The sequence below is a fragment of the Rutidosis leptorrhynchoides genome, chromosome 2 (genome assembly GCF_046630445.1).
Source record: "Rutidosis leptorrhynchoides isolate AG116_Rl617_1_P2 chromosome 2, CSIRO_AGI_Rlap_v1, whole genome shotgun sequence".
Classification (NCBI taxonomy): Eukaryota; Viridiplantae; Streptophyta; class Magnoliopsida; order Asterales; family Asteraceae; genus Rutidosis; species Rutidosis leptorrhynchoides.
In genome coordinates this window covers 199,039,419-199,105,476 of record NC_092334.1, presented here as the reverse complement: position 1 = coordinate 199,105,476, position 66,058 = coordinate 199,039,419, and the positions used below count along the sequence as shown (strand labels likewise).

Below are 66,058 nucleotides of genomic sequence, written 5' to 3'. Positions count from 1 at the left end.
ACCCAAAATCCGTGAATGACTCCATCAATTGTGAAGGTCTAGCACAAGAACTCAAAGACTTTAGTGATTCTTTTTTGACCAAATTTGACATTGTCGAATGTAGGTTAGAATCATCTAGGTCCAAATCTCTAGATCACTTCTTAGAATATCAACCCAAGATTCCAGAAGTTAAGGAAGAACCACAACCCGAGAAAGAACCTATCTATTTAGGAGCTCAGGATGTTGAGACTGACCTTACTCAATTTGTTGACAAGCTAGAACGAGAAAACATAGATCTGCAGGTTAAATGTGAGACCTACAAGAAAACTCTAGCGACAATTGAGAAAATGCATGTAGTTCCCAAAGTAGAACCCACTTATGATTTTAAAGACTCTGTTGTAGTTTCTATTGATGACCTTGTCTTAGAAATTTAGGAGTGAAAAGCTCATGTGAATCTACTTAAGAAAGAGAATGAGACCTTGCATGATCAATGTGATTCCCTGGAAAGTATGGACTTCGTGACCAAGACCATATATTCTGAACCCAATAGATCCATTATTGGCGGGAAATTGACTTTTGATTCAAAACACTATTCTTACAAGATTTGTCCTGGTACTGAGACCATGCTAACCTCCACTGACACTCCAAAACAAAAGTGTCAGGTGGTTCCCGAGTTACTAAGTTTGAGTCGTACAATGCTTGAACGTCTACACCCAAGACTATGAAAAAGAATGTGACTTTTGTCAAGACCAATCCCAAACCCATAGTGTATCAATCCTCAATGTACTTGAAGACTGCTTCACGTAAAACACCAAATACCTTGGAGGTTCTAAAACCAAAAGACAACGGTCCTCCTAAGTCTATAAAGACAGTGAGGAAATCTCCCATGAATTCAGAAGTTCACCTGGTTACCCAACCCGAAAGGTCCTCTGCCCCCGAACCAAAAGATCAGGGTTCCTCAAAGTCTGCAGAGATCCCAACCAACCACTCTAAACATGTTCAAAACAGGAGTGAAAGACCGATAAAATAAGCGTCTGAAATAACCAGAAGCCTGCAACAACTAAAAATCAACATCAATTGGATTCTACCATTGATAAGGTTGTGTGCATGGTATCTGGTGGTTTGTCAAAGAATCAAAAGCAAAATAGTCGCAAGCAAGCTCGTCGGGCCAGACAATCTTACTTTAACATGATCCATGTTGAGACCAAGTCACCTAATGCTTCAACTTCTACACCCAAGACAGTTGAAAAGCGGGTTACTTTTTCAAAGAACTCCAAACCAACCAATCAAGGATCTCCAAAGTCAACAATGACTTCGAGAAAAACATCCTTGAAACCTAAAGATTCTCAGGCTTCACAACCCGAAATTTACATTCCCCATAGGAAAAGGACTTACTCCAGTTACGAGACCACAATAAACCGTCCATTTATGGAAACTACTTATGGGGAGATAAGGGGTTTTGCGATCAATATGGATGGCTTCCACACAAACCCAAGAAGTCATTCATCGATCCGAGACAAACATCTCGTACCAAAACCGATCTTGTTTCTAAACACTCAAGGAATAATTTTGCTAAACAAGTATCAAATAAGAAGTGGACAACCAAACCAGTTTCAACACCAAGATCCACTTCTTCTTTAAAACCTATTAAGTATTCCTCGTCAGAGCTACTTAAAATGAAGCCGAGATCCATTTCTCTAGCTAGGTTAAATGATTTTCCATTCTCATTGATTCCACCCGAACTACTTTTAAATGATACACCGTGTATCAAACCCAAGTGGAATTCAAGGTCCATAAGTCAGATCGACAATGCCAATAAATGGTTTTATGTTTTACAGGTAAGAAAGATGTTGGCGCGAAATATGGTACAAAACAGCAGTTTAAAGTGGATTATGGACAAGATTTGAGAGTTTAAAGAGTGATCAGGAAATTTGCATTGGCGTAAAATACGCCATTTTTGGCGTAAAATACGCCATGTCTCAGGTCTACGCAGAACAGGAGGTCTATTTCAGGCGTAAAAATACGCCTAGGAGATTTTAAATTGGCGTAAAATACGCCATATCTGGCGTAAAATACGCCAGGCCAGAAAAACTGGTGCCGGGAAATCTGAAAATTAGCTTTGTGGCCAAGTTTTCTAACCCCTATTTAAAGGGAGCTCTAGGGTTACGAAACCAACTTTTTTCCATCAGTTTTGGCAGCAGAAAACACTCCCAAACACATCAAAACACCATCCAATCATCATTATTCAAGGATTCAAGTCAAGATTAAGGTGTGTTCATCATGCAATCTTCAAGATACTCAATGATTATTATCACCAACATGCTTGACTAGTCTTCTAAACTTTATCCTTTCCATGAATAATTAAAACATGTATGATTTCATTCCAGATTATGTGATTTGTGATGTTTAATACTTTTGAATTATGATATTGTGAATCAAGTTGATTGCTGATTAATGCAAGTTCTATGTTTTATTATTGCAAGTTAAATTATTGTGATTTAACGGTGTGTTCTTGATCCAACTTAGAGTTCATTAGATTAGGGATAAAGACACCTTGTTTAGATTGCATAGTTTAATCCCAAAATAATAGAAGTAATGAACTCAAGAAATCTTGTCTATGAGATTTGATCAACAATTGATAAACATAATTCTTTTTGAATGAATAAATGTCAAATTGGGATCGTGAAAGGATAAAGAATTTACTCTCATTGTTTACATTTCAATCTTTTCAACTGCACACTAGTTTAAGTTTAAGTTTTAAGTAGTGATTAATCTAAGTAGTCTTTAGTTAAACCAACAACTCAATCTAAAAATTGCTTGCTTGTTAACCATAACTTCCCGTGGAACGAATCCTGCTTACCCTAGCTAAGTTAGAGTAATTAGGCTATTTTTGGTCGACCCTTCGACATCAATCAAATTTTGGTGCCGCTGCCGGGAAAGTGTGTGCTTGATTGCAAGCTCTTATTTTATTGCTTTCGTGTTAAATTAGAAAAAACCATAAAATTTATAAAACCAATAAAAACCAAAAATAGTGTTTTGTTTATTTTGTTTTTGTCAGTTTTACGCTTGGTGTTCTTGTTTTTGTTGAAGTGCAGGTTAGTGTATGCAAACTCGGATTTCGGGAGATCAAAATCTTAAGCCTTTAGACCCGAAAATCGAGAAATCCACAAAAGCTAATCGAAAAGCTACAAGAATCTTAAAGGGATCGACAGTGGCTTCAGCTTCCACTCAACCACAATTAGAGTCACATCCGATTGTTCCACCAAACTCTCCTAAATCAGATTCCGATACTGAAGAGGAAGTTTTTGATCAACGAGACGAGATGGCCGAACGACAAAGAGGGGTAGATACCTACTACCAACCGAGTGATTTTGAGGATCACTCACCCATTGTTTATCCTGCACCGGCAGGAGGAAACACACAACGATTTGAGGTCCGACCTCAACTCATTTCGATCTTGCCAACCTACCGGGATATGGCTAACGAGGAACCATATGAACACATCACTGAGTTTAATGAGATATGTGCTTGATAATGCTAAAAACGAACATATATTTCATAGCATTATTCCTCAAGAAAGACAAGCTTTTAGTTGCAATTGTTCTATTTACAAGTGATATTCGTTTAAATAATAAAAGGTGAAGACAAAAGACAGATTCGACGAATTGAAGACGCAAACGACCAAAAAGCTCAAAAGTACAAAATACAATCAAAGAGGTTCCAATTATTAATAAGAAACGTCTCGAAATTACAAGAGTACAAGATTCAAAATGCAAAGTACAAGATATTAAATTGTACGCAAGGACGTTCGAAAATCCGGAACCGGGACCAGAGTCAACTCTCAATGCTCGACGCAACGGACTAAAAATTACAAGTCAACTATGCACATAAATATAATATAATATTTAAATAATTCTTATAATTATTTATATATTATATAAATATTTAAAACCGTCGGTAAACAAAGAGCCAAACTCGTGTGAGCTGTAAAAGCAAACTCCGCGACTCGCGGAGTTTGAAGGCCAAAAGGGCCGCGAGTCGCGGAGCCCCAAGTTTTGAAACTCCCTATAAAGCCAACCGAATTCTGATCATTTTAATCATCTTTTTTTTCTTCTTCTCTCAATATATATGTAATATATATTTATAATTTATATTTTAATTTTAATTTTAATTTTATATCCTAATAATAAGGGTATGTTAGTGAATATTGTAAGGGTATAAGTTGAAATTCTGTCCGTGTAACGCTACGCTATTTTTAATCATTGTAAGTTATGTTCAACCTTTTTATATTAATGTATCGTAGCTAAGTTATTATTATGCTTATTTAATTCGAAGTAATCATGATGTTGGGCTAATTACTAAAATTGGGTAATTGGGTTTTGTACCATAATTGGGGTTTGGATAAAAGAACGACACTTGTGGAAATTAGACTATGGGCTATTAATGGGTTTTATATTAACTAAACAATACCTTGTTAATTTAATATACAAACTTATAATTCGACGTATTTATATATAACCACATACGCTTGACTGGGTACGGTGGGCGGGATATCTATAAATACCAATAATTATTCATTTTACTGGACACGGAACTGGATTAATAGTTAATAGACTTGTTGAAACAGGGGTAAATTACATTCAAGGGTAATTGGTGTAATTGTTAACAAAGTAGTAAAACCTTGGTTTACACGCAGTCGATAACCTGGTGTATTCATTAAATAAAGTATTAAAACCTTGTTACAATTCGAATTCCCAATTAGTTGGAATATTTGACTTCGGGAATAAGAATAATTTGACGAAGGCTTTCGCTCTTTATATTTATGACTGATGGACTATTATGGACAAATCCGTTTGGACATATTAAATAATCCAGGACAAAGGACAATTAACCCATGGGCTTAAAAATTAAAATCAACACGTCAAACATCATGATTACGGAAGTTTAAATAAGCATAATTCTTTTATTTCATATTTAATTTCCTTTATTTTATATTTAATTGCACTTCTAATTATCGCATTTTTATTTTATATTTAATTGCACTTTTAATTATCGTACTTTTTAATTATCGCAAGTTTATTTTATCTCACTTTTATTAATCGCAATTTCATTATCGTTATTTACTTTACGCTTTAAATTAAGTCTTGTATTTATATTTATTATTTTCCATTTGGTTTTAACTGCGACTAAAGTTTTAAAATCGACAAACCGGTCATTAAACGGTAAAAACCCCCCTTTATAATAATAATATTACTTATATATATATATATATATATATATATATATATATATATATATATATATATATATATATATATATATATATATTGTATTTTTATAAAAGTAAACAAATATAGCGTTAAGATTTGTTTAAAAAGATTCCCTGTGGAACGAACCGGACTTACTAAAAACTACACTACTGTACGATTAGGTACACTGCCTATAAGTGTTGTAGCAAGGTTTAAGTATATCCATTCTATAAATAAATAAATATCTTGTGTAAAAATGTATCGTATTTAATAGTTTTTCCTGTAAAAATATAAGCTATTTTATATACTACTCTGCTAAGACATCAAGTATTTTTGGCGCCGCTGCCGGGGACACTCTTAAACGCCGGAAGCGCAACGCTAATATAATAATAATAAAAAAACGCGTCGAATTTTAAACCTGTCAGTTGAATTTTGAAACCCCGCGACTCGCGGGGTTTGATGCCTTGAATACCGCGACTCGCGGAGACACTCTGACACGGGTACACAGAACCCTAATCTGCATTAATTACGGAGTATTATTAATTATTATTAATTAATTTGTATTAGGGTTAAATATTTAATTAATTTAGTAGTTAATTTAAGTTTTAATTAATTTGTATATTTAGTTTATTAAGTTTAATTAAATTGTAAAATTAATAGTTTTATAAAATAAATAATATAAAAATAATATTTTTATAAAAATTGTACTTTTTACAACGTTTTGTATATTTTTATATTTTGTCCCTTTTTAATTGTTTTAGCGTAACTTTTGTATTTTTCGCTCATATTTAGTTTTAATTCATAGTGTTTGCCATAGTTATTTTTACTTCTAGATTTTTAGGCTTTGCCGTAGAATTCCTTAAGTGTTTTTTCTCTCTTTAGACTAAGATTTAAGTGCATTAGAATTTTGCGACGCAGTTTTTAGATTTTAGTTTCTTTTTAAGTCATTTCCATTTGGGATTTAGTTTTTCCTGTAAGCTTTAATATTTTTAGACACCTTTTACCTATGTATCAATTATCATTCCAATTAGTAATCTCAATTTGCGATTATAATTTTAAGTTAGTTGTAGTAATAAGGTTAGGTTAGTCAAGTGTTTTAAGTTTTATAAGTTTCTTTTATTTTTCCGTCACCTTTTATTTTTTTTAACCATTTTTCTTTTTCGACCTTTTTCCGACGAACTCTTTTTCTTTCTTATTTCTCGCTATTCTAGTTTTAGGATATAGATTTTTATTCTACTTCTTATCTAAATTTCTTAAAATTACGAAAATTTATTTTAAGTGGTTAAATTGATAGACATCAAAATTTTCTGGTTCGTAGTAATAGTTGGATTTGTACGTGGACCGGGTTATTGGAGCCAAACAGTCCTCAATTATATTGAGACCAAACGAATCCCGCCCCTCTGCTGCATCTTTTGGCTATTCGAAACGTGGGCAAAATCAGAAAAAGTCTATTGATTGGATAACTTATTATAATTTTTCTTTCCTTTTAAAAACTAATAGGATATTCAGTGAATGCACCGAGCAAGACGTTCACCACCTTTTGTATGTTCACCACCTGTAACTAGATCAAGACATTTAGCAAATATTACTGCCGTTGATTTTTCTTTAGAATCGTCATCCAGTCGACCAAGTACTTCAGTTCAAATTTCCGATAATCCATTTTTTGAACCCGACCTCACAATTGAGAATCCGGAGAATATTCAGGAACGATTCGTAGATCCTGAACCACTAAACTTTCCTCCGGAACCACCAATCATTCAAACAGAGATTGTTGAGGAACGAACCATTAAATCAGAATCCTCTAGTGATTCCGATTCAACAAATTCAATTATGGAGAATCTGGAACCTTTAAGTATGGAAGACCGAATGAGAGCTAAACACACTGGCCAAGGTCACGCAATTACTCATCCAGACATTAATGCGCCAGATTATGAAATCAAAGGACAAATTCTACATATGGTGACTAATCAATGCCAATTTAGTGGTGCGCCGAAGGAAGATCCAAATGAACATCTACGTACCTTTAATAGGATCTGCACACTATTTAAAATCCGAGAAGTGGAGGATGAACAGATATATCTCATGTTATTTCCTTGGACTTTAAAGGGAGAAGCCAAAGATTGGTTGGAATCGTTACCTGAAGGGGCGATTGATACATGGGATGTTTTAGTTGAAAAATTTCTTAAACAATTCTTTCCTGCATCTAAAGCCGTAAGACTTCAAGCAGAAATTGTTACGTTCACACAGAAGCCAAATGAAACTCTATATGAGGCGTGGACAAGATATGGAAAGTTATTAAGAGGATGTCCGCAACATGGTTTAGACACCTGTCAAATAGTACAAATATTCTACCAAGGATGCGACATCACTACAAGAAAAGACATAGATATAGCAGCTGGTGGTTCTATTATGAAGAAAACCGAAACTAATGCTTACAAAATTATTGATAACACTGCTTCCCACTCACATGAGTGGCACCAAGAAAAAGATATCGTTAGATCATCTAAAGCAGCTAGAGTCGATTCTAGCCATGACTTAGATTCCATTTCTGCAAAGATAGATGCTGTCGAGAGACGAATGGAAAAGATGACTAAAGATATTCACTCAATACGAATTAGTTGTGAGCAGTGTGGAGGACCACATTTGACAAAAGATTGTCTCAGTATTGAATTAACAATGGAACAAAGAGAGAATATTTCATACATAAACCAAAGGCCTGGAAATAATTATCAGAATAATTATCAACCGCCAAGACCAATTTACAATCAAAACCAGAATTATAACAGAAATATTCCATACAACAACCAACAAGGTCCTAGCAATCAACAAGTATCCAATAATAATTACAATCAGCAAAGACCTAATTTTCAAAACAAACCACCACAACAAACCGATGATAAAAAGCCGAATTTAGAAGATATGATGACGAAGCTAGTTGAAACTCAAACGCAGTTTTTCACATCTCAAAAACAAACTAATGAACAAAATGCTCAAGCATTTAGAAATCAACAAGCTTCTATTCAAAATCTGGAACAAGAAGTAAGTAACCTAGCAAGGTTAATAGGTGAAAGAAAACCGGGAAGTCTACCTAGTGATACAAATGCTAACCCCCGGAATGAAACAGCTAAAGCTATTACCACAAGAAGTGGTACAACACTTAAACCACCTGAAATACCTGTAACTTCTGATGAAGCTATTCCTACTCCACAAGAACCACAACCTGATCAAGATAAGGAAAAAGAACCGGTAGTTGAAAAGGTTAATGAAGATAACACAGTTAAGGCTAAACCTTATGTTAAACCATACCAGCCACCACTTCCTTATCCGAGTAAAATGAAGAAAGAGAAACTTGAAGCCGAGCAATCCAAATTCTTGGATATGTTTAAACAGATAAATGTAAATCTTCCTTTCATTGATGTGATTTCAGGAATGCCTAGATATGCTAAATTCTTGAAAGATCTAATCTCAAATAGAAAGAAAATGGAAGAACTCTCGGCTGTTACCATGAATGCTAATTGTTCAGCAGTGCTGTTGAATAAGATACCAGAAAAATTTTCTGATCCAGGAAGTTTCACAATTCCATGTTTTCTGGGTAGTCTTAGTTCAATAGAAGCATTGGCAGACTTAGGTGCTAGTATAAATCTAATGCCGTATTCACTATACGCTAAACTAGACCTTGGAGAATTGAAACCAACCAGAATAAGCATACAACTAGCCGATAGATCAATAAAATATCCTAGAGGGATAATGGAGAACATGCTAGTTAAAGTTGGTACTTCAGTATTTCCAGTAGATTTTGTTGTTTTGGACATGGAAGAAGATTCTCAAGTTCCTCTCATATTAGGAAGACCATTCTTAAACACGGCTAAAGCAATGATAGATGTGTTCGGTAAGAAATTGACCCTAAGTATAGAGGATGAGAGTGTTACCTTTTCAGTTGATAGAGCAATGCAACAACCGCAATCTGCAGATGATACATGTTATTATATTCAAACTATAGATGCACATGCAGAATTATTAGAAGAATTTCCAGAATTACAAGGAACAGGAGAATGTTCTTTAGGAGAAGGTAATGAACCAATTGATGGAGCTGAAATGTTAGCTACACTTATAGCTAATGGATATGAACCAACAACAGAAGAAATTCAAATGCTAAAAGAAGAAGACAGATATCGATACAAATCATCGATAGAAGAACCTCCGAAATTAGAGTTAAAGCCACTTCCAAACCATTTGGAATACGCTTATTTACATGGTGAATCTGAATTACCTGTAATAATATCGTCTTCTCTTACTGAAAATGAGAAATCACAACTCATTTCTGTGTTGAAAGCTCATAAACCAGCCATTGCATGGAAGATTCATGATATTAAAGGAATAAGTCCTTCGTATTGCACACATAAAATCCTTATGGAAGAAGGTCATAAAACGTATGTGCAACGCCAACGAAGACTAAATCCTAATATGCAATATGTAGTTAAAAAAGAGATTATTAAACTGCTAGATGCAGGTTTGATATATCCAATTTCTGATAGTCCATGGGTAAGCCCAGTTCAATGCGTGCCTAAGAAGGGTGGCATGACTGTCATTACAAATGAGAAAAATGAGCTTATTCCTACTAGGACTGTAACAGAATGGCGTGTGTGTATTGATTATAGAAAATTAAATGACGCCACCAGAAAAGATCACTTTCCCTTACCTTTCATTGATCAAATGTTGGAAAGATTAGCCGGAAATAGTTACTATTGTTTTCTAGATGGATTTTCCGAATATTTTCAAATTCCAATAGCACCCGAAGATCAAGAGAAAACCACGTTCACGTGCCCTTATGGTACTTTTGCTTACAAACGCATACCATTTGGACTTTGCAACGCCCCTGCAACCTTTCAAAGGTGCATGATGGCGATTTTTCACGACATGATAGAAGAATGCATGGAAGTTTTCATGGATGACTTTTCAGTCTTCGGTGATACATTTGAATCATGTCTAGTTAATCTGGAACGAATGCTTATTAGATGCGAACAATCAAATCTAGTACTTAATTGGGAGAAATGCCATTTCATGGTTAAAGAAGGCATCGTTCTTGGTCATAAAATTTCAAAAGAAGGAATTGAAGTGGATAGAGCTAAAGTAGATGTAATTGCTAAAATTCCACATCCCACCAATGTTAGAGGAGTTAGGAGTTTTCTAGGGCATGCCGGTTTTTACCGACGTTTCATAAAAGATTTTTCTAAAATTGCCACTCCTATGAATAAACTCCTAGAAAAGGATGCTCCATTCATCTTTTCAGATGAGTGTATCAAATCTTTTAATATTCTTAAAGAGAAACTCACTAATGCGCCGATCATGATAACACCAAATTGGAATCTACCATTTGAACTAATGTGCGATGCAAGTGATTTTGCAATGGGAGCCGTTTTAGGACAAAGGATTGAAAAATGATTTCAACCTATATATTATGCTAGTAAGACGTTACAAGGAGCACAAACAAACTATACAACTACTGAAAAAGAACTCCTTGCTATTGTCTTTGCTTTTGACAAATTTCGATCATATCTCGTTCTAGCAAAAACGGTGGTCTATACCGACCATTCTGCTCTTAGATACCTATTTTCGAAACAAGATGCTAAACCAAGATTAATCTGTTGGATCTTACTCTTACAAGAGTTTGATATTGAAATCCGAGATAAAAGAGGAGCAGAAAATCTCGCCGCTGATCATCTTTCTCGTCTTGAAAATCCCGAATTAGAAGTTCTAACTGTATCGGCCATACAAGACAACTTTCCTGATGAATATCTATTGAAGATAGATTATAAAGAAATTCCATGGTTTGCAGACTATGCAAACTACTTAGTTTGTGGATTCCTTGAAAAAGGATTATCGTACCAAAGACGAAAGAAATTCTTCAGTGATATAAAACACTATTTTTAGGAAGATCCACATCTGTTTAAAAGTTGTCCCGATGGAATAATACGCCGATGTGTATTTGGAGATGAAGCTAGTAAAATTTTAAACCATTGTCACACAGGACCAACAGGAGGGCATTATGGGCCTCAACTAACAGCAAGAAAAGTTTATGATGCTGGATTCTATTGGCCTACAATTTACAAAGACGCACACCTTCTTTGCAAATTCTGTGATGCTTGTCAAAGGGCCAGAAAAATAAGTCAATGTGATGAAATGCCACAAAATGTCATACAAGTATGTGAAGTATTTGACATTTGGGGTATTGACTTTATGGGTCCATTTCCAAAATCTCATAATAATCTATATATACTCGTAGCCATTGATTATGTATCTAAATGGGCGGAAGCACAAGCTCTCCCAACTAACGATGCACGAGTTGTAGTCAACTTTTTAAAACGTCTTTTTGCAAGGTTTGGAACACCGAAAGCTTTAATAAGTGATCGGGGTACTCATTTCTGTAATAATCAACTTGAGAAAGTTCTTAAAAGATATGGAGTAACTCATAAAATCTCCACCGCATATCATCCACAAACAAGTGGACAAGTTGAAAATACCAACCGAGCTTTAAAACGTATTCTAGAGAAAACCGTAGGATCAAATCCAAAGGAATGGTCCATTAAATTGGAGGATGCACTCTGGGCTTTTAGAACAGCCTACAAAACTCCAATTGGAACCACACCTTTTAGACTTGTTTATGGAAAAGCATGTCATCTTCCAGTAGAAATTGAACACAAAGCATTTTGGGCTTTGAAGACATGTAATCTTGATTTACATGAAGCCGGACGTCTACGATTAAGTCAACTAAATGAATTAGAAGAATTAAGACATGAAGCATACGAAAATTCGTTAATCTATAAGGAAAGAACGAAGAAATGGCATGATAAAAGAATCAGAAGTTCAAAAGAATTTAAAGAAGGAGACAGAGTTCTTCTTTTCAATTCACGATTCAAGCTATTTCCTGGAAAATTGAAATCAAGATGGTCTGGACCATTCATAGTCAAAAGAGTTTTCCCATACGGAACGATAGAATTAATAAATTCAAATGGGATTGAATTTAAAGTTAATGGTCACAGAATTAAACATTACATACATGGTCCGATGGAAGTTGACAATGAAGTTAATCACAATTTCGATACCACAGCTAACTAAGTGTGGGGAGAATCAAGTCTTTAAAGGATAATATGTATTTCTGTTAGAGTTAGATTGTCTGTTTTCGTGTAGTTCTCGAAAATGGAACCCGAATGGTCTTTCCCTAGCAGACCCTAAAGAACTAGTCTTCTCCCCCCATTCTGAATTTTTATTTTTTTAGGAAATGAAGACTGCCTGTGAACTAAACCATGGTCTAATGCTACACGCTTTGATCACTAAACGTAATAATGACATACTTCCGAGTGAAATAGTATCAGTAATCAGAGAAAGAATGGACGGAGTTGGAAAAGAATCCAGATGCGAAGATAATAAGTTACAATTTGGTAAAGGAAAATCAAAATTCGCAGCGAAAAGAAGAGCACGACACCTAGAAAGATGTCACAAATGCGGAAAATGGTCACATGGAGGTAAATGTTCAAATAATCAAACCTATTCAAACACCGAATTTGTTACTTTATGCAGAGACGGACCGTTCATATGTTTAGAAGAAAAGACACTGAATGCTCGAGGTTACGCCTATGTAGCCATGGAAAACCAATTAAACCGACTATCTTATGAATGGGATAGATCATATAACTAAGAAATCTATTTCACAGGTATGTTTGTACAGTTTTTATTTTATTTTTTTTTATTTTTAACCTTTTGATAATAAACGCTAATTTGTTCGCTATAAAGTATTAAATTGGTATTGAATAAAATTAGGTTTGGCTACCGAAATTATTGATATCATTCAAAAATTTATTACATCACTGCGAAATTTAACGTTTATTCTTAAGGTATAAATATCTTTAAACAATCAACCCAAAATATTTCAAAAATTCGTCATGAGTTAAATTAGGTCTTGGAACTGAAATTACTTTACCGAAAAGAGGGGCGCATATTTTTGATAATATTTGATTGATTAAAGTGGGATAAAAAGCCAAAAAGATTTTTAATTTTATTTTTACCATGTTTTTAAAATTAATATTTAAATCTTAAATTAATATTGTAAACTTTGTAAAAACAATATATTTAAAATTATAAATATTTGAAAAATTAATATAAGTTTGGTGTGAATTTATAATATGAATTTTTAAATTAAGTTTGGTGTGAATTTTTTTTTATTTTTAAAAAAATGAATTTTTAATTTTATGCATTTTAAATTTTAAGTTTGGTGTGAATTTTTAATATTAATTTTGAATTTTATATTTAAGTTGTGTGAATTTAAAAACAAAAATTTACTTTATCTCATTAAGTTAAAAATATGATTTTTAAAATTCGTCGTAAGTTGAAGACTAGGTCTTTGAACCGAAATTGCTTTACCCGAGGGAGGGACGAGAACTTTTATTATCATTATTTTTAATCTTATTGAATTAAAGTATGCCAAAAACATTAAAAAACCCAAAAATCTTAGCTTTTAAAACAATCGCTACAAAAAGACAAATTTTAAAATTTTGTCGAAGGACGGACTAGGACATCGATCCGAAACGACCTCGTCCTAAATAACAAGGGAAACAAAATTTTAAAAATTAATTACTTAATTATTTTATAAGTTAAACATTATATATATAAAAAAAAAAAACTCCGCAACTCGCGGAGTTTGAAGGGTAATTCACCGCGAGTCGCGGAGGGATCGGATTACAGAAAAAATAAAAAGAGCTGAAACAGCTCAAGCCACACAACACACAAAAAAAAAAACCTGCGAACAAACTGCCGAAAATACACGAAAAATACACCCCAAAATCACAATTTTTAACCGTTAATCATCAAATCTTTTACTAAAATCATGTTGCGAAGGATGCTATCAAGGAATTACTCAAGAAAAACGGTAAATTTCTACACCTAAACACCATTTAATCCGAAAATTAGTGTTCTTGAGCAATTTTTTCCCCAATTTGATTTTGATGCTTTTTAGTGTAATTAGACTTAAATTGTTTATGTATTATGCTTGTATAACCTAGATTGATGCTGTTTAACATAATTAGAAGCCTTAAACTTCAAATTTTGAGTAATTTAGGGTTTGTGTTCTTGAGCAAATTTGGGGCTTTTTGATATAAACAGGTTATGGCCGATTTTTGTCATGAATTGTTGCTAAATTAAGTAGTGTAACATGTTTAGGTAGTTAAATGTTCCAAACTTTGATCCTAAACATGATTTTGAGAATTAAAGTGGACTTTTTCAAGTCTAAAATTCATGAACTTGATTTTTGAGAGATAATGCCATTTGAAACTTGTTTAATTGCTAGTGATGATTATTTTGACATGTTATTTGAGTTGAATGCTTATGAACTTGGTGAACATTTTCGTATATGCTTATTTAAAAAAGTGTAGATTTGATAAAAATGTGAAAATGAGCTTAAGTTTGATATAAATTGATCATGTCATTGTAATTATTTTGATTGATGATTTTGCTGATACTAATGCATATTTGGATGCACAAAAATTGTGTTTGATGTGTTTTGTAGACTGAAATGGGTGAATCTTCATCCCAAGCCCGTAATGCTCCTGCTGAGAATGCGGAACAATAGGAGGTGGATAACTACTACAAGCAAGATATACCTCATCCAGTCATGACCTTTTCTGATATGCACTTGGAAGATTTGCACCCGAACCTGAGATTTGACAGACTTTGGATAGATTATCCAAAATACCAAAGGGGTTTGCATACTCTTCATTCTAAAGTTGTTGAGGTACCTAGGGTCATAGAATGGGGACCCTTAGAAGCTGTAGAATTGGCCGGGCCAATTAGGGAATTACTTGCACAGAGGTATGGTAATTCTACTTTTAATGACTGGGTACGTTTATTCACCATGCGTAGACCTGTATATAAAGTATGGTGTGAAGAATTGTTATGTAGTATAGAATTAAATGATCGGGTAGCTAGTTTAACCGATCGATCTTTTATTAGATTTTTGTTAGGAGGTTCAATGCGCCACATGTCTTTACTAGACATGGCTCAGGCTTTACGTATATATACACCTGAGGAGTTAGCATCTGCCGATTGTAGAGGGTTGATACTAAATGGTAGAAAGATAGATGAAAATTTTGATACACACGGTGTATGGAGTCAAATGACAAGCCATCACCGATTCAAAGGGAGGAATTACTCTTATTTGAATATAGATAGAGCTGAATTAAGAGTGATTCATAGGTTTTTAGCTAATTCGATTACACAAAGAGGTAAGAACAAGGAAAAGGTAAATGAACAGGATTTGTTTTACCATATGTGTATTCGAGACCCACAAAGCGCTGTAAGTATACCTTATTGTGTGGGTTATTATTTATCAGCTATGGTTAGGGGGATGAGACCGCATAGCATAATAGGAGGTGGTATTTTTATTACTTTGATTGCTGAATATCTCAGTGTGGATATAAGTCGGGGGGGATTATTAGTCGAAGAACCAGAACCCCGCGATACTATAGGTTTAAATGTATACCATGGTGTGAAAGTTTTGAAGAGGCGAAATAATGCCGCAGTACAATACCATGGTAGACATCCACAGGTTGAGAGAAACCAACAGCAAGGTAATGTAGGAGGGGGAAATGAAATGCAAGAAATGCAAAGGTTTATAGCTTCACAGGAGTACGAAAATGCTAGACAGAGAGCATTTGAAGATTGGCAAGTTCATCAAAACCAAATCATAGCTCATTGCCAACATATAGGTAGAAACTATATTCCTACACCAAAACCCACATTCCCTCCCTGGTCTATAGAGATGCAACCACCGTATCCTACGTATAACCCTGCCGAAGCATTCTATAGCACCTATGGTTATGCTTGGAACCCCTATTGGTATCAATATCATCCCTAGTCTACTTAGTTTTATTTATTTTGTAATTTGTAATGTTGATACGTTTAATACTTATGTTAATATTGTAATAGTTTTTATAATTTTCTAACTTTTATTCTTAGATTTTAATAATTTTTGAATGTGGGGTAATATACCAAACTTCAAAAATATGTATATATGTTTGCAGTTTATCTTATGTACACAACAGGGTAAAACAACGCATTTTCAAAGACTGGCATTAAGTTCAGCAAAAGCAACTAATTTTGACGACAAGATGCAAAATATATGTGAAATAACAACAAGACGGAATGAACAAATGATGTGCACCATTTATAAATCAGCAAACAAATGCCAATATATTTGGAAACTTTGGTAAAAATTTAATCATTTTCACACAAATCACCCTCAATAATTTAAATTGTTACTGATTTCTTGCAAATGAGGGCATTGCAAGATCTTAAGTGTGGGAAGGGGTTAAATTCTTTCGGATTTTAAAATTTTTACTTTATACACTTGGTTACCATTAAAAATACTAGTAAAGCAGTAGTTGTATTAGAATCTAGTGCTCTCTGATAATAAAGAACAGCCCTAGTCTTATATACTGACTACCCAATTCTAGTAAAATTTTTCAAAATTTTCAATTAAATGAACTCAAAATCATGTTTATACATATTTATGAACGATAAAACTAGGTTTTAACACCGAAATTATTGTTACCTCAGAAAGGACATAAATTGAGAAACAAACCAAAATGTTAAAATTCATTTAAAATGGAATAGAGGACGATAAAAAGGAAAATAAAAGCCAAGTGTGGGAAAATTTACCAAGTTATCTTAAACATATGTCACATATATCTGTAACAAATAACTGAAAATACTTTTGCTTTGGACTAAACTAAACTGTTTTACCCGATGAAAGAAAAGAAGAGATGGATCTACACGATGAATCAATTCCATCATTAAAAGGAAGTAAAGTCTTCCGAAAAAGAAACGCGCTTCTTGATTTAGGTCATGAAGTTGTCGTCCAGACCAGCTGTAGGTTGACGAAAAATCTAGAAAAGTCATCACTAAAATCAGCAGGAAATCCACGGACCTCAGCATTAAACAGGGTCGCCAAGTGGTCAGATTTATCCTAACCATGAGAAGGATTTATCTCGTAAAATGGGGGGCACCATGCAAATTAGCTGGATAAGACTAATGAATCAGATCCCTAGAAAGGATAATCTCCTTAAAAGATCAAAAATCAGCTTTTAAGCCTGATATTACTCAATCCTTGAGATTGACCTTAAAGATTGAGAATTACAAACTCATGGAATTTAATGATATCTAAACTCGAGCTTGAACGAGAAAATATTTTGATCAAAATTACAAACCGATTTGTTTTCTAAAAACCCATTTTCAATGCGTTCATTACCATTGAACGTAAAATCCTAGGAATTCACCTGGAATTCATTAGGTCACCTGAACTAAATCGGGTGTCAACCGTAAGAACGGTGGTTGCATAGCATGGTCAAAAACGGGACCTTGTGCCAGACCGAAAAATTATAAGGATGAGCTTTACTATTGCTCCTACCAAGGATAGTAATTGCGTCCGACACGTTATAGACCATAATTAAAAGCATGTCAGGGGACATTGCCTTAACAGTTGCTTCTTCAACGCTTTCCTTTACAACCGGACGGTAGTTTACCGAAAGGTAATATACAGGACAAGTAAACTGGATGTGTTGCTTTCCAAATACAAGGTTAGCAAGTGGGTGACACAAAACCGCAAGTTTTGAGCTAAAATTTTCAAATCTGAAACCCACCAAAACCCACAAAAATATTTTGCAAACACCGGTGAAGGGTTATTCCGGAAAACTTATCTAGGGTAAAAACTAGATTTAATTTTCAAAAGATCAAATGTTTTCATAAAGATCCAATTTCCTTAATGGATCTAAATTTTTATAGTCATGTGGGACTGTAAACCATATCGTTACTACCATTGTTTATTCCGCCGTATAGAAATCACTGATGTACAAAGTGTGAAGAATAAAGAAGTGATTCTAGTATTTCAAGACGATATTGCTTGAGGACAAGCAACGCTCAAGTGTGGGAATATTTGATAATGCTAAAAACGAACATATATTTCCTAGCATTATTCCTCAAGAAAGACAAGCTTTTAGTTGCAATTGTTCTATTTACAAGTGATATTCGTTTAAATAATAAAAGGTGAAGATAAAAGACAGATTCGACGAATTGAAGACGCAAACGACCAAAAAGCTCAAAAGTACAAAATACAATCAAAGAGGTTCCAATTATTAATAAGAAACGTCTCGAAATTACAAGAGTACAAGATTCAAAACGCAAAGTACAAGATATTAAATTGTACGCAAGGACGTTCGAAAATCCGGAACCGGGACCAGAGTCAACTCTCAACGCTCGACGCAACGGACTAAAAATTACAAGTCAACTATGCACATAAATATAATATAATATTTAAATAATTCTTATAATTATTTATATATTATATAAATATTTAAAACCGTCGGTAAACAAAGAGCCAAACTCGTGTGAGCTGTAAAAGCAAACTCCGCGACTCGCGGAGTTTGAAGGCCAAAAGGGCCACGAGTCGCGAAGCCCCAAGTTTTGAAACTCCCTATAAAGCCAACCAAATTCTGATCATTTTAATCATCTTTTTTTCCTTCTTCTCTCAATATATACGTAATATATATTTATATTTTATATTTTAATTTTAATTTTAATTTTATATCCTAATAATAAGGGTATGTTAGTGAATATTGTAAGGGTATAAGTCGAAATTCTGTCCGTGTAACGCTACGCTATTTTTAATCATTGTAAGTTATGTTCAACCTTTTTACATTAATGTCTCGTAGCTAAGTTATTATTATGCTTATTTAATCCGAAGTAATCATGATGTTGGGCTAATTACTAAAATTGGGTAATTGGGTTTTGTACCATAATTGGGGTTTGGATAAAAGAACGACACTTGTGGAAATTAGACTATGGGCTATTAATGGGTTTTATATTAACTAAACAATACCTTGTTAATTTAATATACAAACTTATAATTCGACGTATTTATATATAACCACATACGCTTGACTGGGTACGGTGGGCGGGATATCTATAAATACCAATAATTATTCATTTTACCGGACACGGAACTGGATTAATAGTTAATAGACTTGTTGAAACAGGGGTGAATTACATTCAAGGGTAATTGGTGTAATTGTTAACAAAGTAGTAAAACCTTGGTTTACACGCAGTCGATAACCTGGTGTATTCATTAAACAAAGTATTAAAACCTTGTTACAATTCGAATCCCCAATTAGTTGGAATATTTGACTTCGGGAATAAGAATAATTTGACGAAGGCTTTCGCTCTTTATATTTATGACTGATGGACTATTATGGACAAATCCGTATGGACATATTAAATAATCCAGGACAAAGGACAATTAACCCATGGGCTTAAAAATTAAAATCAACACGTCAAACATCATGATTACGGAAGTTTAAATAAGCATAATTCTTTTATTTCATATTTAATTTCCTTTATTTTATATTTAATTGCACTTCTAATTATCGCATTTTTATTTTATATTTAATTGCACTTTTAATTATCGTACTTTTTAATTATCGCAAGTTTATTTTATCGCACTTTTATTAATCGCAATTTCATTATCGTTATTTACTTTACGCTTTAAATTAAGTCTTGTATTTATATTTATTATTTTACATTTGGTTTTAACTGCGACTAAAGTTTTAAAATCGACAATCCGGTCATTAAACGGTAAAAACCCCCTTTATAATAATAATATTACTTATATATATATATTTGTATTTTTATAAAAGTAAACAAATATAGCGTTAAGCTTTGTTTAAAAAGATTCCCTGTGGAACGAACCGGACTTACTAAAAACTACACTACTGTACGATTAGGTACACTGCCTATAAGTGTTGTAGCAAGGTTTAAGTATATCCATTCTATAAATAAATAAATATCTTGTGTAAAATTGTATCGTATTTAATAGTTTTTCCTGTAAAAATATAAGCTATTTCGTATACCCCGCAGCAAACATCAGTGCTACTAATCAGGTAAATGGTTTCACTGATGATGAGGTACGTCTGCGATTATTTCCTTACTCACTTAAAGATAAGGCAAAACGATGGTTTCTCTCTTTACCCGCCCGGAGTATTAATACTTGGGCGGAGATGAAAAAACGGTTTTTAGAAGAATTTTATCCCATAAGTAAAACTTCAGATATGCGTATGCAAATAAAATCTTGTAGGCAATTGCCAGGTGAACTTTTTCATGAAGCAGACGAACGTCTGAAGGAATTACTTAGATCTTGTCCCCACCACGAAATACCGAAATGGGAACTTGTCCAAGTTTTTTATGATGGTCTTGACTCGCAAAATAGACAATTCCTATTAGCGGCTAGTGGTGGTGTGTTTATGACTCGAAGTAGTGAGGATGAATGGGCATTTTTTGAGCAATTGAGCAAGGGTTCAAAAACCCAAGCTTCGGTTGCACGACAAACTCACAATCCTTCCCATGTTAACCACGTGTCTAACTTGGGAGGGTCAACTAGGAATTTAGAAAAGGAATTAGATGAGATAAAGATGTTGCTTCTAATGTTTAACAACCCAAACCAGGGTGGTAGTGTTAATTTTGTGCAGGTTCAGGATGTGTGCTCGATATGTGGTGATGCTTATCATTATGCAAACGGTTGCAAAAAGGGCATACCATTAGGGACAGAAGAGCAAGTGAATACGGTTCAAGGGCGGAAGTATGATCCATATTCTAACACCTACAACCCAGGGTGGAGAAGTCATCCAAACTTTAGCTGGGACAACAACAACACAATGAATGCACCAAACCAACACCAAAACCATTACCCGAACCAAAACAACAACCAGTACAAAAGGCAAAACCAAAACTAAAACCATAACTATCAAAACCAAAACTTGTCTCAAAATAATCAACAAAGTCAATCCTCAAGCACAGATCCTAGGATGGGTTCATTCATGGAAGAGATGAAAAAGACTTTGGAAATTCAAAATAAGTCAATTGCAGCATTGGGTAAGCAAATTGGTCAAGTGGCGGAGGAAAATGCAACACGAGAATCAAATACAACTCCGAGTTATACATTGCTTAACCCGAATCATGAATCACAAGGAAGAGGACATGAAGTCAACATGGTGGGCACTTTAAGGAGTGGAAAGACATATGATAACAAGGTAAAAATGCCCAAGAAATCAGAAATCAAGTATGGTCTAGGTAAGTCTCCTGTTTTAAATGATTTGTGTAATGATGATAATGAAGTTTCGGTGGATTTTGGGGTTGGGTTAAATGTTGAAAAACCGGTAGTTGAAAAGTTTGAGGAAACGGACATGGAGACTAATACCATTCCATTTCCCAAGGCTTTGGAGTCCCCAAACCAATCCCCTTATGGGAAAAAGGGACAAAAAATAGATGATATGTGGGAAACATTTAAACAAGTAAAAATAAATATTCCACTTATTGATGCAATCAAACAAATCCTTGTATATGCTAAATTTTTAAAAGATTTGTGTGTTCAAAAACGGAAACTAAATGCGCCATTGCCCAAAAAGGTAAAATTAACTGAAAAAGTGAGTGCCGTCATTTCTGGTTCACTTACACCGAAGTTGAAGGACCTGAGGACACCATTAATTTCGGTTACGGTGGGTAATGTTAATGTCAAAAAGGCTTTATTAGATTTTGGGGCTAGTATTAACATACTTCCATCAAGTTTTGTTGACTGGTACGAGTTGGGAACTTTAAAACGAACTGATATTATCATCCAACTTACGGACCGGTCAATGAGAACTCCAAGGGGTATGTTGGAAAATGTGATTGTGAAAGTGGAAGACTTTTATTACCCGGTAGATTTTATAGTTATGGACACAGAGACCACCTTTAGGGATATCCAACCGACGATCATTCTTGGTCGTCCATTTTTGGCTACAATTGATTCTCTTATCAATTGTAGAACCGGGGTTATAGACATTTCTTTTGGTAATAAGAGATCAAGGATTAATATTTTTAATTCATTACATACACCGAATGTCCAGGATTGTTTTGTGTTGGATACTAACCATGAACAGGTTCAAAAGTATGCACCGGATGTGAAAGAGAAAGAGGATGTAAGGAAATTTAGTGAAGAGGGTATGACGAGTGAATTCATGGAATCTCATATAAGAACTAATGCAGAAATTTTGATGAGTCAACAAGAGTCGATCCAAAATCTTGAGCGCGAGTTGAAAAATCTGAGTCAAATTCCTGAAACCAAGTTAAGTTCGTCTATTACCACCACTTGTTCATTGCTGGTAAAGGAAACCGTGATGGCAGTATCCATATTTGTTGGGGTAGATGAAAAAGTTTCTAAATGTGAAGACGACGAACAATTGGTAACTCCGAAGACGATTGAGCATGTATCTAGTGATAACAAAATGGCAAATGAAGGAACCCGTTCATATACATTATAAACGATTCACAATAGTTGATTACATCGCGAGGTATTTGACCTCCATATGATACATTTTTCAAACATTGCATTCGTTTTTAAAAGACAAACTTTCTTTACATCGATAATTGACAAGTATGCATACCATCTCATAATATTCAACTATAAATGACCTAATCTTTCATTTACTTAATAATAATCTCTATTGAACTCAACGACTTGAATGCAACGTCTTTTAAAATGACTCCAAGTAATATCTTTAAAATGAGCGAATGCACAGCAGAAGATTTCTTTCAAACCTGAGAATAAACATGCTTTAAAGTGTCAACCAAAAGGTTGGTGAGTCCATTAGTTTATCATAATCAATCCTTTCCATAATTTTAATAGACCACAAGATTTCATATTTTCATTTCTCATAAACATCATGCATGCATATAACCATCAGCATAAAAATCATTCATATGGATTGAACACCTGGTAATCGACGTTAACATTAGTGCATAGAATATCCCCAAATAGAACCTCTCATCTGTATAATAATAATCTCGAAGTACTAAAGCATTCGTACCCCGAATGGGACTTGTCAAGGTCCATAGATCTATCTTTAGGATTCGCGTCAATCAGGGGCCATTTCCCTAAATTCTTAGGTTACCAGACTTGAAGGGCGATATTCGGTTAATAATCCAACCATAGAATGTAATTTTAAGTACTTGTGTCTATTTCGTAAAATATTTATAAAAGCAACGCATGTATTCTCAGTCCCAAAAATATATATTGCAAAAGCATTTAAAAAGGGAGCAAATGAAACTCACAATACTGTATTTCGTAGTAAAAATACATATGGCATCATTGAACAAGTGCAAGGTTGGCCTCAGATTCACGAACCTAAATTAAGTATATATATTTATATGTTGGTCAATAGTTGTTTAACGAATTTGATTAAATCGTAGTGTATCACAATCCTAATGCTCGAGAGTAATATGCAAAAGTCAACAAAAGTCAATTTGACTCAAAAATGATTTCCAAAATTTATACATGATTATTATATAGTTTAAATATCGTCGTTTATACTTTTAAATATTTTTAAAAGATTTTATTAGAGTAAATAATATAATTTATTTAAAAATATACTTTTATATATCTTAATTAATAAAATTTATAAAGTTCATTTAATATCATAAAATGTTACTAATAGATTTTATTAAGGTAATTATATTATTTGTGTTACATATTTATTTGATATAATAATATTGATAATAATAATAAGTAAAAGTTGTATTATTTTGTAATAATAATTATTATTATTCTATTGATAAAAATATCAATTTTAATATTTACTAAAAATGATATTATAATATAATGGAATTTTATATTAACAATGACATAAAATAATAATTTTGTAAAAATGATAGTTTTGATATTAATAGTACTTTTAATAATAATAGTTATAAAAATAATGCAAAACAAAAATTTTATCTAAATCAATATCTTACGATATTAAAATTTCATCATGATACTCATACTCATTATTTCCTAATTAATTTTGTTAATAGTTTTTAAATCGTCTTTTATGTCGCGTTCATTTTAATGATAATAATAGTAATTAAAATAATTAAGTGTTACTCACCTTAGTTTAATTATAATAATACTAATAATAATAAATGTTATGATAATATTAATGCTAATAACTATTTTAATGATAAAAATAATAATAGTACTAATTATAATTTTAACGATAATAATAATATTAAAGAAATACAATTTTTAATGATAATACTTTTTAATGATAATAATAATAATAATAATAATAATAATAATAATAATAATAATAATAATAATAATAATAATAATAATAGTTTGATAAAAACTAGAACGACAATAATAACGACGATAATAATAATCATTTTTAATAATAATATCAAAAATTCAATTGACTATATCTTCTAATCCGTTCATCGAAACCATTCGACATCTAAAGGAAAAGTTCTTAATATTTCGCTAGCTTTCCAAGGACATGTATATCTTATACCTTATCTCAATCGCAGGTGTAATTAATTCAAGATTCGACATAACCTATCTAAGGGCAATATCAAAAATATAAGTATGCATAATCCTATATTCTCAAGCACTAGTCAAGGATACACTATTGATATGTAAAAATTAATTTACGAGTACTCACATATCAATATTGAGATTCAATATTGCAGGAAAGGTACGTAGACGCAACGGAGATGATAAACACTAAATTGACCTCATGAGTATACCCATGAACCATACCCATCACCTCCATAATTATAACCCATAATTTCCTTAGCCCTATCCTACTCGAACCCAGTTTTGAAATTACTCGTTCATGACCTCGTCGTAGTATTTTATGTAATACTACTAATAATATCGCTTCTTAATACTACTAATACTAAAAATAATAAAATTAATAATCTTAATATTAATAATAATAATAATAATAATAAAAATAATATAAACATACATATACTACGAGAGAGATAGATAGAATATGAATGAAAATGAAACCCGTGCGTTTTATAAGACCTCTCCCACAATCATTCCTCAATAATTTCATGGGACCGAATGAAGGGAGGTTTACAGCTCATATGCACTCGAAGATTTTACCGACACTGGTTCCTTTACACATATCATATAATAATAATATAATTATATAATTATAATAGTATAATAAATAAAAAAATAAAATAAAAAAAACGTGTGATGTAGTATGGAAAAAGTGTTACTACCTAATGACCCGTGAAAAGAAAAAAAAACTTACGTACCTTTTTAGTTTAATAATATTATATATAAATATATATTTAATTCATATGATTAAATATATATTATAATATATTCACGTTCATGGTAAAAATATAATTTTTATAAAAATGACACGGACGTGGTCTCACGACTTATGTACCACTTTTGGTTTTTCGAGCGCACTCTCGTACATTTAAAAAACTGGCCTTTTTCGTTACGCGACGTGTACCTTTAGTAATAGTTTGATTTATTTATCAATAAATTACTTTGTAAAAATGTATCTCATAAAATTTGAGCGTCGTGGTCATTTGCTTCTATAAATCAGTGACTCGTTGTTTACCAAAAATATTTTATTTTAAATTAAGATGTTTTATGACGTGGTTAAAATATATATACATTTTTAGAAATATAAATTTGTATCCAAAATCTTTCATCTAACAATATAACATTTAGTTTTTTTTTTAAATTATTTATTTTTTTAAAGTTTTTTTTATTTCATTTAGGAAAATAGTTTAGCCCGTAACATTTTTATTTTTAAGAATTTAAATGGATACAAGTACTAATCGTTTTTAAATGTCAATTCCATTACTAGGCGAGTGTTACTATCATGTACTTGATTTGAAAACATATATTTTTAATGAGCATGTTTTAAATACACGTTACACCCAATATTCCAACTTACATTTATTTAAATAACCGCAGTTTAGATAGACAAGTCCTGTTATATGAAAAAGTGTTTCGTACAGTTGAAAACTACATCAATTGATTACTATGGAATTTCATCGACAAACATATGGAACCAAATACTATATTGTAAAGTATTTATACTTAATATTTCATTAACGTTATCAAGTTATAATCTATGTACGCGTATTCATATATAATCTTTTACGTTCGTTTAATGGTTCGTGAATCATTGGAATTTGGTCGAGGTTAAATGAATGTATGAACACAGTTTAAAATTCTTGAGATTTAACTTAACAAACCTTGCTTATCGTGTCGGAATGATATAAAGACAAAGTTTAAATTTGGTCAAAAATTCCCTGGTCGTCACAGTACCTATCCGTTAAAGAAATTTCGTCCCGAAATTTGATCGTGGTCATCATGGCTAATCATAAAATTGTTTTTATGACGAATATGAGTTGGTATATAGAGTTTTATCACTATTGAGTAATATAGATAAAACGATTCGATTACTTGAAGAGTACGAGTGAAGTTTTCACAAAAAGATTAAAATGAGAAATAGGGTTTCGCCTTAACTTTTGACGTTGTATTGGTTGAATTCCGGAATTCAAGGGATTTAAAGAAAATCTTCAAAATCTAAAAGATTTGATTCTTCGGCAAATAAGAAAATTATAATTCTCTAATTAAATGCGGAGATCTGCCTTAATTTTTCTATCAATTATTTCACTATAAATTAACTTCTTCCGTTCCATTATTTTTATCATTCCTATACTTAATTCCTAAATTCAAAAGATTATGAAAATGCTTAATCCAGTTCTAATCCTTGTCCTTATCCTTACTATCGCAACAATTATTCTCCTTTTTCAACTTCCACCAGAGGAGTCTGCTTAATTTTACTTTGCCCTTGGGGTTATAGTACTTATAATTCTCCTGTGTCTTTATGTTGCGATAAACATTGATATACACGGTTTGTAATTTATGTGTCGTTATCGGGCTTTATATCTCCCCTTATATTTCAATGTTCCTATTTCTGTTTCCTATAATTATTGTTATCCACAGTTAATACTCCCTCCTATTTGCCGCACTTTATACTCCAATTTCTATTTTTGAGCTTTGTCCCTTCGTTTCTTCTTCTTGCGATTGGGCCTCTCTTGTAATAGTCCAGAATTCGCAGATATAAATTTCAGAATGAACATTGTTAATGTTCTAAGAAGAAAACGGTAATATCACAATCTGACTTGTCAAATTAACAGAATTCAAGGAAGATATAGGACTATCAAGAAAATATGTTCTTGATATGGTCATAGATTTGACAGAATGTAAGAGTCGTGTAACATGGCACATGATGACGTTAGGATCTGTGAATCATCACGTTTCATTAGAAACTCAGCATGACTTACTGTAATATAATCACGTTGATCAAGTGTCATTATATTATGCTAACTCATGCATCAGTTCCCAACACTACTTCAAAAACATTCATAGTTTAAACTCGAAAGTTTTACAGAATATAGAAACTAATAGCGCAAAGAGATAAATGACTTCAGATAAGATTAGTTGTGAAAATATCTTCAGAAATATCGAGAATATTTATAATGAAAGATATGATAATATATTAGAATTTCCAATATTGATGGATGATGATGAAGATTTGTCTGTAAAGGTTTTGAATAAGGAGTAAGGTATTCGTTAATGACTTTAACAGGCACTGAATCATTTGGATTCTTTGAAGGTAGATTTAGTCTTTGTGATTTGTCCATAGCCTCCTTCATAGTCTGTTCAATCCATTTTCCAGTTCCAAACCTTCTCTTTTTCTCAGCTTTACCACCTTACTATTCCTTATTATCAAACTTTTTACTGTTAAGATCGTTTACAGTTTTTGCTGCTTCGTCAGCATTTCAAGAATTAGCTTGTAGTTCAAAATGTTTTTCAGAACTTCACATTCAAAGTATGTAAGTCCAGGAGATAGACGTTTTACGTACACATATAACTGTTGGCGTAGACATGTTGTGAGATTTCAAAATACTGGTTGCTAATTTCCGATGATTCGTATGGCAATTCTTGTTACAAGATGCGGATGAGTAAATGATGGGATTTCGATAAATATAATGATTTTTCGGAAAGTCAAAGATCAGTGAAGTTGTCGGTCAGTTTATTGCTAATACGATGGAATATGAAAGGTTTCCCAGTAATGTCGGTGAAAGGGCAACGTATATATCAAGGTTATAATAAGGCTATTTTGATGTAAAAGTCGAAGTTGACTTACTGAAGCTGTGACAAAAATGTCTATTTTAAAAAGTAATTGAAAAGACATTTTTGCTGGTAAATGCCAAAAGATCTGACATGGATACGTGTCGAATTATGATTTTGGTTTCGAGAGTTTTTTAGGTGTACAACTGTTGGTAATATGTGGTTGGGTCATCATCTCGATTGTTCATTATTTGAAGTGTCTTCAGGAATTTCGAAAAATTTAAACGCAGATTGTAATTGTGAAGATACAATTGAGGTTTTAGATGAAATCAAGTGGCAAACTTGAAGAATTTTTTTTTAGTTTCATATGTTATAATCAATATTTTAATTCATTTTAATTGTTCAATATTATTAGTCTACAGTCGATAGTCCACAATTAACAGTCCAATAATTCATACGTAGTTTAATATATAATATTCGAATTAATTAATACGTATCGTGACCCGTGTACATGTCTCAGACTCGATCACAACTCAAAATATATATATTATTGTAGAATCAATCTCAACCCTGTATAGCTAACTCGAGCATTACTGCATATAGAGTGTCTATGGTGATTCCAAATAATATATATATATATATATATATATATATATATATATATATATATATATATATATATATATATATATATATATATATATATATATATATATATATATATGCGTCGATATGATATGTCAAAACCTTGTATACATGTCCCGATATTTAAAGTGCATAAAATAAATAACAGAAATTAAATTGCGGTAAATAAAATGTAACCAGTTAGCTTGGAACAGTTAGCTAGGAACAATTAGCGTGGATTTTTAACAAAATTCTCATTGTTAATTGGTTTGTTTCTAACAAATTTTATTTTGTCAAATGTTTTCTTCATTATGCCACTTGTTGGATTTTGATAGGTCAAAATCCAAATATGAAATTGAATGAAAATGGTTATTCTGTAGTGAACGGACTCGTATATCTGTGGATGTAAGTAGGATAATAAATGACTGTTGAATCAGATTCGAAAAATGTACAGTGTGGATTGTTAATGTGCAATCTAAATATTCCTCGAGTATTACCTACCCGTTAAAATATTTTCACCATTAACAGTTTGTACAAAAGAATTTTTTATTACAATCCTTATGAAAACATATATACATATATACTTTCTTCAGATGTAATTATGGATTTAATAAGTTAATATGATATTAATCTCATTTGCTTTTCGGTTTGAGCTAGAAAAAGTAATCTCTAAAACTATTAGGAACCACATATTCTTCGCAGAATATTAATGAAGTTAATGTATCAATACTTCATCGTTCATTATTGTTGATACTTCTTGGTATCTATGGTGCGTATGATGTTGATGTTTGTGGGACAGATTGTGATGTTGAGGTGTGGGATGTGGATGTTGTGTTGGTGGTGGTGATGGTACTGTTGGTGTTGCTGATGGTGGTAATGTTTATGCTGCTGGTGTTTGTAACCTTCATACCATATTTTCTAAAGCCACTACCCGAGCGCGAAGTTCGTTGACTTCTTCTATTACGCCGGGGTGATTGTCGGTTCGGATGAGCGGATAAATATAATCTAGAATTTGGTATAGTATATAATCATGACGAGATACTCTGGAAATGAGAGAGAAAATTGTGTTTCGGACAGGTTCACCGGTAAGTGCTTCAGGTTCTTCGCCAAGAGGGCAAGGTGGTGGATGGAAAGGATCGCCTTTTCTTGTCTCCAGTGATTGAGGAGGCTACGAACCCATCCCTAATTCATCCATAATAGATGATGACTGATTGGTTGATCCATTCCGGTCATACTACTTTCGGAGCTTGAGTGGGATTCCATTTCGGAATCCGAGGGACTTGAATTGATTACGAATTCCATTTCGTACGATTGGATAAAGAATTTTTCGATATGTAACGATTTTCTGGCTATCGGATGGTATTCTAATTACATAGAATATTGATAGTGCTCCAAATGAACATATATTTAGTAGAAATATCCTCCCAATATGTAAATTATTTAGTTATAATTGTCCTATTTTAAGTTGTAATCGTTTATATTAAATAAGTGCGAAGACAAAAGGCGAAAACGACGATTTGAAGACGCAAATGACCAAAAAGCTCAAATGTACAAGATACAATCCAAGTGGTTCAAATTATTGATAAGAAACATCTAAAAATGACAAGAGTACAAGTTTCGGAACGCAAATTACAAGATATTAAATTATACGAAAGGACGTTCGAAAATCCGGAACCGGGACCAGAGTCAACTATCAACGCCCGACGCAACGGACCAAAAATTACAAGTCTACTATGCACAAGAATATAATATAATATATATATAATTATATAAATTATATATATATTATATATATTTATATATTATGTCGACAAAGAAGAAAACAAGCAAATGTGGCTGGATCCAGCTGGCCATGCGATCGCATGGTCTGGAAGCACAAATCTCATGCGATCGCATGGCCTACTTTTTCTGGCCACATTCCTATAAATTGCAAGTTTGGGCAACGAATTTATACACACAAAAATATATATTACTCCCTCTGTTTAGTATAATATATACATATAATATATATACATAATATATATATATATATATATATATATATATATATATATATATATATATATATATATAATATAGGTTAGTTTTATATTAGATTAGTTTTGGGTTATGCAAATGTTATTTTACGGGTTTTAAAGTCGGAGCTCTGTCCGTGTAACACTACGCGATAAATAATCAATGTAAGCTATGTTCTCCTTTTTAAATTAATGTCTCGTACTTAAGTTATTATTATGCTTATTTAAGACGAAGTAATCATGATGTTGGACTAAAAATAATTAAAATTGGGTAATTGGGCTTTGTACCATAATTGGGGTTTGGACAAAAGAACGACACTTGTGGAAATTAGACTATGGGCTATTAATGGGCTTTATATTTGTTTAACTAAATGATAGTTTGTTAATTTTAATATAAAGATTTACAATTGGACGTCCCTATAAATAACCATATACACTCGATCGGACACGATGGGCGAGATATTTATATGTACGAATAATCGTTCATTTAACCGGACACGGGAATGGATTAATAGTCTATGGAATTATTAAAACAGGGGTGAAATTATGTACAAGGACACTTGGCGTAATTGTTAACAAAGTATTAAACCTTGGATTACACGCAGTCGATATCCTGGTGTAATTATTAAACAAAGTATTAAAACCTTGTTACAGTTTAAGTCCCCAATTAGTTGGAATATTTGACTTCGAATATAAGGATAATTTGACGAGGACACTCGCACTTTATATTTATGACTGATGGACTGTTATGGACAAAAACCAGACGGGCATATTAAATAATCTAGGACAAAGAACAATTAACCCAGGGTAATTAATAATCAAAACGTCAAACATCATGGTTACGGAAGCTTAAATAAGCATAATATATTTTATTTCATTTTTCTCGTACTTTTATTTATTGTCATTTTAAATATTGTTATTTATTTTATATTGTTAGTTAAATATCGTCATTTACTTTACGCTTCGTTTAAAATATAAAATCGACAAACCGGTCATTAAACGGTAAACCCCCCCCCCCTTTTTATATTATTATATATAATTATATATATTTTTGTACAAATATAGTTTATTAAAATATAGTGTGAAATAAGCCAGCTCCCTATGGAACGAACCGGACTTACTAAAAACTATACTACTCTACGATTAGGTACACTGCCTATAGTGTTGTAGCAAGGTTTAGGTATATCCCATTTGTAAATAAATAATTAAAACTTGTGTAATTTATATCGCTTTTCGTATCAAAAATATATAGTATTTCATGTACACCTCGCACGACATCAAGTTTTTGGCGCCGCTGCCGGGGACTCAGTGAAATGCTATAATTTTTAATATATATTTGTATAAATATTTTTATATAATTTTTAGAAAAACAATATAAAATATTAAAAAAAAAAAACCTGGATATAAGGCCCATGCGATCGCATGAGCCGGTAGCATCAACCCCATGCGATCGCATGGGGTGATCTGAGACACCTGAAACCTTAAACCAGCATTTATTACGGAGTATTAATTATTATTATTATTACTAAACCCTAATTAGGGTATTATTATTATATTTAGTTTAGTTTTTATTATTTAATTTGTATTTTTAGTTCAATTAGTTTAAATAAATTATAAAATTAATAGTTTTATTAAATAAATAATATAAAAATAATATTTTTATAAAAATTGTACTTTTTACAACTTTTAGTTTATTTTTATATTTTGTTCCTTTTTATTTGTTTTAGCGTAATTTTTGTATTTTTTGCTCATTTTTAGTTTTAATATATAGTTTTTGCTGTAGTTTATTTTTATTTCTAGATTTTTAGGCTTTGCCGTAAAAGCCCTTAAGTGCTTTTTCTTTAGATTAAAATTTAGGCGCTTTAGAATTTTGTGACGTAGTTTTTAGATTTTAGTGCCTAATTAAGTTATTACCGTTTTGGATATAGAATTCCTTTAAGCTTTAATACATTTAGGCGCAACTTTTTAGATATAGTTTTTAGACTTTTAAGTTTCGACATTTTTCTTTCTCATTTTTATTTTTCGACGTTTTTCGACGCGCACTCTTTTTCTTTCTTATTTCTCGACACGCTAGTTTTTAGGACTTAGAAATTTTCTCTACTTCTTCTCTAATAATTCCAAACGAAAAATTATTTTAAGCGGTTAAATTGATAGACATCCAAATTTTCTGCTTCGTAGTAATAGTTGGATTTGTTAGTGGCTGAGTTGTGAGCTTCCGATTTAAAGGGTTCTGGCTCCCTGCTGCATCTATTGGCTATTCGAAACGTGGGCAAAAGCAGAAAAGTCTATAATTGGATAACTTATATAATTTTTATTTTTATAACTAATAGGATAATTAACTAAATGCACCACATTGTAGCTAAAATTTGGTAATAAGCGCATTATGGAAAATCTCGAGAATATTTTGGAAACTCTTTATGACATTCGAAATCAATTTAATCAATACTCTTAAACGGATGTTGATGACAATTCGTTCGGTCAATCTTGGATCGCGAATGATGAAACAATAACTGGTTGTGAAATCTGTGGAGATTATCATTCAACATGGGAATGTTATTATTATGTTCCTATGGAAAATTACGCACCCACGGAACCTGAATGGAACGATTATGAGGAATACAATTCTAATTGGGATTATTCACAAGAATATATCCAAACTCAACAACCAGAAGACGAGGAAAATTATGTGTCTGAAAATTCTTTAGATTATATGAAAATCAAACTCAAAGAACTTGATGCTCAAAATGAACAAATGAGAGAGTTTGTAAATAGGTAAACTGAAACTCTATCAGACTACACACCTGTTGATCTGAGGAGTCATGTACAAGAAAATCTCATATCATCGAATTTTGTTGAATTTGAGAGCTCTGAAATCACCAACTATCCCGATGGTACTTTTTATTCAGCTTTATCAATTTCACAACATATCGACACATTAGCCTCTACCGACGAAATCATCGATCAATCAATGGATGAAGAAGAAGTAAGGGTGACAAATTGGTACTCTTGGGAAAATGATAACGTTGAAACTTTTACCCCCGAGACCAAAGTGGAGGAACCGATAAGGACCGTTAATGAAGAAGAATTTGCTTCAATCCAGCCACAACCTTCCAACCCAATATTCTCAATAGACGAGTCATCTACCGAAGATGAACTACGAGCTGTAATAGATAATGACACCTCGGATTTCACCCAATTGGGTAATAGAGGTGAAAACTTTGATCCCGAGAATAAAAGGAAGAAAATGTTAGGAATTATCCACCCTATAGAAATATGTATGTCGGTGTATATCGATCCATTTGACCAAGAACCAGAAAAGAGACATATCCATTTACTAAAAGCTACACTTAAGAAAGAATTAAGTAGTGACGATCGGGTGGGTCTAAACTTTAAACCCATTGATATATTTTATACCATCCGAGATGTAAATAACTGGCTCACTATTCTAATTCGTGGAACTTATTCTACCGACTTCACATGTCGTCAGCTAAGTTTGGGGAAGTCTAACCCCACTTAACGTTAAATTAGGGGTTCGGGTTAGTGCATAACTCGTTAATAAACATGCATAATAAATTAGGGTAAAAGACGCATTTTTAAAGATTAGCAAACAGTTCAGAAAAGCAACCGTTTTTGAAGAAAAATATGTTTGATAAAACAAGAAGGAATGAACGATGAGACGCGCCATCTATCATTCGACGAGCTTTGTAATTACAAACTGGGTATTTTTAATCATTTTTCTACACTTATCACCCTCGTGAATTTATAATTATAGTCTGATTTCATGCAAATGAGGGCATTGCATGATCTCAAGTGTGGGGAAGGGTTATAAATTCTCTCGGGTTTATACTTGGCTTATTTTCTAAATTTTATGAAAATTTTAAAAAATTTCAACTAAATAAATTCAAAATTATGTTTATACATATTTATGAACGATGAAAATTAGGTGTTAATACCGAAATTATCGTTACTTCGGAAAGGACATAAATTGAGAAACACCCTAAAATGCTTGAATTCATTTAAAATGGAATAAAGGAGAATAAAAAGGCAAAGAAAGAAACTAAGTGTGGGGAGAATGTACCAAGTTATTCAATTAAAAACTATCTATCACATGTTTTTGTAAAGTTATTGCAGGTGCTTTTATTTTGGACTAAATTAACTGGTTTACCCGATTTAATGTAAAGAAAAGATGGATCTACACGATGAATCAATTCCATCATTAAAAGGAAGTAAAGTCTTCCGAAAAAGACACGCGCTTCTTGATTTAGGTCAAGAAGTTGTCGTCCAGACCAGCTGTAGGTTGACGAAAAATCTAGAAAAGTCATCTCTAAAATCAGCAGGAAATCCACGGACCTCAGCATCAAACAGGGTCGCCAAGTGGTCAGACTTATCCTAACCATGAGAGGATCTGTCTCGTAAAATGGGGAGGGCGCCGTGCAAATTAGCTTGATAAGACTAATGAATCAGATCTCCAGAAAGGATAATCTCCTTAAAGATTAAAAAGCAGCTTTTAAGCCTGATATTACTCAATCCTAGAGATTAACCTTAAAGATTGAGAATTACAAACTCATGGAATTCGATGATATCTAAACTCGAGCTTGAACGAGAAAATATTTTGATCAAAATTAAAACCGATTTGTTTTCTGAAAACCTATTTTCAATGCGTTCATTACCATTGAACGTAAAATCCTAGGAATTCACCTGGAATTCATTAGGTCACCTGAACCAATTCGGGTGTCAACCGTAAGAACGGTGGTTGCATAGCATGGTCGAAGACAGGACCTTGTGCCAGACCGAAAAAAATTATAGGGTGATCTTTACTATTGCTCCTACAAAGGATAGTAATTGCATCCGACACGTTTTAGACCATGAACAAATGCATGTCATTAGACATTGCCTTAACAGTTTCTTGTTCATCGCTTTCCTTTACAACCGGGCGGTAGTTTGCTGAAAGGTAATATACGGGACAAGTATACTGGACGTGTTGCTTTCCCAATACAAGGTTAGCAAGTGGGTGACACAAAACCATAAGTTTTGAGCTAAAATTTTCAAATCTGAAACCCACAAAACCCACAAAAACATTTTGCAAACACCGGTGAAGGGGTATTCCGGAAAACTTATCTAGAGTAAAAGCTAGAATGAATTTTCAAAAGATCAAATGTTTTCATAAAGATCCAATTTCCTTAAAGGATCTAAATTTTTATAGTCATATGGGACTGTAAACCACAACGTTACTATCGTTGTTTATACCGCCGTATCAAAATCACTGATGTATAAAGTGTGAGAATAAAAAAGTGATTCGAGTGAAGTGTGATTTTATTTCAAGTTATGTATTGCTTGAGGACAAGCAACGTTCAAGTGTGGGGATATTTGATAGTGCTCCAAATGAACATATATTTAGTAGCAATATCCTCCCAATATGTAAATTATTTAGTTATAATTGTCCTATTTTAAGTTGTAATCATTTATATTAAATAAGTTCGAAGACAAAAGGCGAAAACGACGATTTGAAGACGCAAATGACCAAAAAGCTCAAATGTACAAGATACAATCCAAGTGGTTCAAATTATTGATAAGAAACATCTAAAAATGACAAGAGTACAAGTTTCGGAACGCAAAGTACAAGATATTAAATTATACGAAAGGACGTTCGAAAATCCGAAACCGGGACCAGAGTCAACTATCAACGCCCGACGCAACGGACCAAAAATTACAAGTCTACTATGCACAAGAATATAATATAATATATATATAATTATATAAATTATATATATATTATATATATTTATATATTATGTCGACAAAGAAGAAAACAAGCAAATGTGGCTGGATCCAGCTGGCCATGCGATCGCATGGCCTGGAAGCACAAATCTCATGCGATCGCATGGCCTACTTTTTCTGGCCACATTCCTATAAATTGCAAGTTTGGGCAACGAATTTATACACACAAAAATATATATTACTCCCTCTGTTTAGTATAATATATACATAATATATATATATATATATATATATATATATATATATATATATATATATATATATATATATATATATATATATATATATATAATATAGGTTAGTTTTATATTAGATTAGTTTTGGGTTATGCAAATGTTATTTTACGGGTTTTAAAGTCGGAGCTCCGTCCGTGTAACACTACGCGATAAATAATCAATGTAAGCTATGTTCTCCTTTTTAAATTAATGTCTCGTACTTAAGTTATTATTATGCTTATTTAAGACGAAGTAATCATGATGTTGGACTAAAAATAATTAAAATTGGGTAATTGGGCTTTGTACCATAATTGGGGTTTGGACAAAAGAACGACACTTGTGGAAATTAGACTATGGGCTATTAATGGGCTTTATATTTGTTTAACTAAATGATAGTTTGTTAATTTTAATATAAAGATTTACAATTGGACGTCCCTATAAATAACCATATACACTCGATCGGACACGATGGGCGAGATATTTATATGTACGAATAATCGTTCATTTAACCGGACACGGGAATGGATTAATAGTCTATGGAATTATTAAAACAGGGGTGAAATTATGTACAAGGACATTTGGCGTAATTGTTAACAAAGTATTAAACCTTGGATTACACGCAGTCGATATCCTGGTGTAATTATTAAACAAAGTATTAAAACCTTGTTACAGTTTAAGTCCCCAATTAGTTGGAATATTTGACTTCGGATATAAGGATAATTTGACGAGGACACTCGCACTTTATATTTATGACTGATGGACTGTTATGGACAAAAACCAGACGGGCATATTAAATAATCTAGGACAAAGAACAATTAACCCAGGGTAATAAATAATCAAAACGTCAAACATCATGGTTACGGAAGCTTAAATAAGCATAATATATTTTATTTCATTTTTCTCGTACTTTTATTTATTGTCATTTTAATTATTGTTATTTATTTTATATTGTTAGTTAAATATCGTCATTTACTTTACGCTTCGTTTAAAATATAAAATCGACAAACCGGTCATTAAACGGTAAACCCCCCCCTTTTTATATTATTATATATAATTATATATATTTTTGTACAAATATAGTTAATTAAAATATAGTGTGAAATAAGCCAGCTCCCTATGGAACGAACCGGACTTACTAAAAACTATACTACTCTACGATTAGGTACACTGCCTATAGTGTTGTAGCAAGGTTTAGGTATATCCCATTTGTAAATAAATAATTAAAACTTGTGTAATTTATATCGCTTTTCGTATCAAAAATATATAGTATTTCACGTACACCTCGCACGACATCAAATATCCATATATATAGAACAAAAGATTTCGTAGATTACGGAGGAATTAACGGAATATGTCAGGCAAAGTTTATAGTAATAGATACGATAAGATATAATTTAGCAGATACGCTAAGATATGAATTTAGTCTATACACTATTCATGCAATCAATGCAGCAAGACGTGTATAGACTAAGAATGATAAGCAAGTAATTTTCCTAAGGATGATAAGTAGATGATTTTCGACACAAATGATAAGCAAAACTTTTGACATGCAGACACGGTCGAAGTCCAGACTCACTAATGCATCCTAACAACTTATCAGTTAGACACACTAATGTAGACCTGGTTTGCTAAGACCACCGCTCTGATACCAAATGAAGGAACCCGTTCATATACATTATAAACGATTCACAATAGTTGATTACATCGCGAGATATTTGACCTCTATATGATACATTTTTCAAACATTGCATTCGTTTTTAAAAGACAAACTTTCTTTACATCGATAATTGACAGGTATGCATACCATCTCATAATATTCAACTATAAATGACCTAATCTGTCATTTACTTAATAATAATCTCTATTGAACTCAACGAATTGAATGCAACGTCTTTTAAAATGACTCCAAGTAATATCTTTAAAATGAGCGAATGCACAGCAGAAGATTTCTTTCAAACCTGAGAATAAACATGATTTAAAGTGTCAACCAAAAGGTTGGTGAGTCCATTAGTTTATCATAATCAATCCTTTCCATAATTTTAATAGACCACAAGATTTCATATTTTCATTTCTCATAAACATCATGCATGCATATAACCATCAGCATAAAAATCATTCATATGGATTGAACACCTGGTAATCGACGTTAACATTAGTGCATAGAATATCCCCAAACAGAACCTCTCATCTGTATAATAATAATCTCGAAGTACTAAAGCATTCGTACCCCGAATGGGACTTGTCAAGGTCCATAGATCTATCTTTAGGATTCGCGTCAATCAGGGGCCATTTTCCTAAATTCTTAGGTTACCAGACTTGAAGGGCGATATTCGGTTAATAATCCAACCATAGAATGTAATTTTAAGTACTTGTGTCTATTTCATAAAATATTTATAAAAGCAACACATGTATTCTCAGTCCCAAAAATATATATTGCAAAAGCATTTAAAAAGGGAGCAAATGAAACTTACAATACTGTATTTCGTAGTAAAAATACATATGGCGTCATTGAATAAGTGCAAGGTTGGCCTCGGATTCACGAACCTAAATTAAGTATATATATTTATATGTTGGTCAATAGTTGTTTAACGAATTTGATTAAATCATAGTGTATCACAATCCTAATGCTCGAGAGTAATATGCAAAAGTCAACAAAAGTCAATTTGACTCAAAAATGATTTCCAAAATTTATACATGATTATTATATAGTTTAAATATCGTCGTTTATACTTTTAAATATTTTTAAAAGATTTTATTAGAGTAAATAATATAATTTATTTAAAAATATACTTTTATATATCTTAATTAATAAAATTTATAAAGTTCATTTAATATCATAAAATGTTACTAATAGATTTTATTAAGGTAATTATATTATTTGTGTTACATATTTATTTGATATAATAATATTGATAATAATAATAAGTAAAAGTTGTATTATTTTGTAATAATAATAATTATTATTCTATTGATAAAAATATCAATTTTAATATTTACTAAAAATGATATTATAAAATAATGGAATTTTATATTAACAATGACATAAAATAATAATTTTGTAAAAATGATAGTTTTGATATTAATAGTACTTTTAATAATAATAGTTATAAAAATAATGCAAAACGAAAATTTTATCTAAATCAATATCTTACGATATTTAAATTTCATCATGATACTCATACTCATTATTTCCTAATTAATTTTGTTAATAGTTTTTAAATCGTTTTTTATGTCGCGTTCATTTTAATGATAATAATAGTAATTAAAATAATTAAGTGTTACTCACCTTAGTTTAATTATAATAATACTAATAATAATAAATGTTATGATAATATTAATGCTAATAACTATTTTAATGATAAAAATAATAATAGTACTAATTATAATTTTAACGATAATAATAATATTAAAAAATACAATTTTTAATGATAATACTTTTTAATGATAATAATAATAATAATAATAATAATAATAGTTTGATAAAAACTAGAACGACGATAATAACGACGATAATAATAATTATTTTTAATAATAATATCAAAAATTCAATTGACTATATCTTCTAATCCGTTCATCGAAACCATTCGACATCTAAAGGAAAAGTTCTTAATTTTTCGCTAGCTTTCCAAGGACATGTATATCTTATACCTTATCTCAATCGCAGGTGTAATTAATTCGAGATTCGACATAACCTATCTAGGGGCAATATCAAAAATATAAGCATGCATAATCCTATATTCACGTTCATGGTAAAAATATAATTTTTATAAAAATGACACGGACGTGGTCTCACGACTTATGTACCACTTTTGGTTTTTCGAGCGTACTTTCGTACATTTATAAAACTAGCCTTTTTCGTTACGCGACGTGTACCTTTAGTAATAGTTTGATTTGTTTATCAATAAATTACTTTGTAAAAATGTATCTCATAAAATTTGAGCGTCGTGGTCATTTGCTTCTATAAATCAGTGACTAGTTGTTTACCAAAAATATTTTATTTTAAATTAAGACATTTTATGACGAGGTTAAAATATATATACATTTTTAGAAATATAAATTTGTATCCAAAATCTTTCATCTAACAATATAACATTTAGTTTTTTTTTAAATTATTTATTTTTAAAGTTTATTTTTATTTCATTTAGGAAAATAGTTTAGCACGTAACGTTTTTCTTTTTAAGAATTTAAATGGATACAAGTACTAATCGCTTTTAAATGTCAATTGCGTTACTAGGCGAGTGTTACTATCGTGTACTTGATTTGAAAACATATATTTTTAATGAGCATGTTTTAAATACATGTTACACCCAATATTCCAACTTACGTTTATTTAATCAACCGCAGTTTAGATAGACAAGTCCTGTTATATGAAAAAGTGTTTCGTACAGTTGAAAACTACATCAATTGATTACTATGGAATTCCATCGACAAACATATGGAACCAAATACTATATTGTAAAGTATTTATACTTAATATTTCGTTAATGAGATCAAGTTATAATCTATGTACGCGTATTCATATATAATCTTTTACGTTCGATTAATGGTTCGTGAATCATTGGAATTTGGTCGAGGTTAAATGAATGTATGAATACAATTTAAAATTCTTGAGATTTAACTTAACAAACCTTGCTTATAGTGTCGGAATCATATAAAGATAAAGTTTAAATTTGGTCGGAAATTCCCGGGTCGTCACAGCGAATATGTGTGTTCGGAATGTGTCTGTTGATACACTTGAAAAATCTGAAAAAATCCAATGGAAAGGTAGTCAAAGTAATGGGGGAAACCGTAGAAAAACTTGTTGAAAGGTTTGGAGGTCACAAGATCAACGTGAATAAGAATGTGAAGGTGAATTCTCAAGTTAATTCTGAGGTGTCTTCAAATTTAGAGGATCTTGAGGGGCCTAAGTGTGGGGGAGACTAGGAAAATCCACCACGTATTTTTGTGAGATCGCATGATAAGGTAGAGGAAGATGAGGATGATCCGGTGATTAATCGCTCCATGATAAAATTACATAGACGGGTCCATGATGCTAGGAGTAGAGGAGATGAAAGTTTGAGTAACCGTCTTGTGTGTAACTTGTCTCCTAAATAAAAAGATAAATTATTTGAGTTAATGCAAGTCGCCAAGGAAATGATGCATGGTTGGTGTCTAAGTTGAGAAAAGTTAGAGTTAATGAAGATTCTCACAAAGCGAGAGAAGGAGGAATCTTCTACAGTCCCGGAATTAGCTGAAGTAGAGAACCAGTCGTGTGCACGACTCAAAAATAAAAACTGCACGAACTATGTGTAGAGTTTGTAAGTCTTCTTTAATTTATTTATATATTATTTTTCTTTATTTATTAGATAAGTGAACTTTGTGGGTATGTTCACTGCAAGCCCTCACGAGACAAAACTCGTCCACCCGAGGGAATCGGGTGGTTTAAAGGCTTGTTGCACATGCTAAGTGCAATCGTGTTCCCTACAAAAGTGGGCTAGTTAGTTTTTATATTTTCTTGTTGTTTTTGTTTTGTAAGAATAAAGTTGGATGGAAGGGAACATGTTGTGTGATGAATTGGAATTGGTATGCTTGTTACAATTGTTATGGAAGTTGCTTTTAATCCCGGGTAATATTGTTCTTTTTCTTCTTTCTCATTGTTAAATTTTCTCACTTTGGTCTAACATAACTTTTAAACATGCATACGAGGACGTAGCATGACTTAAGTGTGGGGGGGGGGGGGGGGGAAGGAAATTTGCACATTTGGCTTAGCTTGAAAATTCTTGTTATTTAAAGGTTTTATGGCATAAATGGTTTTAATGGCCTAGGTGGTAAAAAATTTTAATTTTTAATTTTTATAAGCTATAATCAAGATGTTGACCCATGAGAATACCCATAGTGATTAAGAATTAACTTGGAAGTTTTTGGACTTGGCCGGTGAGGAATGATAGTGTTAGGCATTTGACCTTGTTGACCTTGACTAATTAACTTTAAGAAATTGTATTCTTATGGGAAAAGAAAGGTTGAGAATGAGATCCCATTGTTGTATGCTAAGTAGCATGAATGATAAAGAAACACTTTAGGATTTTCTTTTTAAACCAATTTTTTTTTATTTTTGCAGCCAGTCTATTCAGGTCGTTAGTACACAATTGTGTACTAGAATCAAGTAGTGACCATTAGCAGCCTAAGCCTTAGAAGAAAAAAAAACAAAAGAGAAAAACCAACTTCCCATTCCTACTCTTATTTTTGGTTATTGATGTCGAATTTAATCTTGCTTTATCTTGTTTAGATTTGGTAACATTAGGTGACAATACAATTCATTTTTGCTAAGACATAATTGGTTTAAATTAGCATGTCAATTATAACTAGCTATTATGTTATAGTGTTTGTGACTTTTTAATTAGTTTGACTCGGAGTGGTTTTCGAGGTTCCACAATGGATTCCACGATTTATTCACTAGTATGAAAGTGCATAATAATGATGATAGTCACCAATGCAACACTTGTAGAGTTTACTCTTCCCTAGGCAAAGGTCGAAAGGGGGTACTTTATATCACAAGCTATGACAATGATATACACCCAACAACCCTCATCTACGTTACATACGTATACCTACATATCATTGTCACCATCACCACATATTCACCATTACATCCTAAATGTTCTTAAAATGTTATATGTTGTGTGCTATAATGAAAAAAAAAGGAGGAAGTGAAAGAGACGAATTTGAAAATGATATATGCTAAAAATTGTGAAACGATTGCTCTAAAAAGCATGGACCACTGAGGCACAGAAGAAAGAAAAAAATGAATGATAAAAAGAGAGTAGAAGAAGAGTATGCCAAAAATGGTGAAACGAGTGCCTTATAAAGCATGGACCACTGAGGCATAAAATTCGTTCTCGATGAAATGTCAAGTCAAGAATGCAAAACTCCTTATAAACTTACAAAGTACCTACACCTTTCATGTGTTGCCTCGTATAAATGGGCAATGTAACCAAAATCCACTTCACCGAGCTTGTGGTATGGGGTATTTCCAAATAGACTTAGGGTGTTCATTGGTGTCTGGACTTAGAAGCTATGCACTTAGTACTAGTGTAGACAAGGGTATGAGTTTGGCTAGTTGAAAAGTTAAGGAGGATAAGAACACAAACATATGCATGACTCTAGTTTTAGTGGACATTCCGATTTAAATTAATTTATCTTGGTGCGAATGAGGGTCATGTTAAAATTTCTAAACCTTATAAAGTTTGATTGGTTCGACATTCGTAACCACTTTACACCCAATTTTAATTGAGTCATGACTAACCCTTATGCAATCACTCCGGATGTAATTAAACCCATTTTGTGTTTCTTTTGACATGTTACTTAGATGCATTTATATTGTTGATTAAAAGAGTAAGTGTGGATCATAAAAGTTGTGAAATATAATTGTATAACTTAGTCTAAGTATTGATCCATTTGATGATTTGGGGAAATGTTTGAGGTTTATGATGGTATGACTAGCGTTGGAATGGTTGAACTAAGGAAACATTCTGTGAAAAGAAGTTCATGATTGAAGGTGTTAGAGGTTAAAAGTTGTTTGAAGTTTTGAGTGATTGGCCCATATCGTCCTTACATCTTGATTAATAGTTAATTTTGTTTGCGAAAAATTATTTGAGTTAATACCACTTAGGTGTTTTTGTCTCGTAGTTAAAAACAGATTTGCTTGAGGACAAGCAAAAGCCAAGTGTGGGGGGATTGATCGTTCCTTATTTGTCATGATCATTTATGTTTAAATACACAAAATTAACTATGTGTGAGTGAAAAAGGAGATACTTTGATGTGGTTTTATGCTTTACAGGCAAGAAAGATGTTGGCGCAAAATATGGTACAAAACAGCAGTTTAAAGTGGATTATGGACAAGATTTGAGAGTTTAAAGAGTGATCAGGAAATTTGAATTGGCGTAAAATACGCCATGTCTCAGGTCTACGCAGAACAGGAGGTCTATTTCAGGCATAAAAATACGCCTAGGAGATTTTACATTGGCGTAAAATACGCCATATCTGGCGTAAAATACGCCAGGCCAGAAAAACTAGTGCCGGGAAATACGAAAATTAGCTTTGTGGCCAAGTTTTCTAACCCCTATTTAAATGGAGCTCTAGGGTTACGAAACCAACTTTTTTTTCCATCGGTTTTGGCAGCAAAAAACACTCCCAAACACATCAAAACACCATCCAATCATCATTATTCAAGGATTCAAGTCAAGAGTAAGGTGTGTTCATCATGCAATCTTCAAGATACTCAATGATTATCATCACCAACATGCTTGACTAGTCTTCTAAACTTTATCCTTTCCATGAACAATTAAAACATGTATGATTTCATTCAAGATTATGTGATTTGTGATGTTTAATACTTTTAAATTATGATATTGTGAATCAAGTTGATTGCTGATTAATGCAAGTTCTATGTTTTGTTATTCCAAGTTAAATTATTGTGATTTAACGGTGTGTTCTTGATCCAACTTAGAGTTCATTAGATTAGGGATAAAGACACCTTGTTTAGATTGCATAGTTTAATCTCAAAATAATAGAAGTAATGACCTCAAGAAATCTTGTCTATGAGATTTGATCAACAATTGATAAACATAATGCTTGTTTGAATGAACACATGTCAAATTGGGATTGTGAAAGGATAAACGCTTTACTCTCATTGTTTACATTTCAATCTTTTCAACTGCACACTAGTTTAAGTTTAAGTTTTAAGTAGTGATTAATCTAAGTAGTCATTAGTTAAACCAACAACTCAATCTGGAAATTGCTTGCTTGTTAACCATAACTTCCCATGGAACGAATCCTGCTTACCCTAGCTAAGTTAGAGTAATTAGGCTATTTTTGGTCGACCCTTCGACATCGATCAGAATGAAGGTTTCCATAGAGATCATGATGGTTCCCATAATAGATCTCTATGGGACCCGCAAAACAAAGAAGTCCCTGGGAATGATGATGATCATAATAGATCTCTAAGGGACCCACAAATCAAAGTAGGTTTCATCCAAAACCTTATATGGTGCATGCACACATTTCAGTGTATGCCCCACGTCTCAAATGCCTTCCACTCTTTCTCTTAAAAACATCTCAGTGGAGAAACGTCAAATTTTTTTAGGGGGAGAAGGAGGGAATGATGGTTCCCATAGAGATCATGATGGTTCCCATAATAGATCTGTATTGGAACCGCACTTCAAAGAAGGTTTTATCCAAATGGACCCGCAAAGAAGGTTTTCACTAAAACCTTATATGGCCCGCGTCTCAACTGAAATGTCCCGTTCATAATAATTATATATGTTTCATATTAATTGATTTCGTTGCGAAGTTTTGACCTCTATATGAGATGTTTTTCAAAGACTGCATTCGTTTTTAAAACAAACCATAACCTTTATTTTATCGACAAAGGTTTAAAGGACATAACCTAGGTTATCAAGTAATGATAATCTAAAATATCACGCTTAACATGACCATTACATAATGGTTTACAATAAATATTATGTTACAACAACGAAAACTTTTGAATGCAGTTTTTAGACAATATCATACAAGCATGGACTCCAAATCTTGTCCTTAATTTAGTATGCAACAGCGGAAGCTCTTAACAATCACCTGAGAATAAACATGCTTAAAACGTCAACAAAAATGTTGGTGAGTTATAGGTTTAACCTATATAATTATCAATCATAATAATAGACCACAAGATTTTATTTTTATAAACACATCTCAAATCAGGCATTTCGCAAACTGCATAGAGATAAAAATCATTCATATGTTGAACACCTGGTAACCGACATTAACTTAATGCATAGAATATCCCCAAACAGAACCTCTCATCTGTATAATAATCTCGAAATACTAAAGCCATCCATAACCTGAATGGGGGTTGTTATCTCGAAGTACTAAAGCCATCCATAACCTGAATGGGGGTTGTTAGGCCCAATAGATCTATCTTTAGGATGCGCGTCAATTAGGGGTCATTTCCCTAATTCTTAGGTTACCAGACTTGAAGGGCGATATTCGGTTTAATAATCCAACCATAGAATGTAGTTTCGCATACTTGTGTCTATTTTGTAAAACATTTATAAAACTGCATGTATTCTCATCCCAAAAATATTAGATTTTAAAAGTGGGACTATAACTCACTTTCACAGATTTTTACTTCGTCGGAAATTTAAGATTTGGCCACGGATCAATTCACGAACCTATAACAAATATATACATATATATCAAAGTATGATCGAAATATATTCACAACATTTTTTATTACGTTTTAATGATTTAAGTTTATTAAGTTAGCGGTCCAACGTTAGTAATCTACAACTAGTTGTCCACAGTTAAATGTACAGAAATAAATCAATATATATTATCTCGAATCAATCCACGACCCAGTGTATACAAGTCTCAGGCTAGATCACAACTCAAAGTATATATATTATTTTGGAATCAACCTCAACCCTGTATAGCTAACTCAAGCATTACTGCATATAGAGTGTCTATGGTTGTTCCAAATAATATATATAGATGGGTCGATATGATATGTCAAAACATTGTATACATGTCTATGGTATCCCAATATTACATAATATATGTTAGAATACATGTATAATACAATATAAGTTAGTTAAGTTATGGTTAGTCTAGATTTGTTACAAAATTTTCGTAGCTAAAACTAGCAAATTTATCCAATTTTGTTTTACCCGTCATTTCTTCGTTTCAAATCCGTTTTGAGTGATTCAAGTTGCTATGGTTTCATAATGAACTGAAATTTATGAAAATAAACAGAAAAAGTATAAGTTTATAGTCAGAAATATAGGTTACAAGTCATTTTTTAAAGAGGTAGTCATTTCCATCGAAAAAATGACATCTTGATGACCATTTTGAAAAACATACTTCAACTTTGTGTTTAACCATGATTTTTGGATATAGTATCATATTCATATGAAATATTATTTTTCCAGAAAACAAACTTCCAATTCAAAGATTAAGATAGTTTTTATTTTTCTAACCCAAAATAGCCCCCGGTTTCACTACGACGGCGTATGTCCGGTTTTACGGTGTTCTTCGTGTTTTCAGGTTTTAAATCATTAAGTTAGCATATCATATAGATATAGAATATGTGTTTAATTGATTGTGAAAGTTATGTTAGAAGGATTAACTTTGTTTGCGAACAAGTTTAGAATTAGCTAAACTATGTTCTAGTGATTACAAGTTTAAATCTTCGAATATGATAGTTATATATATATGAATCGAATGATGTTATGAACATCATTACTACCTTAAGTTAAGTAGGTAAACCTACTGGAAGTGACAAAAATTGATCTAGCTTCAAAGGATCTTGTATGGCTTGAAAGTTCTTGAAGTAGAATCATGACACAAAAACAAGTTCAAGTAAGATTTTTACTCGAATTAAGATAGTTTATAGTTAAAGAAATCGAATCAAAGTTTGAATATGAATATTACCTTGAATTAGAATGATAACCTACTATAAATAACAGAGGTTTCTTGATCTTAGATGATTACTTGGAATGGATTAGAAAGCTTGGAAGTAGACTTGTAAACTTGAAAGTATTCTTGATTTTATGAAACTAGAACTTATAGAATTTATGAAGAACACATAGAACTTGAAGATAGAACTTGAGAGAGGTCAATTAGATGAAGAAAATTGAAGAATAAAAGTGTTTGTAGGTGTTTTTGGTCGTTGGTATATGGATTAGATATAAAGGATGTGTAAGTTTGTTTTCTTGTAAATAATTCATGAATGATTTATAATATTTTTATAATTTTGTGAGATATTTCATGCGAGTTGCCAAATGATGGTTCCCACATGTTTAGGTGACTCACAAGGGCTTCTAAGAGCTGATCATTGAAGTATATATACCAATAGTAAATACATCTAGAAGCTGTGTATTGTACGAGTACGAATACGGGTGCATACGAGTAGAATTGTTGATGAAAATGAATGAGGATGTAATTGTAAGCATTTTTTTTAAGTAGAAGTAATTTGATATGTGTCTTGATGTCTTTCAAAAGCGTACTAATACATCTAAATACACTACATGTATATACATTTTAACTGAGTCGTTAAGTCATCGTTAGTCGTTACATGTAAGTGTTGTTTTGAAACCTTTAAGTTAACGATTTTGTTAAATGTAATTAATTCATTGTTATTATACTTAAATGAGATGTTAAATTGTTATGCTAACATGATAACATAGTGTATGAATATATCTTAACATCATATATATATATATATATATATATATATATATATATATATATATATATATATATATATATATATATATATATATGTTAAAATACTATTACAACAATAATCGTTACATATATATATTGTTTCGAAATCCTTAAGTTAGTAGTCTCATCTTACTTGTATAGTTCATTGTTAATACACTCAATGATATACTTAATTATCATTTTATCATGTTAAATATAGTATATCAATATCTTAATACGATACATATGTATTTAGTAAGACGTTGTTATAACGATAATCGTTATGTATATCGTTTCGGGCTTCATAATTCAATATTCTCATTTTTTATGTATATCACACATTGTTAATATACTTAGTGAGATACTTACTTATCATAATCTCATGTTAACCATATATATGTCCATATATATATATATCATCGTGTCGTTTTTACAAGTTTTAACGTTCGTGTACTTGGGTGGTCAATTGTCTACATGAAACTCATTTCAAATAATCAAGTCTTAACAAGTTTGATTGCTTAAAATGTTGGAAACATTTAATCATGCAAATAGAGTTTTCATTTAATATATAATCATGGAATAATCATGGAAAAGTTCAGGTCACTACAGTACCTACCCGTTAAATAAATTTCGTCCCGAAATTTCAAGCTGTTGGAAGTGTTGACGCATCTTCTGGAAATAGGTGCGGGTATTTCTTCTTCATCTGATCTTCATGTTCCTAGGTGAACTCGGGTCCTCTACGAGCATTCCATCGAACCTTAACAATTGGTATTTTATTTTGCTTAAGTCTTTTAACCTCACGATCCATTATTTCGACGGGATTTTCGATGAATTGAAGTTTTTCATTGATTTGGAATTCGTCTAATGGAATAGTGAGATCTTTTTTAGCAAAACATTTCTTCAGATTCGAGACATGAAAGATATTATGTACCCCGGCGAGTTGTGGTGGTAAGTCAAGTCGGTAAGCTACTGGTCCAACACGATCTATAATCTTGAATGGCCCAATGTACCTAGGATTTAGTTTCCCCCGTTTACCAAATCGAACAACGCCTTTCCAAGGTAAAACCTTAAGCATGACCATCTCCCTAATTTCAAATTCTATATCCTTTCTTTTAATGTCCGCGTAACTCTTTTGTCGACTTTGGGCGGTTTTCAACCGTTGTTGAATCTGGATGATCTTCTCGGTAGTTTCTTGAATTATCTCCGGACCCGTAATTTTTCTATCCCCAACTTCACTCCAACAAATCGGAGACCTGCACTTTCTACCATAAAGTGTCTCAAACGGTGCCATCTCGATACTTGAGTGATAACTGTTATTGTAGGAAAATTCTGCTAACGGTAGGTGTCGATCCCAGCTATTTCCAAAGTCAATAACACATGCTCGTAGCATGTCTTCAAGAGTTTGTATAGTCCTCTCACTTATACCATCGGTTTGTGGATGATAGGCAGTACTCATGTCTAGACGAGTTCCTAATGCTTGTTGCAACGTCTGCCAGAATCTTGAAACAAATCTGCCATCCCTATCAGAGATAGTAGAGATTGGTATTCCATGTCTGGAGACAACTTCTTTCAAGTATAATCGCACCAACTTATCCATTTTTTCATCTTCTCTCATTGGCAGAAAATGTGCTAATTTGGTGAGACGATCGACTATTACCCAAATAGTATCATAACCACTTGTAGTTCTTGGCAATTTAGTAATGAAATCCATGGTAATGTTTTCCCATTTCCATTCCAGGATTTTGGATTGTTGAAGTAGACCTGATGGTTTCTGATGTTGAGCTTTGACCTTAGAACACGTCAAACATTCTCCTACGTATCTAGCAATATTGACTTTTATACCTGGCCACCAAAAGTGTTTCTTGAGATCTTTGTACATCTTCCCCGCTCCGGGATGTATTGAATATCTAGTTTTATGTGCTTCCTTAAGTACCATTTCTCGCATGTCTCCAAACTTTGGTACCCAAATTCTTTCAGCCCTATACCGGGTTCCATCTTCCCGAATATTTAGATGTTTTTCTGATCCTTTGGGTATTTCATTCTTCAACTTTCCTTCTTTTAAAACTCCCCGCTGCGCCTCCTTTATTTGAGTAGTAAGGTTAGTACGAATAATTATATTCATAGCTTTTACCCGCATAGGTTCTCTGTCTTTTCTACTCAAAGCATCGGCTACCACATTCACCTTCCCCGAGTGGTAACGAATCTCAAAATCGTAATCATTTAACAATTCAATCCACCTACGCTGCCTCATGTTCAGTTGTTTCGGATTAAATATATGTTGAAGACTTTTGTGGTCAGTATATATAATACTTTTGACCCCATATAAGTAGTGCCTCCAAGTCTTTAATGCAAAAACAACAGCGCCTAATTCCAAATCGTGAGTCGTATAATTTTGCTCGTGAATCTTCAATTGTATGGACGCATAAGCAATTACCTTCATTCGTTGCATTAATACACAACCGAGGCCTTGCTTTGAGGCATCACAATATATCACAAAATCATCATTCCCTTCAGGCAATGACAATATAGGTGCCGTAGTTAACTTTTTCTTTAACAATTGAAACGCTTTCTCCTGCTCATACTTCCATTCAAATTTCTTCCCTTTATACTTTCATGCAGTCAAGGGTTTTGCTATTTTGGAAAAATCTTGGATGAACCTTCTGTAGTAACCAGCCAGTCCTAAAAATTGGAGTATATGCTTTGGAGTTTTCGGGGTTTCCCACTTTTCGACTGTTTCAATCTTTGCCGGATCCACCTGAATACCTTCTTTGTTCACTATGTGGCCGAGGAATTGAAATTCTTTCAACTAAAATGCACACTTTGAAAACTTAGCGTACAATTTTTCCTTCCTCAATAATTCTAACACCTTTCTCAAATGTTCACCGTGCTCTTGATCATTCTTTGAGTAAATAAGTATGTCATCGATGAAGACAATGACAAATTTGTCAAGATATGGCCCACACACTCGGTTCATGAGGTCCATGAACATAGCTGGTGCATTAGTCAATCCAAACGGCATAATCATAAACTCATAATGGCCGTAACGTGTCCTAAAAGCAGTCTTTGGAATATCATCTTCCTTCACCCGCATTTGATGATACCCAGAACGTAAATCAATCTTCGAATAAACCGACGAGCCTTGTAGTTGATCAAATAAGTCGTCAATTCTCGGTAGTGGATAGTGGTTCTTGATGGTAAGTTTGTTCAACTCTCGGTAGTCGATACACAACCTGAATGTACCATCCTTCTTTTTGACAAACAAAATAGGAGCTCCCCATGGTGATGTGCTTGGTCGTATGAAACCACGCTCGAAAAGTTCTTGTAATTGGCTTTGGAGTTCCTTCATTTCATTAGGTGCGAGTCTGTATGGAGCACAAGCTATTGGTGCAGCTCCTGGTACAAGGTCTATCTGAAATTCAACGGATCGATGTGGAGGTAGTCCCGGTAATTCTTTTAGAAATACATCGGAAAATTCTTTTGCGACGGGAACATCATTGATGTTCTTTTCTTCGGGTTTGACTTTCTCGACATGTGCTAGCACAGCATAGCAACCTTTTCTTATTAGCTTTTGCCTTCAAATTACTAATAAGATTTAGCTTCGCGTTGCTCTTTTCTCCGTACACCATTAAGGGTTTTCCTTCTTCTCGTACAATGCGAATTGCATTTTTGTAACATACGATCTCTGCTCTCTCCTTTTTTCAACCAGTCCATGCCAATTATCACATCAAAACTCCCTAACTCTACTGGTATCAAATCAATCTTAAACGTTTTGCTAACCTGTTTAATTTCTCGATTCTGACATATTTTATCTGCTGAAATTAATTTACCGTTTGCTAATTCGAGTAAAAACTTGTTATTCAAAGGCATTAATGGACAACTTAATTTAGCACAAAAATCTCTACTCATGTAACTTCTATCCGCACCCGAATCAAATAAAACATAAGCAGATTTATTGTCCATAAGAAACGTACCCGTAACAAGCTCCGGGTCTTCCTGCGCTTCAACCGCATTAATGTTGAAGACTCTTCCTCAGCCTTGCCCATTATTATCCCCCTGATTTGGACACATATTTTTATAATGGCCCTTCTTCCCGCGTCCGAAACAAGTAATGTCGGCATAACTTGTTCCGACATTATTTGTTCCCTTAGTCATTGATCCGTAGATTTCGCACTTTGTCGCACCCTGGCCCTTTCTTTTACACTTAGTACACACTGCCGTACGGAGCGCAGTCGGATGGTATCCTTCACACCTCTGGCATGGTTTCTGCCTCTTGTTGTTATTGAAATGGTTGTTGTTACGATTGTTATTATTGTTGGGACGGTGGTTGTAATGGTTATTTTTGTTGGGATGGTTGTTGTTGCGGTTGTTGTTGCGAAATTTGGTGCGATTGAAGTTGTGATTGTCGTGTTGATTGTTAAAATTGTGACCCTTGTCACTAGTTTCTTCCCACTTTCTCTTGACTTGTTTTGTGTTGGCTTCTTCGGCTGCCTGCTCTTTAATTCTTTCCTCAATATGATTTATGAGTTTATGAGCCATTCGACTCGCCTTTTGTATGGAGGCGGGCTCGTGCGAGTTCACATCTTCTTGAATCCTTTCTGGTAACCCTTTCACAAACGCTTCGATTTTCTCTTCTTTATCTTTGAACGCTCTTGGACACAATAAACACAACTCTGTGAATCTTCGTTCGTAAGTGGTAATGTTGAAACCTTGCATTCGTAATCCTCTAAGCTCTACCTTGAGCTTATTGACCTCGTTTCTGGGACAGTACTGCTCGTTCATCAAGTGCTTGAATGCTTACCACGGTAGTGCGTAAGCAGCATCTTGTCCCACCTGCTCGAGATAGGTGTTCCACCATGTTAACGCAGCACATGTGAAGGTATGCGTAGCGTACTTTACTTTGTATTCTTCAGTGCACTTACTTATGGCAAACACCGATTCGACCTTCTCGGTCCATCATTTTAATCCGATTGGATCCTCGTTTCCATCGAATTCCAGAGGTTTACAAGCGGTGAATTCTTTGTAGGAGCATCCTACACGATTTCTTGTGGCGTTATTTGCATTGCTAGATTCAGAGTTATTGTTGTTGTTTTGCATTGCAGCCTGTACCGCGGCTATGTTTGCTGCAAGGAAAACACGGAAGTTTTCCTCGCTCATATTCATGGTGTGTCGAGTCGTCGGTGCCATTTCCTTCAAAAATAGCCAAAAGAATTGAGTTAATCATATAGAATATTAAGAGTAGTCAATAGTATTTCGTAGCATAATATGAACTTATTTATAAAAGCTTTTTCTTCATATTAGCGTTTTATAAGTTTTAATTCGGGTAGTACCTACCCGTTAAGTTCATACTTAGTAGCTAACATACAATTCAACTGCTACAATTCTATATGAAAAACTGATTACAATAAATTTCACGTTCAAACTTTTATACAATATTTTACAAATTTACAATACCGTTATTTTACATATAGCATAAAATATAGCACACAATAACTTTGATACAAAGTAGTTTCGAAGACAATCCTAGTTAATACGCAAGTCGTTAAACAAAGGCAATAAAGACACGTAATTCATAAGTCCAGAAACAAGTCATGCATTCTGGTTTTACTAATATTATTTCCCATCCTTGGTTATGTGGCAGATAACCATTGTGACCGTTAGCTAGGCAGCATGTTGTAACGTCGTCAAAAGGACGAGGGTTTCGTAATGCCCAACAGCCCCGTAACAATCTAAAAACCTTGTTTCTCACCCCAACTACCGAATCCGTCACTTGTGGGAAGGTTTTATTTAAAAGTTGTAATCCGATGGTCTTTTTCTCACTTTGGTGAGAAGCGAACATCACTAACCCGTAAGCATAACATGCTTCTTTATGTTGCATGTTAGAAGCTCTTTCTAAAGCACGAAGTCCTATGTTGGGATATGTTGAGTCAAAATAGGTTCTTAACCCGTAGCGTAAAATGGCACTTGGGTTCCCCGCATTTAATGCTTTAAAGAAAACACGGCGTAACTTAAGGTCTTCCCAATGTGATATACCCCATCTTTCAAAAGAAAGCCTTTTATAAACTAAGGCATGCCTGGAACGTTCTTCAAATGTTCTACAAACTAATTTTGCCGTAAATAATTGTGCCGACAAATTCTGACCGACTCTAGACAAGATTTCATCAATCATGTCCCCGGGTAGGTCTTCTAAAATTTTTGGTTATGTATCCTTAACATCCATTGTGTGTTTTTATATTGTAAAAATAGACGAGGGTTAGATTCATAAAAGATACTTAACAAACAATACAAGCAATTTTTTACATATATCATAAAAGCACAAGCACACTATATTACATATATTACATCGCATGATTACAACTCTTTATTCCGACTCACTTGTTTCTTTTTCTTCGGACTTGGTTTGTTTCGTTAATTTCCTAAGGATATATGGTGCTCCTCTAATACGAGCCGTTCTTTTCACAAATTGTCTAGAAAAACCTGGTGGCTTAGATGTTCCCGGGATATAGCTAAAACTTAAGAAATACGAGTGTTGACGGTATTTCTCATCGGGATATTTCATGTTAACATAGAGGTCATCGGGGTTGGAATTAGGTTTATCTATTTTGATGTCTTTTCCTTTATTATTTTCTTTTGCCTTTTCAAATTGGGTTGGGGTAATTTCTATAACATCATCGGAATCCTCATCAGGATCCGATTCATCGGAAAATTGGTAATCTTTCCAATATTTTGCTTCCTCGGGGGAAACACCGTTGACCATAATTAATTTTGGTCCATTGGTTGAGGGTTTTCTTTTATTTATCTGTTTTTCAGTGGTTTCTAATATTTCCTCCTCCGAAACCTCTTCTTCTTCCGGTTCCTCTTCTTCCGGTTCCTCTTCTTCCGGTTCCTCTTCTTTCGGTTCCTCTTCGGGAATTTGTGAGTCTTCCCAATATATATATTCGACTCTTCATTATCATTAGGTGAGTCAATGGGATTTGTACTAGAGGTAGACATCTATCACACAATATCAAACACATTAAGAGATTAATATATCACGTAATATTTACATGTTAATAATATATAGTTTTCAACAAAAAGTGATAAGCAATCGTTTTTAAAGAAAAATATACGGTCGAAGTCCAGACTCACTAATGCATCCTAAAAACTCGATAAGACACACTAATGTAAATTTCTGGTTCTCTAAGACCAACGCTCGGATACCAACTGAAATGCCCCGTTCATAATAGTTATAAACGTTTCATATTATTTGATTTCGTTGCGAGGTTTTGACCTCCATATGAGACGTTTTTCAAAGACTGCATTCGTTTTTAAAACAAACCATAACCTTTATTTTCTCGACAAATGTTTAAAGGACATAACCTAGGTTATCAAGTAATGATAATCTAAAATATCACGCTTACACACGACCATTACATAATGGTTTACAATAAATATTATGTTACAACAAAGAAAACTTTCGAATGCAGTTTTTAGATAATATCATACAAGCATGGACTCCAAATCTTGTCCTTAATTTAGTATGCAACAACGAAAGCTCTTAACAATCACCTGAGAATAAACATGCTTAAAACGTCAACAAAAATGTTGGTGAGTTATAGGTTTAACCTATATAATTATCAATCATAACAATAGACCACAAGATTTTATTTTTATAAACACATCTCATATCAGGCATTTCGCAAACTGCATAGAGATAAAAATCATTCATATATTGAACACTTGGTAACCGACATTAACTTAATGCATAGAATATCCCCAAATAGAACCTCTCGTCTGTATAATAATCTCGAAGTACTAAAGCCATCCATAACCTGAATGGGGGTTGTTAGGCCCAATAGATCTATCTTTAGGATTCGCGTCAATTAGGGGTAATTTCCATAATTCTTAGGTTACCAGACTTGAAGGGCGATATTCGGTTTAATAATCCAACTATAGAATGTAGTTTCGCATACTTGTGTCTATTTTGTAAAACATTTATAAAACTGCATGTATTCTCATCCCAAAAATATTAGATTTTAAAAGTGGGAATATAACTCACTTTCACAGATTTTTACTTCGTAGGAAATTTAAGATTTGGCCACGGATCGATTCACGAACCTATAACAAATATATACATATATATCAAAGTATGATCGAAATATATTCGCAACATTTTTTATTACGTTTTAATGATTTAATTTTATTAAGTTAGCGGTCCAACGTTAGTAATCTACAACTAGTTGTCCAAAGTTCGATGTACAGAAATAAATCAATATATATTATCTCGAATCAATCCACGACCCAGTGTATACAAGTCTCAGGCTAGATCACAACTCAAAGTATATATATTATTTTAGAATCAACCTCAACCCTGTATAGCTAACTCAAGCATTATTGCATATAGAGTGTCTATGGTTGTTCCAAATAATATATATAGATGGGTCGATATGATATGTCAAAACATTGTATACGTGTCTATGGTATCCCAAGATTACATAATATATGTTAGAATACATATATAATACAATATAAGTTAGTTAAGTTATGGTTAGTCTAGATTTGTTACAAAATTTTCGTAGCTAAAACTAGCAAATTTATCCAATTTTGTTTTACCCGTCATTTCTTCGTTTCAAATCCGTTTTGAGTGATTCAAGTTGCTATGGTTTCATAATGAACTGAAATTTATGAAACTAAACATAAAAAGTATAAGTTTATAGTCGGAAATACAGGTTACAAGTCATTTTTTAAAGAGGTAGTCATTTTCGTCAAAAAAACGACATCTTGATGACCATTTTGAAAAACATACTTCAACTTTGTGTTTAACCATGATATTTGGATATAGTATCATATTCATATGAAATATTATTTTTCCAAAAAACAAACTTCCAATTCAAAGATTAAGATAGTTTTTATTTTTCTAACCCAAAACAGCCCCCGATTTCACTACGACGGCGTATGTCCGGTTTTACGGTGTTCTTCGTGTTTCCATGTTTTAAATCATTAAGTTAGCATATCATATAGATATAGAACATGTGTTTAATTGATTTTAAAAGTTATTTTAGAAGGATTAACTTTGTTTGCGAACAAGTTTAGAATTAAGTAAACTATGTTCTAGTGATTACAAGTTTAAATCTTTGAATAAGATAGTTATATATATATGAATCGAATGATGTTATGAACAACATTACTACCTTAAGTTTAGTAGGTAAATCTATTAGAAGTGATAAAAATTGATCTAGCTTCAAAGGATCTTGTATGGCTTGAAAGTTCTTGAAGTAGAATCATGACACAAAAACAAGTTCAAGTAAGATTTTTACTCGAATTAAGATAGTTTATAGTTATAGAAATCGAATCAAACTTTGAATATGAATATTACCTTGAATTAGAATGATAACCTACTATAAATAACAGAGGTTTCTTGATCTTAGATGATTACTTGGAATGGATTAGAAAGCTTGGAAGTAGACTTGTAAACTTGAAAGTATTCTTGATTTTATGAAACTAGAACTTATAGAATTTATGAAGAACACTTAGAACTTGAAGATAGAACTTGAGAGAGATAAATTAGATAAATAAAATTGAAGAATAAAAGTGTTTGTAGGTGTTTTTGGTTATTGGTATATGGATTAGATATAAAGGATGTGTAAGTTTGTTTTCTTGTAAATAATTCATGAATGATTTATAATATTTTTATAATTTTGTGAGATATTTCATGCTAGTTGCCAAATGATAGTTCCCACATGTTTAGGTGACTCATAAGGGCTACTAAGAGCTGATTATTGAAGTGTATATACCAATAGTAAATACATCTAGAAGCTGTGTATTGTACGAGTCCGAATACGGGTGCATACGAGTAGAATTGTTGATGAAAATGAATGAGGATGTAATTGTAAGCATTTTTGTTAAGTAGAAGTACTTTGATATGTGTCTTGAAGTCTTTAAAAAGTGTACTAATACATATAAATACACTACATGTATATACATTTTAACTGAGTTGTTAAGTCATCGTTAGTCGTTACATGTAAGTGTTGTTTTGAAACCTTTAAGTTAACGATCTTGTTAAATGTAATTAATTCATTGTTATTATACTTAAATGAGATGTTAAATTGTTATGTTAACATGATAACATGGTGTATGAATATATCTTAACATCATATATATATATATATATATATATATATATATATATATATATATATATATATATATATATATATATATATATATATATATATATATATATATATATATATATATATATATGTTAAAATACTATTACAACGATAATCGTTACATATATATATTGTTTCGAAATCCTTAAGTTAGTAGTCTCATCTTACTTGTATAGTTCATTGTTAATACACTCAATGATATACTTAATTATCATTTTATCATGTTAAATATAGTATATCAATATCTTAATACAATACATATGTATTTAGTAAGACGTTTTTATAACGATAATCGTTATGTATATCGTTTCGAGCTTCATAATTCAATATTCTCATTTTTTATGTATATCACACATTGATAATATACTTAGTGAGATACTTACTTATCATAATCTCATGTTAACCATATATATGTCCATATATATATCATCATGTCATTTTTACAAGTTTTAATGTTCGTGAATCGCCGGTCAACTTGGGTGGTCAATTGTCTACATGAAACTCATTTCAAATAATCAAGTCTTAACAAGTTTGATTGCTTAACATGTTGGAAACATTTAATCATGCAAATATATTTTTTATTTAATATATAATCATGGAAAAGTTTGGGTCACTACATCAACTGCCTTACAACCTTTCTCATCAAAACCTATATTTTTTGTGTAGCAAATTGGCAAAATATGTTTTAATTCCAAATAAATCATATTTTGAGGGGGAGAAAAAGACCAAGAAAATAAAGGTTTTATTAAAATATGACACGTCATATTTTGAGGGGGAGGGTAAAAGGATTAAAACCAACATCAGTTCCATCCAAAATGGCTTCTACATACTTCTGTGTAGAACCCGCATCTCAAAGAGGTGTCAAACACACTTCAAAGTGGTGTTAAATATCAAAACGGATTTTGCACAAATAACAGTGTAAAACCCATATTTTCATAGAAAACTCTCCCAAGAAACCAAAGCTAAAACGTGCAAATATCAAGGTGGAGTTTAAAGATTCAAATGTCAGTAATGACGGAGGACGTGTCCTAGTGACCACCTCAAGAGGATGTGTCTAGATGACTGCCTTAAACAAAATACTCTTCAAATGACGGAGAATGTGTTCCAGTGACTGCCTCAGGAGGATGTGTCTAGATGACTGCCTCAACTGTGGAATGACCCAACAACTTGATGCAAACTAAGTGTTTGGAGTCTCGAACTGCTGAAGGGGTTTCGAAAAACCATGAAAGGAACCCTGCATATCGGCCGAAAATCCTCTATCAACCCCTTATTTTAGAAGATGGGACCTCAAACAGGGTCCAGAGGTCAGACTTATCTTGATGAGGGAGATTTGTCTAGTTCAACGGAGAGAAAATATGACAATGCTTAGGCTTACCTTGGTAGATTTATCAGACCTCCAGAAGGATGATCACCTCAACGATCAATCAGCATTTAAGCTGACCACACACACTCCTTAGAGAGTGCAACAACTGAAAGAGATTTGTCACCTCATGACATATCAATGACTTCAGGACGCGATGTAACATCTTCCTACATTACATCGATTTCGACATTCACCAATGCGGTGTTAGGTACAGTTGGAAGGCTTGGTATAACCAAGAGCGACATAGTCGCACAAAGGTCCCATGATATTTCAATCATGGAGGTGGATAGCTTGCTAACACCGACTGGAACTTCAGTGACCAGTCATCCTCAACATCCACCGAGGTTAAACTTGGACCTACCAATACAGGTGAGGTCCCCAAATTCAGAAGCAGTTTTGGCTTCAGAAAACTTGCCTAGTGTAACAACTAGCATGCCTGATTTAACCTGTCTAGTATAACAACTAGCTTGATTTTTACAAAACCAAAAAACATTTTCTGAAGATCCCGTTTTCCCTGAGGATCAAACTTTTACCTTAACCTCCTTGATTCTTCTTAGCAGGTACACGCTCACTCCCTAATGATAATCATATATGCTCTCTCTACTATTTTGCGATGAACACGGGATGCCATATTCATGCTACACGTGCTGAACACGGTACACCATATTCATCATGCGGGGAAAATGAAACACGAGTCAAAAACAAACCAACCTCGATCACGAAATAGACGACTCAACATTTGAGGGGGAGCAAAAGAGGTTTACACAAGATCATATCAAGCTACCTTCAAGACCTTCTCAGCATTTCATAAAGATGGTCGAAAGTCAAAGATCAAGACTTCATTGCCTGCCCCAACTAAAGAAGAAGTCAAAACAAATCAATCATCACACTCCTAGATCAGTTCATCCTATGTGCAAGTTCATGTTCAAAGTTGATAGCATCAAAAGCTTTATAGCTTCAAACCGAAACCAAAGCCTAGAAGAAGGCTGCACAAGAAACTACAAGAAAATGATCATAGGAGGTGTTAACATTTGTAAACATAACACTCTTCGATGAAGACTCCAAAAGAATCTACAAGATTCACGGGAGGTGTTAGATTTTGAGAAACCCATGCCACTGCAAAAAGACAAAAAGATGAAGACATGATCGCACCTTTCAATGAAGAAAGATCAATGAACCCTATAAATAGGGAAGATTTTTGAAAATCTCACAGATTACACAACCATAACACTCCTAGGTGAAGAGTGCAAGTACACGCACTTAGGAGGCGTTTCAGCAAAGGTCGTAATCCAAAACCCCACGACAAGGGGGAGATTGTTGACAATATTTATTGTAATATTTAATATCGTGTGGTTTATGTCGTGTATTAGTCTAGTGGCGTGTGCGTTTTAGTCTTATTATTGTAATAGTCTAGATTAGGCTATTTACCACGGTAACTTAGTGTTTACCATGTGTTTGTAACTTGGGAGCTTGCTACTATATAAAGCAAGCTCCCCACCCTTGAACAAAAATCTAGTCATTAATAACACTTTACTTTCTCTCACTAGCATCTCTCTACAAGAAACACTCTCAAAACCCACTAACACTATCAAGAACAGATCGAACACCCTAATTGTGGACTAACAGTATTGATCTGTCAAAAAACTAAATGTCAAGAAGACCTAGCAGCAAGAAGTGCCAGCAAAAAAACTTAATGTCAAGAAAACTAAACCGGGAATCTTTAAATATCATCTAACATCTTGGGATCTTCATAACCAACCCCTCACTTATCACCATGAATTGTTTTTAATCTATTCATAAAGATTGTTTGCTTTGAAAGTTCCATGTTAATTATAGCCTTTGATTGCTCTGTTCAATATAGTTTATCTTCATATTTTACAAGTTGAGCTTTCATTTGAAGAACATCTTTATTGAATAGTGAAATTTCAGCTTTCTTTTTTATTAAGGTTTCTTCCAATTGAACAATTTCGAATTTAACATGAAAATCGTGGGTTCATGTTGTTCTTTTAGGTCGGAAAGATCTTTTTCTAAGAATTGAACTTTCTCCGCAAGACGTTCGAATTTCAATCGATAATCCGTTCTTTCAATTTTGATCCGAAGAATTGATTTCTTAAGTTCTTCCAACTCAGTGTCCATTGTGCTGAGTTGGTTCTCAAACGATTCACTTCCGATTGTGAATTTGATGATGAAGAAGATTTAGTCTCATTTTGTTTGATTTTATCTTTTAAAGCTTTATTTTTAGTTTTCAAACCTTTTACTTATTTAGTGATTGAGACTAAATTCTTCATCAATGTGTTTTGCATGTTCACAAAATCAGTTGGGATTTCAGCAAATTGTACCTCATCATCATCGGATGTTGAGTCAGAGTTCTCCATTACTTCCTTAGCTTTGATAAGCTTGGTCACCTTGCAGACATTGGCATGTTCCTCTTCGGATTTTGAATCATCCTCCCAATTGAACCAAGTATCATCAACCGGTTTCAGTTCTCCCACAGTCTCCATAACCTTTACCATGAACATCTTCTTTTTGTAGTAAGCTGCATCCTTCTTCTTTGGCATTTTGCATTCACGTGAGAAATGGCCAGCTTTGCCACAATTATAGCAGAGTGAATCTTCCTTCTTGGAATCTTTAGAATGTTGAGGTTTTGAGAAGTCAGGTTTCTTGTAGTAGACGGAAGAAGATGAATTCTTGCGTTGGTTGCTTGATTTGCCTTTAAACTTGTACTTGTTCAAAGCTTTGGTGAACATAGCAGCCATCTTGACTAGTTCAAGGTGAGAATCATCTACATCCGAAAGATTTTGTCCTTTAGAATCATTTGACTCTTCAACAAGCACTTTATTTGATAAGATTTTGGAAGTAGTATAAGATTTACTCTTCTTCTTAGCAACGAAGGCAAGTGGATCACCCAAAGAAGACTCTTTCCTTTCATCTTGAAGTTTAGACACGGCTGGCTGATAATGCATCAGGACTCCAACAAGCTCATGAATATCCAGCTTATTAATCTCCTTGGTAGATTAAATGATGGTTCCGTACGGAAGCCAATAAGAATTGAACTTTTTGAGAAACTTCATGTTGACCTCAGCATTCACCTTAGTAATCTTGCGCTTTTTCAACTCATTCAGAACACCATTGAAACATCAGTAGGTATCTCTGAGAAGTTCATCAGGTTCCTGTTTGAAATCTTCATAAAGTCCTAGGGCTTTATTCAGCTTAGTGACATCAGTCATGTCATATCCTTCTTATTGCCTTTTAATCTCATCCCATATATATCGACCCTCATTTTTCCATTTATATTTTACTAATTTGCCCTTAGGGTTTGTGTGCTCGTAAACTTTATTTGACCAAAACATTGACTAAATAGTAAACTTTTAGTCGATACTCTCTGATAATTTAAAGTTTATGCTTTTCCTTAATATATTAAGTATATAGTCTAGGTAATAAATAAAAATGTGAAATTATGTAAATAATAAAACAATTGGGAACTAGATAAAATAAAGGGCAAATTGTCCAGAAAGGTAACATAAGAGCCACTTTTTTCCAATAAAGGGTATATCAGTTTTTTTGTTGCCCGTAAAGGAGTCTGATTTCAATTTAGTGCATAAAAGGGTCTTCGATTAAAAAAATGATTGCAATTGAGGTAACATGAGACACGTGGCATTATACTATATGCTTTTATTCTTAAATGTATATTCCATGTCATTCTTAAAATACACTTTCATTTTTATTGCTTATGTGTACATTCCATTTCAACCAAATCAACATTTGTATCTTAGACTTAACTTCACAAATCAAAACCCAAATTGAAAAACTCTGAATTCGGATCCTAAAATTAGAATCGAAAATTATAATCTCAAATCTAAAACCCAAAATTAACACCTGCATAATTTTGAAGTGCAAAACTAACGAGACGTAACATCTGTCGTCAGTGGGCAACCAACAGGCGCCGCTCTTTAACAACTATGATTTCGAACAACGAACACCACAACCATCTGAAAGTTTCGGTTAAAAATAGAAATGTTTTATTTGATTTGCCGAAAGTTCTTGAACAACAAATCTATAATCGATTAAAAATACAAATGATTTATTTGATTTGCAGGAAGTTTCAGTATTGAACACGAAAACCATTTGAAACTTCCGATCTTGACCAACTATGATTTTGAACAACAAACACCATATGGAAGTTCCGATTTGTTCGATTAAAAATACAAAAGATATCGAGTTCATCAACAAAGCTAGTTCACCTTTAAGGTAGTTCCAATCTAGAGGGTGGTTCCCATCTTGAGTTTATTTAATTTACAGTCGTTCCATCAAAGAAACTTAGACACAAGAAGATTAATAAAGATTTAATAAGCGTGCATACAAAGAAGATCTAATATCGAATTCACGATCTTGAAATTTCCGTTCAACAATGATTTAATAAATTCTTTTTATTTTGATTTTGATTTTGATTTTGATGATATAAGTATATAAGTAAAATGTAAAAAATTAAATAATGACATGGAAACTAAAAATATATAAAAATGACATGGAATATACATGTAAGCATAAAATAATATAGTATAATGCCACATGTCAGATATTACCCCAATTGCAATCATTTTTCAATTACACACCTTTTTACACACTAAATTGAAATCAGACTCCTTTACGGACAAAAAAAAAACTGATATACCCTTTATTGAAAGAAAAAAATGGCTCTTATGTTACCTTTTTGGGCAATTTGCCCTAAAATAAATGCAATTCTTGGACAAGAATTAAAAACACCAAATAATACTTGTAAAAAAAAATATATATATATATAGATATATGAAAAAAAAATGGTGGCATATATTAAATAAAAAAATTTAATTAATTAAACTAATTACTTGTTCCCTAAGTATTCTAGATCTTTCCTAATGACTTGGTCCCTACTCTAAGTAATCCTACCCTAACCCTAATTATTCCCCTATAAATACCCTCCATCCCTAACCTTAAAACTCATTCAAACCCTCTTGTTCTCTGGTGCCCGTCGATACCCGCCCCAAATCACAAAAAAAAAAAAAAAAAAAAAAAAACCATTCGATCGTTTTCTGTTGCTTACCAATCTACTACTTATTTTTCGTTCGTTATCTCCGAAGGTATAACTTTAAACTCAAACTTTACGATTATAACTTTTAAATATTAACTATTACTATCCATCCGTAAATATTAAGTTTACACTATGCGATTAAGTATAAACACTCACATATATATAATAGGATGCGACGTATGACCCGACGCATTATAAATTAATTTAACATGCGACGTAACAAGTAAACAAGATGAGGCGCATCTTGGTGATAGATGCGGCACATCACACACCATGATGCGGTGCATCATGTAGCCATTTGATGCGTCGTATCGAATTCGTGTTGCGTCGTATCAATTTAAGTTTCGGTATAATTATTAAACTGTTTT

At 32.8% G+C, this 66,058-nt stretch overlaps 1 protein-coding gene across 1 annotated transcript; it reads left to right on the top strand.

Moving 5' to 3' along the window:
- Positions 1–21,130: 21,130 nt before the first annotated feature.
- LOC139888512 (uncharacterized) lies at positions 21,131–22,624 on the top strand. The gene is made up of 2 exons (XM_071871518.1): positions 21,131–21,616; positions 21,731–22,624. Exons 1-2 carry the CDS (start codon positions 21,131–21,133, stop codon positions 22,622–22,624), a joined length of 1,380 nt encoding a protein of 459 aa, XP_071727619.1.
- The last annotated feature ends 43,434 nt before the right edge of the window (positions 22,625–66,058 follow it).

Excerpts from the sequence above, each read along its gene's own strand:
- LOC139888512 (XM_071871518.1), top strand. The coding sequence starts at position 21,131 with ATGGGTTCATTCATGGAAGAGATGAAAAAGACTTTGGAAATTCAAAAT. Across the intron at positions 21,617-21,730 it reads TGTGGGAAACATTTAAACAA|GTAAAATTAACTGAAAAAGT; the intron begins GTAAAAATAAAT and ends TTGCCCAAAAAG.